Source organism: Helianthus annuus, chromosome 1 (assembly GCF_002127325.2).
Source record: "Helianthus annuus cultivar XRQ/B chromosome 1, HanXRQr2.0-SUNRISE, whole genome shotgun sequence".
NCBI lineage: Eukaryota > Viridiplantae > Streptophyta > Magnoliopsida > Asterales > Asteraceae > Helianthus > Helianthus annuus.
In genome coordinates this window covers 124,146,984-124,219,072 of record NC_035433.2, presented here as the reverse complement: position 1 = coordinate 124,219,072, position 72,089 = coordinate 124,146,984, and the positions used below count along the sequence as shown (strand labels likewise).

Here is a 72,089-nt window from a genome sequence, read left to right as displayed (position 1 = left end):
TATCATAGGTCTCTAAGTTTGGTTCGGTTAATACCGATTTTGACCTTTTAAGCCATAAAATGAGTTTTATAAATCTTTTTGACCCCAAACCTTTTTCTACTGATTTTATTTGTTAAATAAATTATTTTGAGCATTCTGGAAATATAAAAATCTCAGCTTTCTTTTGAAAACCCGGAAACGGCTCTAAATCGCCTTTCTAAGCGTTTTTAGCGCATAGTATGCGTTATACTCATATTAAACATATAAGGATTATACCTACTGATGTATTTAGCATATTTTTATAAAATAACAGTAAGTATAAGTTTTTGAACTCAGATATCCAGTTTTGACATTTTTAGCCCTTGTGAAATTACTAAAATACCCCTACGGTGCATAGTTTGATTTTATATGATAAGTTTTGTATATAGGTCATACCCTACTGTTATAATATGTCAAATTAAGTATATTTACTGTATAAATCAGACCTGTAATTCAGATTTCCAATTTAACTCTTTTATAATCTTTTAAATGACCAAAATGCCCTTATAAGGCATAAATTGAGTTTAAATTTATTCGGGGCATAATAGAACATAACTTGCTGATATTATATCATATATAAAGCATATTATCTCAGGGAACTCGCATATGACTCTTTTGGCTACCCGTAACGCTCTTTTAGCGCTCGGTTCGGTTTATGTAACTAGTTTGCATAAATTGGCCGAAACGGGTCAAACGTTATCATTTTTGTCTCAAAATCCAGAATGTATTTAGTATACCCATATTATACAAGTATTCAAACTTGTCGGGTCTAAATCACGTTCTATCCGGTCTTCGCTTAATCATGCGCTTGTACCGTATCGTCCTTAAAACTAACCGGTCTAAGCTTAGGCTTAAATAAAGACCCGTTAGGAATCTAATAGGTTATTATAAACCTTTGTTACAGAATAGGAGGCCCGGTAAAAGCTACCCTCACTTGCCAATTGTGATTCATACTTACTAAGGTAAATTCTTTTAACTTATTTTCCCTTTACGGGCTTGGGTTACGGTATATAGAATACCGCTTGATCTAGCGTACAAATCTTGCACCCTTGGGTGTTCAATTGAATATTTTGATCGGCTTGTTTAAACAGTCTTGTTTTACTTAAAGCCTTTGGGGGGTTAATGACCATGTCCCGGATATCCTTGGCATTATCTTACGAGATGGCCACGACCAGAGCACGGGGTGTAGGCGTACACCCGTCAGTGTATAACTCTTTAATGTGGTGTGTCTATTAATCTTTAACCCGGACAAGATCCCGGGCTACTGAACGCACAAGTAACATGTAATTCGTTCACAAGATTATATTGCATAATTATCCCAAGTTATAAAAATATTTATGCCATGTGCATTTAAATCAATTTTCAATCATTTTCAAAATGAGTCAGTTAATTTGTATTTACCAGTGTAAACTGACGTATTTTCCCAAAAGGTTAAGTGCAGGTACTACACGTACTAGGCTGGCTGTCTCCTAGAGCGTCCACAATAGTCTCGCAAGCTCGGACGACAATAAAACTGTTGAACAATTATCTTATTTTATTTGATCCGCCTGTGGATCCGTTTCAACTACTCGTGATATTTAATATTACATTTTATTTAAAGTTGAAATGAATCTATTTCTGCTTCCGCTGTGCATTTTTATATTGTGTTGTTTGTCTATGATGATGCCAACTACGTCACCATACCCCACACCGGGCCCACCGGTGACACGTGGAAAATCAGGGGTGTGACAATTCAAGTCATAGTACTCTACCTCAAACTTATGAATGTCATCTCTGTGGTAGTACTCTTCCTTAATCAGATCCTTAAAGTCATTCCAAGGAGTGGCATTTGCAGCCGCTAATCCTAGCATTTGAACTTGCGCGTTCCACCAGGAAATTAAAGCACGTTTCTTCAAGAGTGCATGTGGCGTACTTCACCTGATTCTCAGTAGGGAATTCACACACTTCGAATACCGACTCGACCTTCTTGATCCAGTGTAGAAGGTCTATTGCTCCCTCAGTGTCGTTGAAGGATTGAGGTTTGCAATCCATTAAAGCTTTGAAAGTGAAAATGCGAGGTTGTGTAGGTGCAGGTTGACCTGTCACGTAAGTGAAGCGAACAAGGTTAAGAGTGATAAGATGACACGAGAATGAAATCTAAACATCCTAGGATGGTTTGAAAGGTAGGTTTACCTCCGGGATGGGCTGCCAAAGCCTCCATAACCCGAGCACATGTGTACGTACCTCCCGAGTCATGTTAACATTGCCTCTTCCGCGTCCGCTCATGGTCTTCACATCCACAAAATATAGAATGAGAATAACGTCGTAGTGGTGTGAGAAAAATAGAAGAAAGTTTGACCGGGACACATTTGTACGTATCTCACTGCTATAAGCTTTCATACTAAGCATACCGTTACATATATTATCCAATATGTACCAAGTAAGTAACAGGTAAACACATGCACGAGCTATGTAGTCTAGAATGTTGAGCCTTGCACTTGGAGTGTAGTGTTGTTGCGGTTCGTTTAAAACTAGTTTTTCTCAAAAAGACTTTTCTTTTTAAAACCGAGTTCACTATAACCAATGGCTCTGGTACCAAATCTGTCACATCCCCAATTTCCACATGCAAAGTATTACCGCGAGACGTGCGACTGATCAAGATCATGCCACCAATCATATTGAACAATCATTTAAGATAAAGTGAGTCCATCACCACTATATGATTAGTGACAAAAGTTAAAATTCCAAAAACATAATTAAAGCAAACAACGAAAGCAAACGGTATAAATTCAAAACACAAGTTTTAAAGTTCATAAACATTTATTTAGAACCCAACAATGGTTCTGCGCAACCACTACACTCCTCCAACTGCAAACCCCCGAGCTGTACCTACCGACCTGCAAAGCATGCAGTAGGGTGTCAACATAAGGTTGGCGAGTTCACGGTTTTCCAGTTTTATTTCCAAAAAAACATATGTTGTTAAATTACTCATTTATAATCATGTTATGGGGAGCTACCCCATCTGTAGGCTACTAAACTGCGTAATACTTACACTTGCGACTGTTGAATCGTTGTTGCGCCATTTAATTGGACGCAAATTTTCGAGGTGTTACATCCTCACCCCCTTAAAAGAAATCTCGACCTCGAGGTTTACTGAAACAAATGAGGGTATTTTTCTTTCATCGTGGACTCTACCTCCCACGTATACTCGGGACCTCTACGGGCATCCCATTTTACCTTTACAATTGGTACATGCTTCCTTCGAAGCTTCTTAACCTGTCGATCCTCGATCGACACAGGTTTTTCAACAAACTCCAAGCTCTCTTCTATGTATACATCTGTGTGTGGTATAATTAGTGAATCATCAGCGACACACTTCTTCAGATTGCAGATGCGGAATACATTGTGAATACCACTGAGCTCTTTAGGTAAGTTTAACTTATAGGCAACTGATCCGACACGTTCGATGATCTCGAAGGGTCCTATGTATCTCGGGCTTAACTTGCCTTTCTTACCAAATCGCATTACTCCCTTCCAGGGTGATACTTTAAGCAACACTTTATCACCTACCTCGAATTTCAGAGGTTTACGCTTTAGGTCTGCGTAGCTTTTCTGTCTATCCCTGGCAGCTTTTAGGCATTCACGAATCTGGACAATCTTGTCCGTCGTTTCAAAGACTATTTATGGTCCTGTCAGTTGAACATCTCCAACTTTCGCCCAACAAACGGGCGTTCTGCATTTCCTACCATACAAGGCCTCAAAAGGCACAGCCTTAATGCTGGTATGGTAGCTATTGTTGTACGAGAACTCAATTAATGGCAGGTGGTTATCCCAACTACCACCTAAGTCAATCACACATGCACGAAGGATGTCTTCCAAGGTTTGGATCGTACGCTCACTCTGCCCGTCCGTCTGAGGATGGTAAGCCGTACTGAAGTTTAAGCGCGTGACCATAGATTGTTGAAAACTTTTCCAAAAATGAGATGTGTACCTAGTATCTCTGTCAGATATAATAGACACAGGTACGCCATGTAGAGATACAATCTTATCTACGTACAATTGGGCTAACATGTCGGAGCTATAAGTCTCCTTAATAGGTAGGAAATGTGCTGACTTAGTCAACCTATCAACTATCACCCATATAGTATCATTTCCTTTCTTTGTTTTTGGCAACTTGGTGATGAAATCCATTGTCACCATTTCCCACTTCCACTCGGGAAGTTCAGGCTGTTGCAGCAGACCTGACGGCTTCTGATGTTCGGCTTTGACTTACGCACATGTCAAACATTTAGCTACATAGGCAGCTATAGACTTCTTCAAGCCTATCCACCAAAAGTTTGCCTTCAAATCCCGGTACATCTTGTCAGCTCCAGGATGAACGGAGTATTTGGAACTGTGGGCTTCCTGGAGGATAACATCTCGAAGTCCTCCATATACTGGAACCCATATTCGCCCATTTAACCTTAAAATTCCGTCCTTGACACAGGATAACTGTTCTTCACTTACTCCTAGCTTTTCATTAGGGTAGTTAGCTTCCAGCACAGCTTCCTTCTGTGCAGCTAATAACCTTTCATTCAAACTATTCTTTATCTCCATGCTCTTGGCATTGATTCTTATAGGCTTTACCCTTTCCTTTTGACTTAAGGCATCAACGACTACATTTGCCTTGCCAGGATGGTATCTTATCTCACAATCATAATCATTCAAAGTTTCCATCCGTCGTCGCTACCATATGTTTAAATCCTTCTGGTTGAACAGATGCTGGAGGCTCTTGTGATCAGAATAGATCACAAACTTGATACCATATAAGTAGTGCCTCCATAGCTTCAGTGCGAATACAATGGCACCCAACTCCAAGTCATGGGTGGTGTAATTCTTTTCATGCACCTTTAACTGACGTGTAGCATAGGTAATTACCTTGCCGTTCTGCATAAGCACACATCCCATCCCGGTGTGTGATGCATCACAATATACCACAAACTCTTCTATCCCATCAGGCAATGTCAACACCGGTGCATTGCTTAGCTTCTGTTTAAGTATATCAAAGGCTTCTTGTTGCTTTGGTCCCCAGTCGAACTTAATTTTTTTCCTAGTCAGAGAAGTTAGGGGTGCAACAATCCTTGAAAAAATTTCAATAAAACGCCTGTAATATCCTGCCAATCCCAAGAAGCTGCGAATTTTCATGGGTGTCTTCGGCTCTTGCCAATTCATGACAGCTTCCACCTTAGCGGGATCCACTTGGATACCACGCTCACTAACCACATGTCCAAGGAATTGGACTTCTCGGAGCCAGAATTCACATTTCGAAAATTTGGCGTAAAGTTTCTCCCATTGAAGTAGTGAAAGAATACATCAAAGATGCTTCTCATGATCAGCTTGATTCTTTGAATAAATCAGAATGTCGTCTATGAAGACGATAACAAATTTGTCCAAGTATGGTTTACAGACACGGTTCATGACGAGTCCTAAATGCAGTCTTGTGAACGTCTTCATCTCTAACCTTCAATTGGTGATAACCTGACCTTAAGTCAATCTTAGAGAAGTAACTTGCTCCTTGAAGTTGATCGAACAGATAATCGATCCTGAGCAAAGGATACCTATTCTTGATAGTGACCTTGTTAAGCTCATGGTAATCGATGCACAAACGCATCGATCCATCCTTCTTCTTGACAAATAAGATTGGTGCTCCCCAAGGAGACGAACTAGGTCTAATGAAACCTTTGGCTAGCAATTCATCCAGTTGTGTCCTTAACTCTTTCATCTCTGTTGGTGCCAATCTGTAAGGCGCTCGAGCAACAGGTGCTGCTCCAGGGATAATGTCAATTCTGAATTCTACTTGTCTATCTGGTGGTAAACCAGGTAGTTCTTCAGGAAAAACATCAGGGTATTCAGAAATGACGGGGATATCCTCAATCTTGGGTTTCGGCTCATCAATAGTCACTTGTGCCATGTAGATGACACAACCCTTCTTCAAACACCTAGAGGCCTTGAGCATAGTCACTTGCTCAGGTAATCCATACTGGATATCTCCCTGAATGGTAAGTGATTCACCAGACGGAGTCTTGATCACCACTTGCTTCTTATTGCAGACAATCTGGGCCTGGTTATGAGATAACCAGTCCATGCCTAAAACTATGTCAAAACCGGCTAACTTCAAAGGAAGTAGGGATAATGGAAAAGAGTGGTTCTTAATGGATATAAAACATCCATCTAATACGGTTGAGGCGGTTTCTAAGGAGCCATCTGCTAATTCCACCTCATACTTCACACTTAAGGTTTTGACAGGTATATTCAACAATTTGCAAAACTTATTATCTACAAATGATTTATCAGCTCCTGAATCAAATAGTACTCTTGCATAGACATCATTTATAAGAAAGGTACCTGTGATAACGTTACCGTCCTGCACAGCTTCCTTTGCATCCATTCTGAAGACCCTAGCATTGGTCTTCTTTCCTTCATCAGCTTTCTTTGCATACTTTGGGCAATTGGTCTTAATGTGCCCCTTTTCGTTGCAACTGTAGCATGTTGCGTCTTTCAGTTTCTTGAACTCCAGGGTCTTATGTTCCGTGGATTTGCAAATCCCACAAGGTCTCGACTGAGATTGGGATTTTGAGTCAAGTCTGCACTTCCCAAAGTGGTATTTCTGACAAGTCTTACACTTGGGCTTATCTCTAGGTTGATGCCCATCCTTCTTTGAACCAAATCCCTTCTTGTGGTCATTGTTTCCTCGGTGCTTCTTCTTTGACCGACGCGAATTGTCGTCATCATGCTTTCTTTTCTCCGCATCTGTGTTCCTCAGCGATCTCTGCCTGACCGCGTCCAGTGTGAGGGACAAAGATAAGGAACTAACCTTGACATTGTATTCTAGCTTGCCTTGATCTCCGGTGCTAAACCCCCAATGAAAAGAGCTATTCTTTTGGGTTCCGGTGTCACCAGATAAGGAACTAACCTTGACATTGTATTCTAGCTCGTAAGGTAAGCTTGGCAATCCAGATTCTTCATAACTAATGACAGAAAATCCGACTCAATCTTCTCTACCTCATGCTGAGGGCAGTAGTTCTCTCGGATGAGGGCAACAAATTGTTCCCATGACATACTGTACAATGGAACCTTCCCAGTAGCCTGAATCAATGATCTCGACCAGGCTAAGGCATCGCCTTTGAACGTCTGAGACACAATCTTTACCACATCCTTCTCATTGCACCCGCTGATATCAACCACTGTGTCCATCTCATCCAACCAAGTCATGCAGTCTATTGCTCCTTTCTCCCCCGTAAAATCCTAGGGCTTACATGAAACAAAGTATTTGTAGGAGCAACCCTTATCACGGGGTCCTTGATTCAGTACAATACCTTGAGATGGGGCACTATGATGGTTTGAAGAGTGACGATCGTCATCATCTTTCTTTGGTTCTTCCTTCTTGGAGGGAGGCTTGCTATGCACCTCAGAATGAGTCTTGGGCATAGCATGTGGTGCGGATAGGGTCCTACTTCGAGTACCACTTGATTTGCTATACTGCCTGTCCAAGGCTTTTGCAACAGCATTGTCAATTAACGCTTGCAGTTCCACACCCGCTATATTAATCCGAGCATCATTCTGATTCTCCTTTGGGTGACTATTTATTTCATCCGAATCAGCCATTGTATCTTGAACTGCAACATAAGATATCGGCAAAGATTTTACTTGGAAGTTTATTATGGAATTGTCTTTTATGGCAATTCATTAACCATGGTAAACATAGACCATTTTTGGTTAAATTTTTATTTAGGATTTTTTATTACAATTTATCCTGTTTACTAAATAATAATAGTATTATTAGCACAAAAGCCCAAGTCACAGGGACATTTTAATTAGCAAGTCATGATTTCAGAGAATCATGGCATGAAGGTTTGAATATAGTTCTTTACCTTTTTCTGACAGGGAGTCGTAGACTACTACTGTCTTTTGTCTTATATGACAATGAGTATGGCCCGTAGGCACTACACTACCAATGTATGGTCATCATATGATCATCTTATTTGATGATTTAAACCCATGATTTATATATCATTAGGTTAGGTTTAGGAATCTTTCTGAGAATCCTTATATAAGAATGACGTGTGTGATTTTAACGAATCACATCTGCCAGGAGTGTTAACATATTTACAGAGGTTAACAGGCATCTGAATCTTTTAACCAGGTCTTACCATCTTGGCCAGGTCTTATCATGACACGTAAGCTAGGTTATACCCTTAAGATTCTTATTTAATATATGGTAAGCATATTATTTTTGAAAGGAATGATTTTGAATTATTTATTTCATATATAATGTACATAATGACAAAATGAATTTCATAAACTTAACATTCCATTTAAACATAAAAAGGATTACACACTGCCCTAAGTGGGACTTTTAATAGACGAATTACCTACGCAGAGGTTAAACTAGAAAACAAGTCCACGCAGGGACCAATACTAGGATAGATGTCCTCACAGGGACAGAAAGACAAGTCCACGCAGGGACTAAATACACATATAAATGTCCACGCAGGGACTTAATTGAAATAGGAATTACAATAATACATATAGAGATTAATGATCTCGCTTCTTCTTTCCTTTTAACAGGTTTGCCAGGCCTTTGAGGAATCCACGGTTGTTCTTACGCTCTTCTTCAAAATCTCGTTCCACCCTGTTTAAACGGTGGAGGATTTCTTCCTGCTCCGGTGGGGAAAAACGTGGCGGCTGCGATAGCTGCTGAGCCGGAGGTCTAGCAGGTACTGGATACCCATGAGTTGAGTATCCCATTCCCCAAGGAGTTTCATATGGTACTTCAGGGTGAAGGGCGTGGTAGTTTGCCGCTACTTCTAGGTATGGGTCGACACCAATATAGTTGTAGTGAGTGTGAGCTGGCTGCTCAAATGGGTTATATGCTGTGGAACCGGCGTATGTAGGTATCGGGTTATCATAACCAAACGGTGGCGGTGGTGGTGCAACTGGTGCAGAATTCGCCTCTTGAACTGGGTTTGAAGGTCCACCCATTTGTGGGTCTTCATGTAGTGGCGGATAATGACTGCCACTGGAGTGTCGAGGGGTGCTAAAGTGAAAATCCCCTCTTCGTGCCGATATCCGCGCGCCTGATCTCCTACGCCTTGGTGGTTCTGGAGGTGCCTGATGAACTGGCGGCGGTGGAGGCGGTGGCGTGACTGCCACAAAACGCGAATCCCCCGAGGGATCCTGCTGCTGCTACTGATGAGGCGATGCATGGTGAGAGGGCGTAAAATACCACTCATACTAGTTAAACCTGGCTTGGTAACTGTCTGGACCCTGATAGGGTGTTCCGTGGAAAGACGATCCATCAGAGACTTCAATAGGGTGCGTTGGAGTACCGCGTGCAGGCTCGACGGGATCCGTGTCCTCGTCCATGTCCATCGCATTGTCTTCTGAGAAATGGTCCTCTGGTCCAAGAGGGTTAAAACCTACTAGTTCTTGGATAAAGTTTGCTGGGTTAAACCGGCCCTGAAAGACAGAAGTAGGGTCGCCAAAGGAGTGGTGCGAAACAGAACGCTGGAGAGGTATGAACGAAGGTTGAGGGTTATCGGGTTCGTTTTCCGAGTGCGGCCCAAAAGAGTGACGGTACGAAGGTGTTGAACTGTGTGAGGCAGACCGTCTAGCGGGCTTAAAAAGGTTCCTCCTGTTTCTCTGAGGTTCGGCACTCATCGTAGTGGAAGGAGTTCGCAGGTGAGATGGCCCGGCCTCGTGATCGTTGTGGGTAGTAATCATTGTCCCTTTGCCTCTTCCTCCTCTTCTGATTCTCGGTGGCATAATTCCTGATTAAACAATTTAGATCAACAACAAACAATAAAGGATAAACTAAAGAAACAAATTTGGTTTTGTCCTAAGTTCTTGTCTAGACTCGAGTAGGTGCAATTGTGTCATTGAGATTAAACACATAAGGATAGTGTTTAATTCACTCTACGTTGGCTCTGATACCAACCTGTCACACCCCGATATTTCCAAGTTTCACCGGTGGGCCCGGTGGGGGATTACCGTGACGTAGTTGGTAACATTACGGTCAAACAACACAATATTTAAATGCACAGCGGAAGCAAAAGATAGATATATTTCAACCGAATATAACTGTAATATCAAGTATCACAACAGTTGAAAGTAATCCACAGGGGATCCAAAATAAATAGGAAACATTGTTCAACAGTTTGACATCCAAGCTTGCGGGACTTATTGTGGACGCTAGGAGAAAGCCAGCCTAGTTCGCTTAGTACCTGCACTTAACCTTTTTGAGAAAATACGTCAGTTTACACTGGTATATACATTCAACTGACTCAGTTTGAAAAGTTTAATAAAATTTATTTGAATGCACGAGGCACAAACTTTTATAACTTGGGATAATTATTTGAATATAATAATTGTAAACGAATTACATGTTTCTTATGCGTTCAGAAGCCCGATCCGTAGACCGGGTTAAAGATCAATAGACACACCACATTATTTATTCATTTACGCATCGACAGGTGTACGCCTACACCCCGTGCTCAGGTCGTGGCCATCTCGTATGATGATGCCAAGGATATCCGGGACATGGTCATTAACCCCCCAAAGACTTTAAGCAAACAAAACATTTCAAAACAGCGCATATCAATGATTTAATCTCTATTCGATTAAAGATTCAATGTCGGACCAAGCGGTATTCTATATACCGTACCCCAAGACCGTATAAGGGAAATTAAGTTAAAAGTATTTACCTTTGCAAGTATCAATCACAAATAGCAAGTGCGGGTAGCTTTTACCGGGTCTCCTATTCTGGAACGAAGGTTTATAACAACCTATCAGAATCCTAACAGAATCCTAACGGGTCTTTAATTAAGCTTAAGCTTAGACCGGTTAGTCTTAACTAAAGATACGGTTTGAACGCACGATTAGGCGAACACCGGAATAGAATGTGTTTTAGCCCCGACAAGTTTATGGACTTGTATAATATGGGGGAACTAAACACCTTCTGGATTTTGAGATAAAAACGATAAGGTTTGACCCGTTTCGGCTAATCTTATGTAAATTAGTTACATAAACCGAATCGAACGCGCAGAAAGCGTAACGGGTAACCATGAGAGTCACTTACAGGTTTCCTAAGTTAATATGCCCTAATTATGTTGTGATATCAGTAGGATACCTTCATTATGCCCAAAACGAGTTTAATCTCAATATAAGCCCCGTAGGGGTATTTTGGTTATTTTAAAGGTTATAAAAGGGTTTATTTATAATTTTGATGTTCGGGTCTGAAGTAATCAGTAAAACCACTCACTTTACCAAATTACATCAGTAGGTAATAAGTCTTTATATGACAAAATGGTTTAAAAGCTATACTACGCGTTTAATACGCGTAAAAAGCCATTTTAAGCGATTTTCGGGTTAAACAGGAGATCTGAGTTTTCTAATCAAGTTACATAGTTCCAAATACTTTATTTATTATATAAAATCAGTAGCAATTGGATTTGTGCCAAAATACCTTGTAGAACTCATTTTATGCCCGAAAAGGATATAATCGGTATTTACCGAATCGATGCCATAACCTTAGGTTATAAGCAGGTTAGAAATAATTAAAAATCTTCATAAATCTCAAAATATTATATTACATCAGGGGGTAAAAGGTTTGGTGCCAAAAGTTGGGTTTAGATAGGCTTTATGGTAAGTGCGACGTTTAATTAACAAAGGTTTCTTATTTGCGCTATTTAGCATAACTCCTATTCTGGACCTCGAACTGTTATGAAACTTTAGGGAAATGTTTATAAATTAGTAACAAAGACTTTTGCTCTCTCACATTCCCAAAATTCTCGTTTTATGGACAAAAGGGCATTATGGTCAAACATTAGGCAATTAACGGAAACTTGCAAACGAAGCGGACGGTCAATGAACCAGTCACAGAGGGTTATACCATCATGTAAACTGGTCCTAAGGAAGTCCTAAGGCATTTCTAAACTCTACTAAAACGGGTCAGAACTGAAGTCAAAGCAAAAGTCAAAGTTTTGCGACTTTCGGTTCCGAACCAGGTCAAAACAGAAAATGGTCGGATCAAACAAGCTTAGACCAGTTGTTATACTTATTATCAACTTATATGAGTGATAAAATAGGTTACATGCCTTCTACATTGTTAATTGCATGTTAGTTCAAAAATTAAGCTCCTGTTGACTTTTTCTAAACAACTTTGACCCGACATTTGATCTAGTTAGAGTGGGAATCAGAGGGTGCCCTTTTAAGAGTTTAATGCCCACATAATTACCAACTTATAACTACCGTTGATTCGACTAATCACTGGACCAATAATGATTAATCGCTAAGTCAACCTTTAGTTACGACGGTTTGACTTCTAAGCTAAAACTAAGCAAAAACTTAACTAAGAAAGGTCAAGCATACTTACTGAAGTCCTATGCACGATTAGGAAGGCTTAGGGTCTGCTCTTAAGCTCCAGGAAGCACCAAAAATGCAGAAGTGATGAGTGAACACAATGTTGCAACTCAAGGGCCTTTTATAGTGATTTCAATCCATTGAGATCATGACAAATAGGTCTATCATTGTTCCCAGATCATTACAAGTGTTTCCTAGTGCAAAGAACTGTTAGGGGTCGTCATTGTTGCTGGAAATATCTTACTAAGTCGGTTAAACGTTTATAACAGCCAACAGCCAACTTGCTGTCGCTGGGCACCCCTTACGGACCGTAAGGCAGGACCCGGTCCGTAAGCCTTTGCCAGAAGGCAAAATAATTAACCTTTCAACCTTTGAATAGGCAACTTGCATAGTATAATTTTGAGCCTGAATTTGTCAGTATGAGGCCCTTTTAACCCATGCTAGATCAGTTGTGTCTACCTATCTTGTAGAATTATTGGATTGAACATTACTAGAAATCATACACGAAAGTTTATCTAGCATTATTTCATAGGATCCCTTCTAGAAATTTGAAATCCATCATTATTAGTAATTACCGGATTTAAAGGTATACTAGATGTTTGTTAATCATGTTAGGGTCTTGGGATTTATAATGAAATCGTTCAGAGGTATAAATTAACATGTCGACATGTTCAAGAATCCTGCCATACATGTTTAGCTAAATCCGGGTTTATAATGCTTTTATTGTATATGACACGTGTCGCTATTTAATTGGACGCAAATTTTCGAGGTGTTACAAGTATCCCGTTCGCCAGGCCAGGCGATTAATCGGTATAGTAAGTACTTCGTGATAGAGTTTCGTTTAGTATTCCTTCCTCGGAATACTAGGCAATCCCAACCAGGGAAAGCGTAGTTCGTTCCCAACCACCAGGAATACATGCTTTTAGTAAATGTGTGAACTCACCTTGTTTTACTCGGCAGGTAATTTGCTTCTTTTAAGTTGGTCAACCACGTCCTATTATGGTTATCAAATATCAATTAGGTTTGTATGCAAGTACTTCATGTATTCTCTACACGTATCTAACAGGTAGTATACAAGTATAAACATGTAGCCCATAATCCGATTCTCAACAACAGCCCAATGAGTGAACAATACGCAGTAAAATCTAGTAGTCCAAAAAGGTCCATTCAAGAGTGTGCGGCCCAACAAAGTACGGACCAAATGAAGGTGTGCGGCCCACTATCAGGTGTGTGGCCACCTAATAATGTGTGGTCATGCATGCTAGGATTGTACATAGTGCATCAGATGGTTGTACAACCAAAGTGTGTGGGTTCCATGGGTGTGCGGCTTCATTAATTGGGTGTACAATACGCTGCCAAAAGTTATACGATGTAGGAGTGTGCAACCACCTGGTATGAGAGGTGAGGGTGTACGGTCATCAATAAAATCAGACAGTGTTCATTCATGTTCATACGATTAAAATAAACAAAAGCACTATGATATTCACTAATTTACACATATTTTAGTCCCCCATTTTATGAGTTTTCGGCCGTAAAACCGTCATTCGGATACTTAATCAGGTATATTTTTGTTTACAGGCCTAAAACAGCATACCAAACAAGAAAATGATGAAAACGATGATTTTTCGGGTGAAACGGCTGAACTGCAAAGATTCTGTGAAGAAATCTGATCTGGGCAAGTTACACCCCCGTGCGGATGCGACAACAAGGCTCAGCTCGGCGTTGCACACCCAGTGTGATCAGGAGCACAACGAAATATCGGGAACGCACTCCCGTGTGGTTGGTGGCACTCGGCGTTGCACACCCAGTGCGATCAGGAGTGCAACGAAATCTCGGGAACGCACCCCCGTGCGAATGGTGTCACCCCCGTGCGGATGGGATGACCAGCACCAACCCGGATATGCACTACCAGTGCAGTTGCTCGTGCCACCCCAACCCCGGAGTCGCACGCCCATGCAACCCATTGCACCCTCGTGCGGATCTGAAGACCACTTAACTCTGCTGATGTCACAAAAGTATGGTGCAACGTAATTTAAAAGTGAACAGTCGTGCACTTTATTGGCACAACCCTGCGATCGCAAAATGTTATAAAAAACAGACACTATTTTCTCTGGAATTTTGGAGAGCAATTCAGGCGATTTTCAGGCTCCGGAGGCGTTAGCTTTCACCCGGATTCAAGCCACATTGTCTCGTTTAGCTCGATTACTATCTGGATTCTCATTCTTATGCTTGTTTATGGTTTGAATTCTTAAGTCTTTCCATAATTTTGTTATGTTTCAAGCATTGAGACTGATTATTTATGTATTATTGTAGCCTTTGGGCAAAAACACAACAATCCCTTGCTTGATTATAACCATTAGTATGTTGATTATGTTTGTAATGACACTTTGAAGCATTTTCTATGTTAATCTTTGATGATTAGTTTGCAACCTTGTTTATTGATGTTGATTTCTTGATTATAAGTAATTATGTTGGATGATTAGTATTTGGTTAGTTGAGATAGTTGAAAGATGAAGCTTAATTAATCATATGCTAGTAGACTTTAAACTTGCTAAACTAGTTTAACTTGTTTAAATGTGTACACCATGATACTAGAAATGATTAGTGGTTTAATAAAATGTAATTATTGTTAATCAAGAAAGCTTTCCTACGCGTAAGGGCCTTAACGGGTTAAATGGTGTTGTTATGAATTCTTGCCATGAATTATTAGCTTAGTTAGTAGTTTAGGCCAAAATTGCTATCTTGGTGAATTTATGTGCAAGATTTGTAAAATGAACTCGGTTGTGATTTAATCTAGTTTATGCTTGTCTCGGTGGTTGCATTGTGCTTATCGGTGTCGCTTTCCTTGTTTAAGTGAGGTTAGAAAACTCCTAACGGATGACTAACTTATTTTTAAGAGATTTTCATAGACATTTATCAATTGCACGTTAAAGAACAATTTTAGGTGGTTAAAGTGTGTTTAACGTTTTAGCTTTCCGAATGATTGTCATGTTAGGATTCCCGAAAGGGATACTAATTGTCTTAAAAATGGAAAATTGACCGAATGCTTCTAGTGCCAAAACCGACTTAGTTGACATGCTTTGGTTGTGTATTAAGCAAGGCTATTTATCTATTTTCTACTATGTTTATAAGTATTTGTTTATGCTTACTTTAGTTTATTAAAAATCAAACAACTTATGTTTTTATCGATGATTTTGTGACAAAGGTCTAGTATTATTTCTCCGCCCATTTCCTTGGATTGATACTTGGTTCTTACCGATACTTTACTACATATATGACGGGGTACACTTTCCTCTTTCGTGTGTGTTTTGATATAAAAGTAATAATCACTTTTATAAATTTAAAACTAAATCGTGTGTAATTTCATTGTAAAAATATGTGTAGTCGCGCACACGTCACACAACTTCCTACATTAACCCTTAAGAACCAAATATGGTATTCATCATACATAGTCCTACATGATCAGGTCCGTGCACACAATCATCGGGCAATTTTCTAAGCAGATCCATGCTTGAATATCCCACACTACATATCATTTAACACCGTTTTCTCTGATTCATCAAATATCCTTATGACCAACATATAAATCAGGTTTATACATCATTACACACAATTATTTGAACCATTCATGAACATAAATTTTTAATGGTTGATCATTATCTAAAAAATCATAACAATCAGATCCAGGCTTCTATATCATCAAAATCCCATTTCAAGCAAACCGTTATACTCATCATTATCTATAAAACCTATTTTAGATCTATGAATGTCATGTTGCTCAAACTTATTAACATAGCAATCATCATGCAACATCCTATCCAATACCTCAAAAAACAACCACAAAATCAGATCTAGTAAATCAGTCAAAACAGCATTTAATCGGACTTAGATTGTCAGTTTATCATTCATAGGGATTTCATCAAAGACCTCATCATCATGAAATTCTTTACACATCAATATTGATTAAGACACCCTATTCATGTAACTCAACTAATTGACAAACAAGTGAAGTGACACTAATATCAGACAATAGGATTACCCTAACTTGGATATGGTGAAGTAAAAGAAAGTGTGCGGGAGTAGGAGAGAAATCTTTGAGCTGAACGAGAAAACTTCAAAAGGAAGGGTTGCTGCCATTTGCCGTGAATCTTTTAAAGGAGGAAGGATAATGTTAGGATTTCCAAAAATGTGGGGGAATGTTTGCTAAAAAGAGGAGAATATTTCTGGAAGTTGATGTCGTCAAATGTTTTGGGGAAGGTTTTCTAGGATTTGGCAACTAGTAGTTTAAATACTCATGAAAGATTCCGCACACACATGTGCGGGTGGGGTGTGCGGCCCCTCTTTGGGCCTGCTGTGGCTTGGACTGGGGCTGCTGATATCCAATCACAGAAGTGTGCGGCCACATAGGGTGTGCGGGCAATTAAGGATAGTGTGCGGCAAAAATTATCATTCATAATAATTCTCATGCCAACACATAAGTGTGTGTCAATCTTCATTATTTCTTTTATAATTCCATCCATATACTTACCAACAACATCGTAGCATACACACACACATAACAATTTAATATAATAAATCATATTTATTAATTTCACATAGTTACTACATAAGGTGTAACGTGAAGGGAAAGTTCGAGTTGTCACATTATCCCCAAGTTGAAAGAAATTTCATCCCGAAATTTAGTATACAGTCACTACTGAATAAGCTGGCGTAGTTAAGCGCGCGGTGTCATATTGTAGGGCTTGTACTTCGAGCAAATTGTTGAGTCTCTTCAGTATCCAACACTCCACATGGATCTTCTTATTTATGAACCTTGCTCCACACGAACTTGCTTTACACAAACACTTTGCTTCACACTTATCTTGACCGCACTTGATTTGTGTTACACAAACCTCTTCTTGTGTTGTTCTCCCAATCCCGAACTCCACCCGGTCTTGATTAACTTGCCCACCATCATATCACATGACTTCGCATTAATTTTTTAGACAGTCTGACCTACTTAAATTTCTCTAGCGATTGTATCAGACAACAATTCCTTCTTCAGTCACAAGAATATTTTGTATCCTTGACATACATGTCTTCTCCTTGATTTATCTTCTTCACGGTTGTCTCTCGCAACGGGTCCTCTTGATTGATTTTCTTCCCTCACAGATTCTTCACTTATATCCGATCCACCTAGTGGATTGTTTTATGGCACCTTTCACAGGTTATCTCCACATCACACGGTTTCCATCGTTCCATTGATTCCTCATAAACTGACTACCTTCTATCTCACGTGTCCATAATTTTTCCGTGCACTCACTGCATTAATTTCCTGATTTCACAACACTTGTTTCTGCAATCGTTACATTAGATTCTGCATTCACTACATGTATTTCCCAACATTCTCACTACTTCATTTTTCCTCTGCATTCCCTGCACTCTTTTCGTGAAATCTTCTGTAACAAAACACCAAACCACCCTTGGTTGTTGTGTTTCTTTTCTGCCTTCTAATGCGACAATACTCTCTAATCCCTCATTTAAATTTAGGAAGTGAAGGGGTATGGTCCCAAATCGACCATCACCCGCATCAAACAAACCCCCGCCAGTAAATAAACCGCACCCATGCGGTCACATCCTTCGAATCTAATCGGTCCGAGGATGAGAAGCCTTACCTTGAGCATACAAGAAGAGGAACATATCGGTGCGGCTGGCACCGCACCATATGGGCATTTTCGTCACGACAAGGGATGCAGGCGAATAGTCTCCGCAGACGAAGATGCGGCCAGCACCGCATCTCGCGTATTTCTTGATCACAAGTACCGCATCTCGCGTATTTCTTGATCACAAGTAGGAGACGCGGTAACCTCAGACGTTACCGCATGCAGCGATGCGGCTTGCACCGCATCCTATGCATTCAACAAGTGGGGCTGACACCACAGTGCAAGTGGCACCAATGGCAGTAACCTGTCAGAGCTACATAAGCAATGGACTGACGTGGCGTAACCTCCACAACCGACAAGCCTGATACACCTGCAAGGGTGCAGCACGTCGTCAGTCCATCCATCAATCTCCTCCTCCACTACTCGGCTATAAATACCGACCCCAAACCAGGTTTGAGGTATCTCTTCACAACTCTCTCACTACTACTACTATCTTACTTTGCTTCCCAAGAAAACTACTGATTCTCACGCCGGAGAGTGGTAACAAGGAGCACCCCCCACCCCCATCCTCCTTGTTGCGAGTCACGGCTTGTTTCCTTGTGCAGGAGATCAACCACCGGTGATCCAGCCAGCGATCCTCGAGAGGAAGGGATTAACCCTTCTTGACGAGACCAGTGTGTTAACCCTGCCCGGTTAACCATTGTTTCATCATTGGCGCCTATATCTATACTATAAAGGGGTATAATACCTTTTCCGCATCACTCACGAGCACACGTGGAATATGCGGAAATGACACACACGAGCCCGTTCATGTGTGTCAGATGCTCAGAACCAGCGTTGTTCTTTGGACTGCACCGCATCTCAGGAACAGGTAAACCGTATGTGTCACACCCCCAAAATCCACCTGCGGAGTATCACCGCTTGGGAGCGTGACTGACCAGGATCAAGCCACCAATCATATCGAACATGTAGGTAATATCAAATATAATAATGTAAACCAATCATTCAATATGATGGGTGTTCAAAACATAATCATAGTTTATAAGTATAGCGGAAGCATAAGTACGAAAGCCCAAATGTGTAACATAAGTTCAATAAGTTCAAAACATAATCCATGCTCCACAACGACCTGCTCCTCCCTGTGCAAGCTCCATAAATATCTAACGACCTGCAAGGCATGTAACAGAGGATCAACAAACTAGTTGAGCGAGTTCACAGTTAACAGTTCAGTAATAGTACGGTGTGAGTAGTAGTATGTTCGTTCGTTATGTCGTGTATCGTATTGGTTTCCATCGCGGCCTCCCAGGCAGGTATGCGAAGATATTAGGGGATGTTCATCCCGAGTATTCTAGACTAGGTTTATCCGTATCGCGGCCTACCAGGCAGGTATGCGAAGATTAGTAAATTTCAGTTCGCGGCCTTCCAAAGGCAGGTGTGCGAAGTCAGTCATAATATCGCGGCCAACCCTTGGCAGGTGTGCGAAGATCAGTTCAATAAGTGTTACTAGTCTAGTAGTAGTTCAACAGTGGAGTATGTACCATAGTTCATCAAATCACATCACTACGTTCCATTATTGACAAGTACCAGTAAATAATCAAATCCCATTCCCACCCTGGGAACCCCATGCCTTGGCTGTGTGAACTCACCTTGGTTTGCTCGGTATGTTATTGCTTCTAAGGTTTATCAAATCGTCTAAGTCCATTACACACGACCTAGGATATAATGCACATGAATTCATGATAAGCGTCGATATTCAATTAGGGTTTACAGGTTCTTGATGCTCAACCAGTAACTTACAGAATCATATTACACAGTAGTAGTTATAATATCATGCAGTACCAAGCAGTATTATTCAGTGACATGCAGTGTATTAACATGCAGTAATAATTAACAGGTAACAGGCAGCATGTTCATCCTCCAAGGTCTAGACTTAGTATTAACAGGAAGCTTGGATTATGTATCACCTCCAAATTCAGATTGTATATAAGCATCAAAACGTCACATTTAAAAGCTCATTATCATGAAATCACATCATAAGCATAACACTTAATAAAACAGTTCATCAGGCGGTTACATTATGGATTTGGTTGCTCACTGTCTCGGCCATACATACAAGTAAACAAGTTCGGAGCATAAACAAGTAAATAAGTTCGGACATATAACATTTTAAAGGAAACTCGGACCACCTTTTCCATTAAAGGTCGGACCTACTCCCTCATGTGAAAAACTCGGACCAAGGTCCTTATGCTAAACCTCGGACTAGCTTCCTATCATCAAACTCGGACCACACTTGCCAAATGTGAAACTCGGACAACACATAAAGGAGTTGAAACTCGGATGACAGGGTGGGGGGGTTTCCCCTTCATTAAATTCGGACAAGATGGTCCTTGTCTAAAAACTCGGACATCACACCATTGACAGAAACTCGGGCACATGATTATACTCATACAAGACATCACATGCTACTGACAACCCACTTACACAAATGAACCTAGCCTATGATTTTACTTATTTGGCTGCACATGCATCACATCACAAATCCACATGCCTACAATTTTCAATAACATGAGTGTTTGGCATTTAAGTCTTATTGGACCATTGCAATGGCCAATGGCCTTCATGGGGCCGCCCCTTACAACCAATTAGGACATTTGGCCGCCCCCAAACCTCACATGACTTCATGTACAGTATCGAACAAATTATAGATATTTGACATCCTAATATTATTGAACCTAAGCCAATAGCCAATGATTACTAACCTGACAAAACACATGCACTAAAGACAATAATTGCCGCCCAACACTTTAGTTAACTCACAAATGATTGGCCGATTATATGATGGGTTGATGCACATACCCACTTCACATATGTCTTTTGATTTTAATTTGACCACACACCAACCTATTACAATTCTATTGGACCAAGATCATGATGTCACATAAGACTTTACTATACAACAATTCAGTTTCAATTAATTAAAACTTTCGTGTGATGATATGACAATACATATTGAATGTAGTAGAATGATTGAGCCATTTCAGGAGAATCTGATTACATGCAATTCATAAAAATCACATTAACACAAGATAAGCACACTAACCAAACTATGAGATATTGGAGAAGGTGTTGGCGCCGATCAGAGGCTTCAAACTCTAGAGGCGGCTGTCGTTGAGGGCTAAGGAAATTAGGGTTCGATATTTCCTGCAACTTATAATAAAGGAGCATCGATTTATATCTTATGCGTGTATAATTGAGGGAACCCAGACTCGGGCCTGTTTTGGGGTTAAAGGCTTCGGGATCGGTTTGGGTTTCGAGAATAGTTTGGGCCGAATAGAATATGTGGGCCGAGTTTTACAATACATCGAGACTAGATCATGCATTCCAAACTATTTTCTAAATGATCCTCTCATTTTAATAAAACATTCACTCGATTTAGCATACTAAGGCGTAACAATATAAGTGCAACAATACAAGTCTGAGATCATGGAAACGGATAGCACTAGTCTCGAAAGTTCGAGTTGTCACATTATATATCCCTATATAACACACATTCACTTAAAACAATATCAAACATTTCATTAATATCCAACGTTCATATAATCACGTAATGTTCAAACAAGTACATCAAAGCATAGCAAGGAGGTTCTAAAACGCGAGTTGTCACATTATCCCCAACTTAAAAGAAATTTCGTCCCGAAATTTGGTACGCACTCACTGAGGAAGCTAGATAAGTTGTATCGTTCACTGGTTTTCCTGGGGTGTCACATCCTCCCCCCGTTGATCTGGAATTTCGTCCCGAAATTCCGAGGTAGTAGCTTCAGCCTCAGTAGTGGTTGCATTGGTTTCGAATAACTGGGGGTACTTTTCGGTCATCTGGTCTTCGCGTTCCCAGGTGTACTCTGGGCCACGACGGGAGTTCCAACGAACTCGAACAAGAGGGATTTTCTTGTGTTTGAGGACCTTAACATCCCGGTCCGTGATTTCAACTGGTTCCTCGACGAACTGCAACCGCTCGTCGATAGTGAGTTCCTTAAAAGGAACTATGAGGGTCTCATCTGATAGACGTTTCTTCAGATTCGACACGTGAAATACATTGTGAACTGCACCGAGTTCAGCTGGTAGGTTCAGTCTGTAGGCTACTGGGCCTATTATTTCCGTGATTTCGAACGGTCCAACATACCGTGGATTGCGTTTGCCTCGATTACCAAATCGAACCACACCCTTCCAGGGTGAGACTTTTAATAACACCCGGTCCCCGACCTGAAATTCCAAAGGCTTGCTACGCTTGACCGCGTAGCTTTTCTGACGGTCGCGAGCTGCCGCCTTGCGTTGTCGTATCTGTGCAATCTTTTCCGCGGCGTCCACTACAATCTCTGGACCCGTAATCTGACTATCCCCCACCTCTGCCCAACAGAGAGGTGACCGGCATTTACGTCCGTACAATGCCTCGAATGGAGCGGCTTGAATGCTGATGTGGTAACTGTTATTGTATGAAAACTCCACTAAAGGAAGGTGCTTTTCCCAGCCGTTGCCGAGTTCGATAACACATGCTCGAAGCATGTGTTCAAGAGTCTGGATCGTTCGCTCAGACTGCCCATCCGTCTGAGGATGATATGCTGTGCTCATGTCTAATCGTGAGCCGAAATATTTGTACTTCGCTTGCCATAGCTCTGACGTGAATCGTGCATCCCGATCCGAAATGATAGAGGTTGGCACTCCGTGCCTCGAAACAACGTCTTTCAACTAGATGTCTGCTAAGGTAGAAAACTTATCCGTTTCTTTGATTGCCAAGAAGTGAGCAGACTTTGTGAGTCGATCAACGATCACCCAGATAGTGTCATTCCCGCGCTGGGATCTAGGAAGGCCAGTAACAAAATCCATGGAAATTTGCTCCCATTTCCATTGTGGTATTTCCGGTTGCTGAAGCAGGCCTGATGGTTTCTGATACTCGATTTTAACCCTAGCACAAGTTAAACACTTGCCGACGTAAGTTGCGATAAGAGCTTTCATGTTTGGCCACCAATAAGTTGTTCTGATATCGTGGTACATCTTATCCGACCCTAGATGTACCGAGTAGCGAGACTTGTGCGCTTCGTCCATCACAAGTTCTCGTAAACCGCCATAAAGTGCGACCCAAATACGCCCCGTTACATAGTAGGCGCCGTCTTCCTTTTGTTCCATTTGTTGCCTTGAACCGCGTAAGGCTTCAGCTGTGACGTTTTCGGGTTTCAGAGCTTCCATCTGAGCAGCTCGTATCTGAGAAGAAAGACTAGACTGAATAGTAAGCTGTAGCGCTCGCACGCGCTTAGGTAGGGTGTCTTTCCGGCTGAGGGCGTCAGCCACAACATGGGCCTTGCCTGGATGATACTTGATGGCGCATTCGTAGTCGTTTAGTAGTTCAACCCATCGACGTTGGCGCATGTTCAATTCCTTCTGTCTGAAGATATGCTCGAGACTCCTGTGATCGGTGTAAATCGTGCACCTGGTACCGTACAGGTAGTGTCGCCATATCTTAAGCGCGAAAACAACAGCTCCCAGCTCTAAATCGTGCGTCGTGTAGTTCCGTTCATGAATCTTGAGTTGCCGCGAAGCGTAGGCAATAACCTTATCACGCTGCATCAATACGCAACCAAGCCCCTGTATCGATGCGTCACAATAAACCACGAAGTCATCTGTGCCCTCTGGCAATGAGAGAATAGGTGCGCTGCATAGTCTCTCCTTCAAATACTGAAAAGCGGTTTCCTGGGAATTTCCCCAACGGTAGGTGGCACCTTTCTGTGTCAGCATAGTAAGCGGCTGCGCGATCTTGGAGAAGTCTTTGATAAACCGCCTGTAGTAACCCGCCAAACCCAAGAATTAGCGTATTTCCGTTGGTGTACGCGGTGCAGGCCAGTTCCTGACCGAACTTGTCTAGATAGAGTTTGCGCACCCTGTTCATAAAATCCATGAAAACTGCAGGTGCGTTCGTAAGCCCGAATGGTATGACAAGAACTCGTAATGGCCGTAGCGAGTTCTGAATGCTGTCTTGGAGACGTCCTCATCCTGGACTCTCAGCTGATGATAACCAGACCTTAGATCAACCTTGGAGTAATAACTCGACCTTTGCAACTGGTCGAATAAGTCGTCAATGCGTGAAAGAGGATAACGGTTCTTCACTTTGTCCTTGTTCAGTTCACGGTAATCAATTCCACATCCTGAAGGTGCCATCCTTCTTTTTCACCGATAATTGGTATCTAATAGTTCTTGTAGCTTCCCAAGGCGAGGAGATAGGTCGGATAAATCCCTTATCCGAGATTCCTGGTAGCTGCGTCGATAGTTCTTCCGTTTCTGGTGGAGCTAAGCGATACGGTGCTCGAGCTATGGGTGCTGCTCCTGGAGCGAGCTCGATTTTAAATTCGTCCTGACGATGCGGCGGTAGACCAGGTAAATCTTTGCGAGACACCTGAAGAAAGTCGCGTACAACTGAATGGTCTTTCAACTTCTTTTCTTTCGCTGATGTGTCAGTAACGAGAGCCAAAATTGCGGTGTGGCCCTTCCGCAAACATTTCTGAGCCTTCCAGAAAGAGGTGATGCCAACCATAGCACCACTCTTGTCACCTTGAACTTCGAGAAGTTCTTGACCCGAACGAGAAATGCGAACAATCTTTTCTTTGCATAGGACTTCTGCTCGCTGTTGCTGCTGGCGATTCCGATTTGCAGGCCGTGGACTCCTGAATCCTTAGTTTCTGCTGTGCTCTGGTGATCGCTATTCTTGCGCTGCTGCTGTGCTTGAGACTGAACGGTAGTCGAACCCTTGCTGTAATACCCATCCCATTTCCGCTTGTTGTCACTAGGAGTAGCGGGGGTAGCAGAAGTGGTAGCGGTAGTAATAGCGCTGATACAACTAGGCAGCCTGTCCTGTTCCACTGCCTGATCCGTGTGGCGATGAGTAAGACGCTGAATGTCCTGGATCTTGTTGAGGTTAGACCCTTGAGGTACAATTCGATACTCTTGCTTGGAGGGTCCACCATGGTTGAACACAAGATGGCCAGTTCGTTCGACCGTTTCGTATAAGCTTCAATTTCTGACCCCGTCATTTTCAAATGGTAATGCTCCACTTCCAACTTGTGGATGTCATCACGCGTGCAGTATTCCTTTTCAATGCGTTCCTTGAATTCGTTCCAGGGGGTGGCGTTAGCAGCTGCCAACCCGAGAATCTGTACTTGCGCGTTCCGCCAGGTTAGCGCGATTCCTTCCAACGTACTAGCGGCGTACTTGACCCTGCTTGCCTCAGGGCATTCACACATCTCGAATACTGACTCGAGCTTCTCAAACCAATGGAGTAGTCCCACTGCTCCTTCTGTGCCACTGAATGTGCTTGGACGACAGTCCATGAAGTTCTTGAATGTGCAGACAGGTTGCTGTGCGTTCCGACCCGTTGCGCGAGAAAGATAGGTCAAGGTTAAGCGCGAGAGTTGGGTCACGAGAGTAGGATCTAACGTCCTAGGATAGGTTTGGAATAGCAGGTTATACCCCCTGCCGGTGCGGCTGCAAGCGCCGCAGCAACTTGTTCGTTAATGAGAGCCGCCAACTGGGCTTGAGTCATGTCAATACGTCCAGACATGATCGAACAGTAAAGGTAGCATAAGCATGAATGGTTCGCGAGTAGTGCGATGACAGAAAAGTGTAGGCACATAAGTGTTTTCAACAGTATCAAGTAGTGAGCAAAGTAATGTAAACATACTACGAGCAAGGTTCTATGCAATTCTAGCATGTAGGCAATAAACATAAACCTTATTACCTAGGATGTCGAGTCTTGCACGTGGAGCGAAGCGTCGTTGTGGATCGTTTGAGAGCACTGTTCTGGTTATAGTCTGGTTTTAATAAAAACGTTTTCCCATATTAAAACCAAGTTCTCTATAACCTGGCTCTGATACCAATCTGTCACACCCCCAAAATCCACCTGCGGAGTATCACCGCTTGGGAGCGTGACTGACCAGGATCAAGCCACCAATCATATCGAACATGTAGGTAATATCAAATATAATAATGTAAACCAATCATTCAATATGATGGGTGTTCAAAACATAATCATAGTTTATAAGTATAGCGGAAGCATAAGTACGAAAGCCCAAATGTGTAACATAAGTTCAATAAGTTCAAAACATAATCCATGCTCCACAACGACCTGCTCCTCCCTGTGCAAGCTCCATAAATATCTAACGACCTGCAAGGCATGTAACAGAGGATCAACAAACTAGTTGAGCGAGTTCACAGTTAACAGTTCAGTAATAGTACGGTGTGAGTAGTAGTATGTTCGTTCGTTATGTCGTGTATCGTATTGGTTTCCATCGCGGCCTCCCAGGCAGGTATGCGAAGATATTAGGGGATGTTCATCCCGAGTATTCTAGACTAGGTTTATCCATATCGCGGCCTACCAGGCAGGTATGCGAAGATTAGTAAATTTCAGTTCGCGGCCTTCCAAAGGCAGGTGTGCGAAGTCAGTCATAATATCGCGGCCAACCCTTGGCAGGTGTGCGAAGATCAGTTCAATAAGTGTTACTAGTCTAGTAGTAGTTCAACAGTGGAGTATGTACCATAGTTCATCAAATCACATCACTACGTTCCATTATTGACAAGTACCAGTAAATAATCAAATCCCATTCCCACCCTGGGAACCCCATGCCTTGGCTGTGTGAACTCACCTTGGTTTGCTCGGTATGTTATTGCTTCTAAGGTTTATCAAATCGTCTAAGTCCATTACACACGACCTAGGATATAATGCACATGAATTCATGATAAGCGTCGATATTCAATTAGGGTTTACAGGTTCTTGATGCTCAACCAGTAACTTACAGAATCATATTACACAGTAGTAGTTATAATATCATGCAGTACCAAGCAGTATTATTCAGTGACATGCAGTGTATTAACATGCAGTAATAATTAACAGGTAACAGGCAGCATGTTCATCCTCCAAGGTCTAGACTTAGTATTAACAGGAAGCTTGGATTATGTATCACCTCCAAATTCAGATTGTATATAAGCATCAAAACGTCACATTTAAAAGCTCATTATCATGAAATCACATCATAAGCATAACACTTAATAAAACAGTTCATCAGGCGGTTACATTATGGATTTGGTTGCTCACTGTCTCGGCCATACATACAAGTAAACAAGTTCGGAGCATAAACAAGTAAATAAGTTCGGACATATAACATTTTAAAGGAAACTCGGACCACCTTTGCCATTAAAGGTCGGACCTACTCCCTCATGTGAAAAACTCGGACCAAGGTCCTTATGCTAAACCTCGGACTAGCTTCCTATCATCAAACTCGGACCACACTTGCCAAATGTGAAACTCGGACAACACATAAAGGAGTTGAAACTCGGATGACAGGGTGGGGGGGTTTCCCCTTCATTAAATTCGGACAAGATGGTCCTTGTCTAAAAACTCGGACATCACACCATTGACAGAAACTCGGGCACATGATTATACTCATACAAGACATCACATGCTACTGACAACCCACTTACACAAATGAACCTAGCCTATGATTTTACTTATTTGGCTGCACATGCATCACATCACAAATCCACATGCCTACAATTTTCAATAACATGAGTGTTTGGCATTTAAGTCTTATTGGACCATTGCAATGGCCAATGGCCTTCATGGGGCCGCCCCTTACAACCAATTAGGACATTTGGCCGCCCCCAAACCTCACATGACTTCATGTACAGTATCGAACAAATTATAGATATTTGACATCCTAATATTATTGAACCTAAGCCAATAGCCAATGATTACTAACCTGACAAAACACATGCACTAAAGACAATAATTGCCGCCCAACACTTTAGTTAACTCACAAATGATTGGCCGATTATATGATGGGTTGATGCACATACCCACTTCACATATGTCTTTTGATTTTAATTTGACCACACACCAACCTATTACAATTCTATTGGACCAAGATCATGATGTCACATAAGACTTTACTATACAACAATTCAGTTTCAATTAATTAAAACTTTCGTGTGATGATATGACAATACATATTGAATGTAGTAGAATGATTGAGCCATTTCAGGAGAATCTGATTACATGCAATTCATAAAAATCACATTAACACAAGATAAGCACACTAACCAAACTATGAGATATTGGAGAAGGTGTTGGCGCCGATCAGAGGCTTCAAACTCTAGAGGCGGCTGTCGTTGAGGGCTAAGGAAATTAGGGTTCGATATTTCCTGCAACTTATAATAAAGGAGCATCGATTTATATCTTATGCGTGTATAATTGAGGGAACCCAGACTCGGGCCTGTTTTGGGGTTAAAGGCTTCGGGATCGGTTTGGGTTTCGAGAATAGTTTGGGCCGAATAGAATATGTGGGCCGAGTTTTACAATACATCGAGACTAGATCATGCATTCCAAACTATTTTCTAAATGATCCTCTCATTTTAATAAAACATTCACTCGATTTAGCATACTAAGGCGTAACAATATAAGTGCAACAATACAAGTCTGAGATCATGGAAACGGATAGCACTAGTCTCGAAAGTTCGAGTTGTCACATTATATATCCCTATATAACACACATTCACTTAAAACAATATCAAACATTTCATTAATATCCAACGTTCATATAATCACGTAATGTTCAAACAAGTACAGCAAAGCATAGCAAGGAGGTTCTAAAACGCGAGTTGTCACAGTATGGACTTCATTTCTTCAAGCTTCAAATCCCTCCTGTCCGGTTCACAATCGCAGAGGGTGCATGAACAACTTCTTCAACAAGAAGAAGGAAGGGAATCCACGCGACCACACATCAGCAACCTTGACTCCTGAACCTTCAAGAGCTGCATCCGAGCAACGCAGCCCTTTCGAGCGATTATGGGAATGCAAAACCGCAGACACTCATGAGTAGCTACGGACATAACCATAGCTTCCGCAGACTGGTTGCTACGGAAGAGCCAACCTAACTCCACATCACCGAGCGAGGCTACTTCAAGGCAAACTCGGTATTGGAGCATGAAGGAAAGTGGCTCCAGAAAGAATGCAGACAAGCGCTCTAAACAAGCCCTTGTCGAATAACAAGCGTCCGAACAGCGGTAACAAGTCTGCTTATGACTTTGTTTGCCCGCCTATGGGCCGCATAGAATAAACAAGGGTGGGCATACCCTTGCTCATGACCACGTTTATTTACCCATAGTACAGATCTACATTGTTCGACCAAACATGGCCAACAATGACGCAACGAGGTAACCGCAAAGGACGTGCGGTTACTTGAGAGCTATGACGATGAACACGAACACCCAACAAAAAGGGATCGTCATCTCATAACCAGATGCTGAACATAGAGCTTGAGCAAAGCACTCACAGCATCAATTACCTTTGATCCCAATCTCGGAGATTGGTTCAAAGTTTCTTTTCTTCTTCATGCACCATTTCAACAAATGGTTTGAAGAAGAGATCACCCCTCAAAGGTTGAAAGAATGTGCACACCTTCGAACCACCATCTCAGAGGTTGGTTCGAAGTTTGTGCAGCATTACTAAGAAGGTCCCCAGCAGACCTTCAACACAACAACAGGTGGCAACCCACCTGGTGACACAAAACGGCTGAGAATTTCGCATCAAACGAAATTCCTTCACCGGTACGGAAGAGGCGTCACATGACTCTACCAGATCACCAGCCTGATCTGGCCTAGAATTTTCTCCAGACCGCCAACTACCTTCCCATACTATAGTCCAGTGCTCCTCCCACATGCAACTTGCACGAGGCAGCAACACTAGACTGGGGGACTTGAAGGGGTATGGTACCAAATCGACCATCACCCGCATCAAACAAACCCCCGCCAGTAAATAAACCGCACCCATGCGGTCACATCCTTCGAATCTAATCGGTCCGAGGATGAGAAGCCTTACCTTGAGCATAAAAGAAGAGGAACATATCGGTGCGGCTGGCACCGCACCATATGGGCATTTTTGTCACGACAAGGGATGCAGGCGAGTAGTCTCCGCAGACGACGATGCGGCCAGCACCGCATCTCGCGTATTTCTTGATCACAAGTACCGCATCTCGCGTATTTCTTGATCACAAGTAGGAGACGCGGTAACCTCAGACGTTACCGCATGCAGCGATGCGGCTTGCACCGCATCCTATGCATTCAACAAGTGGGGCTGACACCACAGTGCAAGTGGCACCAATGGCAGTAACCTGTCAGAGCTACATAAGCAATGGACTGACGTGGCGTAACCTCCACAACCGACAAGCCTGACACACCTGCAAGGGTGCAGCACGTCGTCAGTCCATCCATCAATCTCCTCCTCCACTCCTCGGCTATAAATACCGACCCCAAACCAGGTTTGAGGTATCTCTTCACAACTCTCTCACTACTACTACTATCTTACTTTGCTTCCCAAGCAAACTACTGATTCTCACGCCGGAGAGTGGTAACAAGGAGCACCCCCCACCCCCATCCTCCTTGTTGCGAGTCACGGCTTGTTTCCTTGTGCAGGAGATCAACCACCGGTGATCCAGCCAGCGATCCTCGAGAGGAAGGGATTAACCCTTCTTGACGAGACCAGTGTGTTAACCCTGCCCGGTTAACCATTGTTTCATCAGGAAGGTTTCAAGGTATGTGATACTTAGATTTGTTCCGGAATGACGCTAAGTTAAAATTATAATGTTCGTATTAACAAATATTTAGTACAAAAGTTAAAGGCTCGAAATTTTTGCAGGGGTTACAACGATATCTATTGTACAATTATTTTATCATAGTTATAGTTTTATGGGAAATTAGATTTTAATAATTCCACCTAGAGGTGGTTGGCCAATGGCAGTCCCACCTATGAATAATCCCACTCGCAATCCCACATTTTAACTATTTTGCCCTCAACAATCCTCAGTTAAAGAAACTTAACGGAGTTAAGGTTTTTTTCTCAAATTACAAACTAATGTTTTAGGGCTTTTGATCAGAACAAGGATACGAGTCGATTAATGTAAAACTTACCTCGAAATAGTGCTCCAAATGACAAAAATGGTGCATCAATCTGGGTGTTTAAACTTCCAATTAACAAAAATCAAGCCGTTTGGAGCATTGTTTTGAGGTTAGTTTTACATCAATTGATTGGTATTCTCATTCTGATCAAAAGCCCGAAAACATCAATTTGTAATTAAAAAAACTTAAAACAAAGGACTGTTGAAGGCAACAAAGTTAAAAGTTGGGACTGCCAGTGAGAATATTCAAATGTGAGGTCGGTAATGGCCAATGACGTCTCCTTGAGATTATTAAAATCCAATTCCCTAGTTTTATACACACCAATATCTTTTTTTTAACGTCTAATTTCTTTAATATCCCTATCGTCTATGGGACTTGAACCCAAGACCTTCCCCTTCCCAACTCAAGTGTTTTTAAAGGCTTTGCCTTTGCCAATGGACCACCACCCCATTGGTTATACACACCAATATCTATTATATAAAATTAAAACTATCGCCATTCTTGCCTGTTGGATGATTTGGAAAGCTAGGAATAATTTGGTTTTTTCGGGGAAGCCTTTTAGAATTAACGATGTTTTCAGTGATATAAGGTCTTTGGGTTTTGTTTTGTACAAGAATAGATCGAAGGACAGAGGCATATCTTGGGTGAATTGGTGTAAATATGTAATTATGTAATTGGGGTTGTTGTATCGGGGTTGGCCGCTCGGTTTCGAGCTGGTTGTTGTTGCTTAATGAAGTTTTCTGTTAAAAATAAATAAATAAATAAAACCATAATATTAATATACATAACATGCTTTTATCTTCAACGTGAGAAATTTCAAAAGCTTCATAAATGTTTGATATTAATTTCGTCTGGTTTAGTCTCTAGCGTGGAACATTTCCACATTGAATGCTTCCTGCCGCGTATGAGAATTTGGGATTATTCATCATCTCTGGAACCAAATGAAAGTTTGGACCACAGAAGTCTACATATAAGGTAAGGACTTTCTTGTCCTGTTTTAATATATATGGGTGGACTTCAAAAGTCTTTCAGTTGACTTTAAAGCAATCATCTTAATTATTTAAAGGTTCCATTTTAACTTGTTATTGTTTTTTTTACCATTCAAGCATATTCATGGCCTTAATCCCAATTCGTCTCATCTCTCTAGCTATTTTGCTACATTTTGTAGCAGCACAGCAGACTAATGGTTCTGTACCTGTTGGTGCATCACTCACAGCTACACCTTATGCCAAACCATGGCTTTCATCTTCTGGTGAATTTGCTTTGGGGTTTCAGAAAGTTGAAGGCACAGATAACTACTTGTTATCCATATGGTATGAAAAGATACCTGATAAAACCATCATCTGGTATCCAGAAGGCGGTCCAACGGTGTCCATAGGATCCAAAGTTGACCTTGTTAATAGGCGTGGACTCGTACTCAGTGATCCTCAAGGTAAAGTGGTATGGAGTTCTGAGTCCATTTCTGATCTTGCATATGGTTATATGAACGATACTGGTAACTTCGTGATCGTGGGTAGCAATTCTCGCAATATATGGGAAAGTTTTGATAATCCAGCAGACACCATAGTGTCTACTCAGGTTGTGGCTAGAGGTGGATCAGCAATCAACTCCAGAATGGGCGAAAAGAACTTCGCTGGTGGAAAATTCCAGTTACGTATGCTTCTAGATGGGAATCTTGTTCTTAATACACGAGATCGGTTTACTGGTACTCCTGATAACGCTTACTATGTAAGTGGCACTCTTGATACCACCAATTCAACGAATTCTGGTGACAGGTTGATGTTTGATGCAACGGGGTACATGTATATATTGAGAAGAAATGGCCAAAGAGTTACTCTTACAGAAGATTCACCTCCTTCTGGAGATTATTATCACAGAGCTACTCTTGATTCTGATGGGGTTTTTACTCAATACTACCACCCCAAGAATCCCACTGAGGGTACAAGCTGGAGAGTTATATGGTTTGTACCAGAAAATATATGTAGGCGTAGAGACAGCAAAGCTTGTGGGCTAAACAATGTTTGCATCCTTGATAACAATCGTCCAACCTGCGAATGCCCACAGGGGTTCTCATTGCTTGATCCCAATACTACAAATGGCGACTGCAAGCCTTATTTCACTCCGAGCTGTGATGAAGGCGAGTCAAATCGAGCGGAAGATGTGTTTGATTTCATCGAGCTCACAAATATTGACTGGCCGGCATCCGACTTTGTGAGCCTGAACCCGAGTGACGAGCAAAACTGTAGAACTTCCTGCTTAAAAGATTGTTTCTGTGCTGTTGCAATTTACAAGGACAACCGATGCTGGAAGAAGCAGCTTCCACTTACCAATGGATATAAAGATCCTGCATATAATGTGAAGGCCCTCTTGAAATATAGAAAAAGTGATGGTCCTTCTGGAACAGGAGAAAATAGAAGTGGAACAGGAGAAGATAAAAACAGAACAAGTTTGATATTCGTGGGATCGGTGCTACTAGGTATGTCGGTGCTAGTAATTGTTGTATTAAGTGGTGTGATTTATGTGTGTTTCTTTCAAATCCACAAGAAGAAGGCCGTAAATCCACTTCCATGTAGTACAAGTGTTGACACTAATCTACCGCGTTTTACATATCAAGAACTAGTCAAAGCTACTGATGGTTTCAAGAAACAATTGGGAAGGGGGGCTTTTGGGATAGTCTATAAAGGTGAAATAGGGACAACAACCGTGGCGGTTAAGAAGCTGGAAACTGTGGTTCAAGATGTGCTAAAGGAATTCAAAACTGAGGTCAACACAATTGCCAAGACTCATCACAAAAATTTGGTGCAGCTTTTTGGCTATTGTGACGATGAGGAGCAGAGGCTATTGATTTATGAGTACATGAGCAATGGCACTTTGGCAGTGTTTCTTTTTGGAGACAAGAGACCTAGTTGGAAACAAAGGAGTTATATCGCCATAGGTGTTGCAAAGGGGCTCACATATCTCCATGAAGATTGTAGCAACCGGATCATCCACTGTGATATAAAGCCTCAGAATATACTTCTTGATGATTACTACAATGCTAAGATTGCTGACTTTGGATTGGCAAAACTTTTGATGATTAATCAAAGTCGAACAAATACTGGAATCAGAGGAACAAAAGGATATGTTGCTCCTGAATGGTTTAGGAACACCCCTGTCACGTTCAAGGTTGATGTCTATAGCTTTGGTGTCTTGCTATTCGAGATCATTTCATGCCGAAAGAGTGTTGTTATCGATGATGATGCCGAAGATGTGGCAGTTTTAACGGATTTGGCATGGGATTGCTATCAAGAAGGCAGGTTGGATGCATTCGTTGAGAATGACATGGAGGCCTTGGATGATATGGATAAACTAACAACATTTATGATGGTTGGTCTTTGGTGTGTACAAGAAAACCCTTCAATGAGGCCAACCATGAAAAAGGTCATCCAGATGCTTGAAGGAGATATTGAAGTGACCGAACCTCCGTGTCCATTCCCTTTCTCTGTTACCACCATCTAGTCTTCAAATTGATCTGCCATGCACGTTTTCTCACCTGTTTTATATATTGTTTCTTATGTGTAGTTCATGGCATGTTGAGTTCTAAACCATAACAACTAAATAAATATTGTAGAATATTATTTGATCTATGTAGGTTCATTGTCCATTAAATGTAATTGAAAGGGAATTTTATTGATTGAGAAACTAACCACACATAGTCAAAATAAATAAGCAAGAGCCTAACAAACATTCCTAACAATCAATGGCTATCTAAGGAAATACATAACTACAGAAAATATAATAAATACATTATAATGATATGTGTGTCAGTGTGTGTCTCGTTAACAGCCTCCCTCGGTCGCAGCATGAGCAGATTGAATGCAAAGACTGGATTTGAAGCGATTGGGCAGATGTCACGGTAGGCCTTTAGTAAGGATGTCTGTGTACTGGTAGTCGGTAGGAACATGAAGATCCCGAACCAAACCTAGTCAAACCTTTTCCCGGACAAAGTGAATGTCAATCTCGACATGCTTTGTACATTGATGTTGCACTGGGTTTTGAGCTAGATACATGGTTGAAATGTTATAGCAATAGATTATTGATGCTTTGGTAATAGGCACATGAAGTTCCAGTAGTAAATTTCGAAGCCATGTAAGTTCGGCTGCGGCACTGGGGACGCCTTTATATTCTGTTTCAGCACTCGATCTTGAAATAGTAGGTTGGTGCTTTGAAGCCCCCCGAGATCAAGTTGTTGCCGAGGAAAAAACAATATCCCGAGGTTGATCTTCGACTATCCGGACAACCTCCCCCCCCCCCCCCCATCGGCGTCTGAATATGCCATAGGAGTGACCGAATTGGTGAGACTTAGATGCAACCCCTTTATCAAGAGTTCCCTTTAGGTACCTTAATATGCTAAACAATGGCATCGATCAACATCCATGACTCATAGTCAGGATCAGTTTTCTCCGATGGAAGGGTGCCATCGATGTGGTTTGTTACCTTGTAACCACGAGCAGTCAACTGAAACAGTTTCACCCAAGACGAATAGGTTACCTTGGTACCATCCAGAACCCGCACCTTGTTAAACATGATGGAGAGTAGGTGTTTTAGGGTCGGATGATGAACCAGCATCAGTTTTCTTGGTATTGACCATGGCTATATGTGAAGATAATACGGGTGTTGAAAAAAAAAACGAAAAAGAAGGCTGTATTAGAACTTATAAACTTGATTATATTATATTTAGTATATGTATTATGTAATTGTATGATTATTACTCTTACTAGGCGTGTATGTATCGAATATTATCAAAGGGGTATGTCACACAAGACACACTGGTTTGAATGGTGGTTATTGGCGCCAAAAATAACCGCCGGAATCAACCACCCCTGTGCATCTGTATATAAACGAATTACCGGAACTATAACCGGTACCAAGATATTATCTCTAATATCCTCTCTTTCATAAATTTCCGTTCCTTTCCAAAGTGTGTTATGTGTTATCTGATTCATTCACCATGAATTCCAAACATGTTTGTGATGAATCAAGTTCTGCGTATGATGATGATGTACATGATAAACTTTCGCTGCCAACATGTGGTATCAGAGCCACATCAGATGATAAAGGAGACAGAGTCTACGTGTCTGCATTAATGGTGCTTCCATGTAAACATTGTTCTAATGAACAAAGAGAAAGATCGATGGCCAAGATGATACAGAAACGGTGTTACTACTGCAATCTGCCAGGACATCAAATAGCATTCTGCAAGGAAAAGGAAAGTGATGAAGCAACTTTGTTGATCAGGCAAGCCATAAACACCAGTACACAAATTCAAGAAGAAGACAATGTTAGAGACTCAGAATACATCATCAGTGGCACTGACGGTGGTCTTTGGTCGGAAATTTGGTATGTGAATACAAAATTTAAACGTCATTTTTCCGGTAGTTTAGATCCTTTCAAATGAATTAAGAATATTTTCGGTGTTGAGACAAACACTGGTGAAAATCAATTTTACTTTATACGGGGCATAAGGGCTGTGGATGTTGTATCCGGAAGTGAAAGATTTCGAATCCAAAGTGTGTAGTACACACCAGAATTGGATAGAAATATCCACAGCCTTGATCAACTTATAATTCAAGGCATCACAGTATAGTTTAACGGTGAAAGATGCAAATTGTTTCCTACATTTAGTGCACCGCTTCTGAATAAGAAAAACAATCTAACGGGATTAACAAGGGAGGATGAAATTGGTGCAAGGAGAAACAGTTTATAATAGAGAAAGAATCCGAACATGAAACATTCAAGTCCGATTACTTGAATGATTATTTAGAAAAGTTCAATCTCACTTCCAACGAACCTGATTGGAATGTGATGATTTTGCAATGTATGAAATTCAAAGAATTTCAAGATTGCAGGGCACTCTTAGACATGCTTGATGATAGCGAGTATGTGATGAAATATAAGTATGAAATAAAAGAAAATTTGAAGAAATGATCGACTGGTTCTTACGTGTTAAGATGGGGATTAATTCAAGACCAATTCAGGTATAATATATGGGTAATAATAAGAAGGTAAATCTGTTAGAACTCTACATGATAGTCAAGAGGGAAGGTGGTCATCGAACTGTAACTTCGAATAACTTATGGGCAATGGTTTCGAAAGATATGGGCCATGGTTATGAAGATGGAGAGTACATGAGGATAGTTTATGCCATGTACCTGGATGTTATTATAAGTTCAAATCGGTTCAAGACAATGTAAGAGATGATCAAACTCAAGGTGCAGCAAGGAATGAAGACATGGCTGCTGATGTGGGAAGAAGAACAGCAAGCACTGGATGCATACCGGATGATGACAGAGAGCACTTTGCGTTGTTCGCTGGGAATGATTGGATAGGAATGAAGAAGACACAAAAGCGGCGAAAATTCGATTTCCGGAAAGCAGAAAAAGAAAGCAATGAACGAGGCCAACCGAAGTGTTTTAATGAACTCCCGTGGATATAATCCAGTTTAAGGGGGAGTATTAGAACTTATAAACTTGATTATATTATATTTAGTATATATATTATGTAATTGTATGATTATTACTCTTACTAGGTGTGTATGTATCGAATATAATCAAAGGGGTATGTCACACAAGACACACCGGTTTGAATGGTGGTTATTGGCGCCAAAAATAACCGCCGGAATCAACCACCCCTTTGTATCTGTATATAAACGAATTACCGGAACTATAACCGGTACCAAGATATTATCTCTAATATCCTCTCTTTCATAAATTTCCGCTCCTTTCCAAAGTGTGTTGTGTGTTATCCGATTCATTCACCATGAATTCCAAACATGTTTGTGATGAATCAAGTTCTGCTTATGATGATGATGTACATGATAAACTTCCGCTGCCAACAGGCTGGGGCAACAGACAACAGACTCGTAGTCTGGGATCTGTGAAGAACTAGGGTTTAGAGCTTGAAAGCTCTGTTAATCGTAATTCCTTGATCTCTTATTCAATAATATCTAAAATATATACACAGGGCTAGGACCCACTTCACAGGAACTAAAATAGGAAATAGATAAATACAAATAATGCATGATACTAATCTTTTAATATATTATCCTAAAGTAATATACACGCTAATAAACAAAACTCAACATGAAAGCCTTTCCTCTTTATTATAGTAATAATACATCTACGTATCCTTTTCTTGGATCATTCAAGTTGTCATATTTGGTGTCACTTGTCAGAACCATATAATCTTTTGCACTTTTAAAAGGCAACCCTGAAGCTTATACTTGTTTCCAAAATAACCCCTTTACTACATAAAACCTATAAATTCTCTTTACTAGCTACCAAACCAAGCAAAAGACTGCAGGTTTGAGTGCTAAATTCATCTGTCATTTCTTAAACCACTCAAAATAACACACATTCAAGTGAAGTAGTACTCCACCAGCAGTTTTGATAATTTCATTCTAATTGAAGGTACGCGAAGGTAAACGTCAATGAGTAATGGCTGCTCCAACAGATGGAATTAGAAAAAAAAAATTCAATTCTTCACAAACAAATTTGTCACAAAAACAGAACAAATGTACATTAAGACTTTTATATGCTAATTGGCTCGGATTCGACTATGTAAAAAACAACTAATTACATAATGAAAGGAAACGGACATGGAGGTTCGTTCACTTCAACAACTCCTTCAAGCATCTGGATTACCTTCCGCATGGTTGGCCTCAAAGAAGGTTTTTCTTGTACACACCAAAGACCAACCATCAAAAAGCTTCTAAGCTTCTTCACATCATCTAAAGCCTCCGAATCATTCTCAACAAACACATCCAACCGCTTTTCTTGATAGCAGTCCCATGCCCAATCAGTCAAGATTGCTCCATATTCATCACCACTTTCATTCTCCATCACACTCTTTCTACAGGAAATTATCTCTAAAAGCAACACACCGAAGCTATACACGTCAACCATTACTGTAACAGGGGTGTTCCTAAACCATTCAGGAGCAACATATCCTTTTGTTCCTCTTATTCCAGTGTTCGTTCGACTCTGGTTCATTGACAAAAGCTTTGCCAGTCCAAAATCAGAAATCCGAGCATTATAATACTCATCAAGAAGTATATTCTGAGGCTTTATGTCACAATGGATGATCTGTGTGCTGCACTCTTCATGAAGGTATGATAGCCCCTTTGCAGCACCTAATGCTATATTGCATCGCGGGTTCCAACCAGGTCTCATGTCTCCAAAAAGAAAGCTTGCTAAAGTACCGTTGCTCATGTACTCATAAACTAGTAGTCGTTGCTCACCATCGTCACAAAACCCAAGCAGTTGAACCAAGTTTTTGTGATGAGTTCTTGCAATAGCATTCACCTCTGTTCTGAATTCCTTCTCACCGTCTTGAACCATATGGTATAGTTTCTTAACTGCCACAGTATTTGTCCGTATTACACCTTTATACACTATTCCAAACGCCCCTTTTCCTAGTTCATCCTTGAACCCGTTAGTAGCTTGAACAAGCTCTTTGTACGTAAAGCGAACCAGATTCGTTTCAATGCCTGGGTCGAGTTTTCTAATCTTTTTATGGTAGATTAGGAACATACCAGCACAGATTGCAAGAATCAACAGTAAGTTTACAAACACAGAAGTACCTAAGAGGGTTGATCCCACAATTATCAAACTTTGTCGATTATTTTTCGCTCTCGATATGTGTGGGTTTCCCGGAGGATTAATATCGCTTTTTGGGTATTTCACAAAAGCTTTGACTCCAAGTAAATAGTCAACCTTTCCATTGGAGAGTGGAAGCTTCTTCTTCCAACATTTATTCCCTCTGTAAATTGCAACGCCACAGAAACAATCATTCAAGCAGGAACTTTTGCAGTCAGCTTCACTAGTTGGGTTCATGATGACATAATCAGCATATGGCCAATCGATATCAAAGAGCTCGATGAAATCTAAAGCGTCTCCCTTTGGGCCACCTTCCTGACAGTTTGGAAAGAAATATGGTTTGCAGTCCCCATATGGATTAGTGGGATCAACCAATGAAAACCCTTTCGGGCACGCACACTTCGGTCGATTACCATGACTAAGGCTGCAGACATTGTTAAACCCGCAAGCGCCACTATCTTCAGAACCATGAAAACTAAGGCATATGTTTTCAGGATATGACCATACAGTTCCCCAGCCTGAATTGTCAGTGGGATCTTTCGGGTGATAATATTGGGTAAACACCCCATCAAAATCTAGAGTAACTCTATGGTAATAATCTCCAAATGGAAGTTCTTGTTTTGGGGTAAGATCAAATCTTTTTCCATTTCTTCTTAGTATATACAAGTATCCTATTGAATCAAATAACAACTGCTCACCAGAGTTTGATTCATTTGCAGGATCATTGGTTTTAGTGGCATAGTAGTTAGTGTAAGCATAACCCGATGCTACATCTCGTGTATTAAGAACAAGATTCCCATCTTGAAGCAGACGAAGTTGGAAACGTCCTCTAGAGAAGTTTCCTTTGCTCATTTTCGAATAAACAACTCCATTTCTCTCCATAACCTGAGTTGGCAACATGGTATCTGCTGGATGATTGAAACTTTCCCATATCTTTCCAGAATCGTTACCAAAAATCACAAAGTTACCTGTATCGTTCATAACAGCATATGCCACACCTGAAACAGGCCCAGAAGTCCATACGCGTCTGCCTTGAGGATCACTTAGCAGAAGCCCACTTCCACTAGTTAACTCAACATTTGACCCTGTAGACACTATTGGACCTCCTTCTGGATACCAGACAATGGTCTTTTCAGGTATTTTATCATACCATATTGATAACAAAAAGCGATCATCGCCTTGAACGGGATGGAAACCGAAGGCAAATTCACCAGAAGATGAAAGCCATGGTCTGGCATCAGGTGCAGCTGTGAGCGATGCACCAACGCGTACAGAAACATTTGTTTGTTGTGCAGAAACTAAAAATGGTAGGAAGATAGTTAACAATATCAGATATGTGACTCTTTGCATTGTAAAACAGTAAAAACTATACGACTTCAAGACGATAAAGATAAAAATAAAGATAATGATATCGCGTCTTGTCTTAAATAACATGACTAAGAGTTCTACTCCAAGTGAATAACCTCAAGCTTCAAGTAAATAATTACTATATTGGACAGTTAGGCGGTTACTATTTACTGATGGCTAAATATTAGTATTAATTAATCAAGAAATTCAAATCTTGTTATAACATGGCATCCTATGAACCGTTGATACACCAGTCAAAATTGTAAAAGGTACTGATCGAGACTTAAACCTAAGTTCCCGGAAAAAGAGGTAAACCATATTTATAACTCACGTGCATCAATTCTGCAAATAAAATAAAACATATGTATTGAATAAAACTAAAAATTCAATAAAGAAATACAACTTCAAATTCATGTAGTTTCATCAACAAAGCAAACCCTAATTCGGATCATATTCTAAACAAACTCAAACTCAAAATCAACATATAAAGGTAAATTATTCATATCAGGTACTTACAGATTAACGAGGTCTAAATTCAATAAAGAGATAATGAAGAAGTATTGTTGGCGGTAATTCCCGACTCATCACAACAAGTCAGTGATGGGAAAGGGTGGCAAAGGAGTCAAGTCACAAGTCGGTGAACTTGAGGGATCAATGTTCACAAGTTGGTCATAGTTGGTTAAGTTTTCTAATTATGTTATAGTTATATTTGGTAAACCAAGTTAGGGTTAGCTATATAAACCAAGGTAGGGTTAGACATTGTTAAGATACAAGAGAGTTATTCCATTCGTTTTTGTTCTTGTGTTTTTGAGTTATTGTAATCAAGTTTTTTGAGTTATATTCTCTTGGTTATAACAAAAGTCTTGGAGAGTTATTCCATTCGTTCTTATTCTTGTGTTTGATTATTCGATCGGGACTTGAATTATAACTAATGGCGTGATAAAGTAGTAATCACTGATTCATGTGAACGTTTAAAAAGGGAAAATGTACTTCTTTCGGTTCATCAATTTCGCCTCCGTGACAGATAAAGACGAGAGTGGGCGCCACCCAGGCCGTCTCCGAAAATCACAAAAAAAAAAAAAAAAATTTGGCCCTGTTCGATATAAAAAATTTGAGCCCTATTCGCAAATCTTCATATAATATAAACTCATCAATCATTCAATCAAATACATAAATACTAAAAACCCATAATACTACGATAATTGTTATGAAATAGATAAAACAAATTAACAAAAATAGTGTAGCAAAAATGATCAAAGTATCAAACCTACTTACTAAGCGAACAGTGTGGTTCTCCTAGCGTTTTTTGAAGCAAAGCTCTCGATCAACTCCTTGTAATTCATAGTATCTAATATTTCACTTTCAATAGATATTGTCGCCAACCCGTTTAGCCTTTCTTGTGACATTGTAAAACGTAAATAGGTCTTCAACAACTTCAACTTTGAGAAACTTATTTCTGCCGTTGCCATGGTTACCGGAATTGTCAACAACACTTTATATGTATTTATAGCATTAGGATAAGTAGTACTGCGTTGGAAGATATAGTCTAAAACATCAAAGGGGTGTCAACGTGTCTCGGTAAAAATGTATCAATCAACTTCAAACTCCGTATACAATTCTTTAGCATCAATATCGGACTCTCCTTCATACTTCAATGCATCTTGAAGGCGATAACAACACGCCTTAAGCTTGGCTTCATCAAGAGTCTTCAACTTTTTAGGAAACAAAAACCCAAATATTTTTTCGAATTTTTGGTATTGTTCAAATCTTGTTTCAAGAGAAAAAATAGCTTGATCAACAATACATAAAAAATAATTTACTCTAAAATCCTCCTCGGGTGAAAATGTTACTTCTTCAACACTTGACGATTCATCAAATTGTTTTTTCTTATACATCACAAGTTTTTGACGGAATTCCGCACTAACACCTATTTCATTTGCAATTTCTCTAGCTTCATCAAGAGACTTAGAGAACCCCACTTCTCTATAATTCTTAAAGAATTTAATTAATTTGAAAAAAAAACTTGTGTATTCGGTTTGTTTTACTTTATATGCCTTTCTTTTCTCTTCCTCTAGCTTCCTCTTCTTACGTTTTTGATGGCCGGATAGGTGTTTGTATTTAGAAACAGGAGGCATAATTTCTAAATATTAAACAAAAACATTCATTCAATCACATGAAGTCTAATACTAATACATTTAAAGTATTAAACATCAAACTGAGTTTTATACCTCAACATGAAATCAGAATCACACAATAAGACTAATACATTTAAAGTATAAAACTTCTAAGCAGGTCATTTTTTATAAAACTTTTAAGCAGGCCCTTAATTTATACAACTTTGGGTCTTTTAAGCAGGCCCTTATTTATAAAAACATCCAGATTATATATATATATATATATATATATATATATATATATATATATATATATATATATATATATATATATATATATATAAGGGCTGGTTAACGTACAAATGCGCTTATCATACATTACGTACGCTACAATCTCAGCCGTCAGATCTATCTTCCCGCATTGAAAATCGCATGTTGTTTTTTTGTAACAATTTCGCATGTTGGTTTTTTAACATGCGATTTCTTCAAAATTACCACATGCGAAATTGTTACAAAAAAACAACCTGCTATTTTATCAAAATTATCACATGCGAAATTGAATTACCACATGCGAAATTGTTACAAAAAAACAACATTCTATTTCATCAAAATTATCACATGCGAAATTGAATTAACACATGCGAAATTGTTACAAAAAAACACCTGCTATTTCATCAAATTTATCACATGCGAAATTATTACAAAAAAAGAAACAATATGCGATTTTCATTGCGGGAAGATGATCTGACGGCTGAGATTGTAGCGTACGTAATGTACGATAAGGGAATTTGTACAATACCCTTTACCTATATATATATATATATAGGGGAAGGTTCATTTGAGAAGAAAATTCTCTTAAGAATAAAAAGAACAAAATGGTACAATTGTAAAACACTAAATAGTTTTTTTCTCATCTCATTTATTATTATATCTGACTAATTAATTAGTCATTAAGACTATCATCCTCCACACTAAAAAATTTTGCCTACACACATCAAAAATTATCCTACACATTTCGAAATTTATCCTACACGTATTGAAATTTATCCTACGCAACTCGTAATTTATCCTACACGCCTTGTATTTATCCTACACTATAAATGAATTTTTATTTTTATTTTTTGAGAAAAATATATATCTTAAAAATAAGTTACAAATTTAATATAATTGGTTATTAAATATGAAACTACCAATTAATGATGTATGTAAGTTTACCAATATACCCTTATAGTTACATTAAGTACAAATATTAAATGAAGTCTAATGAAGCATTTCTATTGGTTGAAATTTCTTCTTTTTTCTTCTTACAAAGAATTTCTTCTCATTTGAACTCTCCACTATATATATATATATATATATATATATATATATATATATATATATATATATATTAAAAATCTCGGGCCTTATATTGATTTGGGCCCTGATCGTAGGCCCACCCTGCACATGCTTATAGCCGCTCCTAGCGCCACCGGTGACCGGAGCGAGAATTATGGCTCATGAGTTGTACGCCGTTGATTGCAGTTTTGATAAAGCACCTAAAATAACAAATAACGACCAATTTTTTTGTTTCTGAATTTTTATTTTTATTTTTTTTTATTTTTTTTTTGGAAAAGTTGGTGAAATTAAATATGTAGTAAAATTCCTTTGGTTTGGTGTCAATGTTTGTTGCAGCATCGGTACAATATAGTACTTGATATAGCAACTGAAACAGAAAATCCAAATAATAAAGTCGTGATATAACAAAAGCACACTGATACGTATCTTGTATCTTGCATCGATTGAAAACCATAGAAAATATGGTACAATATTCCTTAACGTACATTGGGTACGAGATGAAATTACGCACATTATAAACACACAAAACCCTAATCACGCATGTTGAAAAAATATAAATCATGCATGTTTGAAAAAAAAAATAATCACACATGGTTATGATTTTCAACATGAGTAATTATAGTTTCTCAGCATACGTAATTATGATTTCAACATTCGTGATTATGTTTTTCAATGATTATGGTTTTTCAACATGCGTAATTTCATCTTGTACCCAATGTACGTTAAGGAATATTGTATTTTACACTTTCATTATATATATAATCTTTGATTTAGTAAAAGATTACAATTTTTTCCACATGTAAACACCTGCCCACCCAATGTCCACAAATTCTAAGGTGAAAAAACACAAATCTAAACCCAACTTGGATACTTGGTTCATCTCATAGAAACCTACGCATCGCCACCACACCGATAACTTACAACCCTCAATTTCCTCTTTCACAAAATTTGGTGTAACACTCTTCCACTACTAGAAAATATACTCCTCTTGACACGCGAACAATGACACGCGCATATTTTATGACATTCAAAAGCGTATGTCAAGAAAAAAATGTCATGATTTACAAAAGCTAATAAATCTATGACATTCTTTTTTGTGTGTCATGTTTTGAGCGTCATAAAAAAACAAGATTTATCTTGACACGCAAACAATAACACACGCTCATTTTATGACATTCGAAGTGCCTGTCAAGAAAAGAATGTCATGGTTTTACAAAATTCAATATATTTATGACACACTTTTTTGTGTGTCATCCTTTTAGCGTCGTAAAAAAACAAGATCCATCTTGACACGCAAATAAGGACACGCTTATTTTATGACTTTTAAATGCGTGTCAAAAAAAATGTCATGTTGTACAAAATTGAATAATTTATGATACTGTTTTTCTGTGTTATCTTTTTAGCGTTATAAAAAAACATTATATAAACATAAGGGTTAATTTCCTATAGCAGTTATTGTTTATGTAATATGTAATATGGACATCACGCTTAACTTCCAATAGCAAATCATGGGAAAAACTTGAAAACTGTTAAAGAGAAAAATTTGTACGGACTTATGAAAAATGATATATATCTAATACATTAATTAAAAATTATATTAACAATGTCTCCTTTAGGCTCATGAGTTGGGTTGAGCTCGGGCTAGTTTACTTAACGAGCTTTTTTTTAGGTTCAAGCTCGTTACAGTCAGGCTCGTCATAATGGTTTTGGGATGGCCATGCCACTAATTTAGATCTTCAATGGCACATTATGTATGCCATGTTTGATTAGTACATACTTTCAGTAAGACCATATGTAGTGGTTAATACCCCATCCTTGGGCGTTTTGCGCCATGTGGCAACCCAGTCAGTAATGGGGCGTTTTCTAAAATGGGTGTAGTGGGGATGTGGACATTGTGGGGTATTATGTTTGTAATAAAATTAAATAAAAAAACACCAAAAAGATCTGATTGGTTTTACAAAAAGGAAAAGGAAAATGAATCTGATTGGACACAAAATGAAGGGCTGGGCGTGGTTTAAATCACGTGAAAACAAAAAAAAAATCAGCCAAACACGCCCAGGGGTGTGGTGACCTGGCGTGTTTTGGCATGTTCGGGCAAAAAAGACTAGGCAAAAACGCCCAGTACACATGATCTAACATTTACTTTTTATGCTATTAATATAAGTTATGACACTTTGCTTGTGCCACTAAAAGTTTTTCGCTTCCCCCTAAAATTTCATCCCTTCGTTTCGCTTCCCCCTAAAATTTCCCTCTCATCCTGAAAAGTTCAAACGTTTTTATAAACCAATAATATTGGATAGATAAAAAAAGTTATGTCACTTAAACCACTTAAATTTCCCTCTCGGCACTCACACTAAAATTCCCCCTCTCCTAAAATATGCAGTTGCTTCTTCTGAACACATATATTTTTAACCAACTATATTTATCTCATAAATATATATAATATTAGTTAACCTTTAAATAATTACTTTTATCTATTAACTGTTTCTCAAAATAATTAATAAATAATTATTTATATTAAATCTTTCACTAAATATTTAGTTCCTCATTTCACAAAATCGCATTTCGTGAACTTAATATTTAACACTTCAATATTAATTACTTTAAATTTGAATAAAATCTAATTTTATTTATTGTCAGTAAATAATATCTGATATTAATTATATAAAGTGGAAGAGTGTACAATAAAACCAACTAACATGTTCCAGCGATCCAATTGCATCCGTTAAAAAAAACACAAACATAGGGGGTTTTCGGAAAACTAATATTTTGATGAAAAACTAAGCTTCAAACTTTGATCCAACGAACCGTCTTTACAGTATTGAGGGCATCCGCAATTACATTTGTTTATATCTACTCAATTACTCATTCAGTACTGTTAACACCTGACTGGTGGGTCATATTACCCATTGGTTAACTCTTCGTCCAATGGTAACGTTTTCCACATTTTGTATACAAAACCACAACATACCGGCAGTAATTCTAGAATCACAAATACTCAATTACAGTTAAGTGTAGAATAACTGAGGTTTTGGTAAAACATTTTGACTCACAAAAAGATTTATAAAAAGGTGGCAAAAACAGATGTACTCACATTGTTTACCTAGGTAAAACTAATACTTCCTGGTATATCTCCTGGTTATTATCTATAAAAATTAAATAATGCACACGTGTTAGTAAAATAACCCAAATCACATTGACCGTACAACTCGAGACAGAATTCCAATGACTGAGTCGGGCAGAGCCGACATGCATTACGGAATCCTAAATCAATCGGGTGTATACACGAGATAGAACTCCAACGACTGACTCGGGCAGAGCCCTGACATGCGTTACGGAGCCCTAAATCGATCATGCAGGGTAACAGCAGGGTTATAATACTTACAACAAGGCAGAGCTTTGCTTTATAGTGGGTATTATGCCCGAGTATAATTTCTACTATAAGAAAGTTGAGAGAGAATTCGAGAAATGAACGGTTGCAAATAAAGCTCGAGTCCCCCTTTTATAGGCTGATCAGGCAGTCCGTCGCCCCCCGCGACCAAGACGGCTTCGGCCGTCGCGGGCCGCGAGAGCCCACGTGTCGCGCATAGGGTTGCTGAGTTAAGGGGGTAGGTTTGGTGAGTCACGTGCCACGTAGCACTAAGCAGCGTCGACCAATTAAGGGTCGTCGCGCCCCACGACTGACCATGCGGGTCTCAGTCGCGGCCCGCGAGCGACACCTGAAATTTGTTTTTCTTGATTTTTCTAAGTATAGGGTTATTTCGGGTCCGTTTCTCGTATACGGGATATATAAGGAACATTTTAGGGTCAAGTTAGGGGTTCTAGGAAGGTTGTTATATCCTCCCCGCCTTGGTTTAGATCTCATCCTCGAGGTCTACTGGAACAGGTGTGGGTATTTCCTTTGCATCTCTGATTCGAGTTCCCAAGTGTTTTTTGGTCCTCTCTTGGAATCCCATTTCACTTTGACCGGAACTAGTCTCTTGTGTTTGAGATTCTTGATCTTTTTATCTTCAATCTGAATGGGTTTCTCGATAAACTTAAGTTTCTCATTTACCTCTATGTCCTTAAGAGGTATCACTAATAATTCGTCTGCTAAGCACTTTTTGAGATTACATACATGAAACACATCATGTATTCCTGCCATTTCCTCTGGCTATTGTAGCTGATAAGCTACGGGTCCTATTCTTCTAATAATCTTAAAAGGTCCAACATATCTGGGGCATAGCTTTCCCTTTTTTATGAATCTGAATACTCCCTTCCATGGAGAAACTTTTAATAATACTCTATTTCCTACTTGAAATTCTATAGGTTTTCGTCTGTTATCTGCATAACTCTCTTGACGATCTCGTGTTGTTTTTAGTCTTTCCTTGAGTTGAATTATCTAATCCATTGTTTCTTGCACTATCTCTGGTCCAGATAGTTGTTTTTCTCCAATTTCTGCCCAACAGACTGGAATTCTGCACTTTCATCCATAAAGTGCCTCAAATGGTGCAGCATTAATGCTAGTATGATAGTTGTTATTGTAGGAAAATTCTATTAATGTTAAATGATCGTCCCAATTTCCTCCGAAATCAATTGCACAAGCTCTAAGCATATCTTCCATTGTTTGTATTGTCCTTTCGCTTTATCCGTCCGTTTGTGGATGATAAGTTGTGCATAGATTTAACTTGGTTCCCATTGCTTTTTGGAAGCTTGTCCAAAAATGAGAAGTAAAACGGCTATCTCTATCTGATACGATAGATAAAGGAATTCCATGTAATGAAACTATTTCATTTACATATAGCTTGGCTAACTGTTCCATACTGAAAGTTTCCTTCATTGGTAAGAAATGAGCAGATTTAGTCAATCTGTCTACAATCACCCAGATTTTATCATTATCTTTTCTTGTCTTGGGTAATTTGGTAACAAAGTCCATTTTTATCAATTCCCATTTCCATATTGGCATTTCTAACTATTGCAATAGTCCTGAGGGTTTCTGATGTTCAGCTTTAACTTGTGAACAAGTTAGACATTTAGCAACATAGTTAGTGTTAGGGATAGAATTTCATAGCCTATGGATCACGGATCCTCAAGTGAAGCCTGGATCACGGATCCTCAGTTCAGTTTGAATTAAGGATCCTCAGGAGACTCTGCGAGAATAAGGATCCAGGATCCTCATTATTATTCTAAACTAACAATTGTTTCCATCACCTTTTGCCTTGTTTTGCAGGTATGTTTCAAAGAGGACTTATTCCATCCGAGATTCTAGGGGAATATGCTCTTTATTTTCAACATGTGCACAGGCTGATGACCGTTGGTGGTGATCGTGGGTGAATGGCTGATTTTTTGGATAGTTAGTTAGGATTTTTTTAGCCAGGATAAGAGGGGTATTGAGCTTATTTTTAGAAACCACTTTTTTCACTCCGGTGAACACACATCATTACTGTTATCATCTCTCGAATACACACACACTAGAATTCATTGTATCAAGCTCGATACTTCCGAAGTTGTAAACTTATTTATTCAATATACTTGATAGTGATAGTTTTCACTATCCGAGGTTTTTTATGCCGGAGATCATTCATTGATCAAGGGTTTTTCCTCGTATAAATCCTTGTGTTCATCACTCATTTCATATATTTGTTGCTCATACATTTGACCATTTAACCAAGCATCATACCTCACAAAATCAGATTTGGTTGCATTATCCTTGTGTGATTTTTGACCAAAACAGTTTGGCGCCCACCGTGGGGCAATCGGTGCTTCATTCTTGAAGAATTTTGTTCATTTCATCCATTTTTATTCATTACCTTCAACTACATGGCTTCTTACGTGAAGAACACTTCAAGTTCCATGCCAGCGATCACCTTTTCACAGGGCATTCCACCTTTGCCTCCTGTCCCTTCTGGATCCCAGAAGAATGCTGAGAATGCTGCGAAGAAGCCAACCCCCGTTTTCTCAAAAGCAACTACTGCTTTTTCTTCTAAGCCTACTAACAATGATCTTTATTCTTTGATTTTGCAGATAAAGGATTACATGCAGTAGCAGGACAGAACTAATGACAGGATCCTTCGAGAAATTGATGAGATCAAGAAATTGAAAGGATCAGCGGAGGATCACTCTCCATTGGTGCCGAGATCACTGAATTTTGATACTCCAATCACAACTACCCAACATTCCACAGCATCAGGTCTCCAATACCAGGGTGGATCATCGAGTATGTGTTATGGATCATCGGCAATGACACATGCTCAAGGATCCTACTTCTAGCCTTTAGGATCCTCTCTTCAGCCTCAAGGATCCTCCTTCCAGCATCAAGGATCCTTCTCTAGTTCAGGAGGATACATGGGGACGCAGAAAGTTCAAGGATCCTACTCTCAGTATCCAGGATCCTCATCTCAGGTTCAAGGATCCTCATCTCAAGTTCAAGGATCCTCATCTCAGGCTCACGGATCCATGGATTATCCTCCAAGACCCCCAGCTTCGGTGTATCAAGGATCCAACATCTTTCAGGATCAAGGATCCTTAAGGAGTGTACAACCTAGAAGTTCAGAGATTCACTTGGGAGACTTCATACCTATGCAAACTATTGCTTCATCTGGTCCCTTAATCATGCCAGAATCACACCAATATGGATTCACATCAGGAATCCCAACCTTGAATACATCAGGAGGTAACACTTTGAATACTTCTTATAATGCTAACCATGGCTTTGTGCAGGATACAGGAATCAACCAAGCTATGGCTAGGGAATTGCAAAAACTCAAGGATATGATATCCAGCGTCCCAAGAGTGGTTAAGCCCATTCCTGAGATTCCGGATGGGAGTCACAGGATATCTCGTTTTGCACCACCTATTTGTGATGCAGAGATACCAAAGAGGTTTCAAACACCAAACATGAAGTTGTATGATGGCTCAACTGATCCAGAAGAGCATGTAGCTCAATACAGGGAGAGAATGGAGATCAATCCTGTCACGACCCCCGACCCCACCCTGGACGGAATCGACAGCCGCGAACAGCTAAGTGGTACCGGTGGTTATTTTAAAAATATTGCAGCGGAAATTTCATCAGGACCGTGAGTTAGGAAAAATATCAGAGTTCAGAAACACCGGATTTTATTTATTAAATAGATGGGATAAACCCATGTTTTACAAAGGTAGCTTTTCATATGGGATAAACCCGATTACATAAAACAACTTTTCTTAATTTAATTTAATTAATAAATCAAACCACTTCAGTAAGCCTTTTTGGTTCCGTATCCAACTCTTATTCCGATCTACTACAATTACCTAAAACGTGTTTTAAAAAGGTTTTGTTAGCAGGAAATACTGAGTGAGTTCATTCAGTTTGCACAAAATGACCCATAGTTATTGTTAGGGCTGGATTTTTTACAATACATGATCCTCACATGTGATCCTAACCAGTGATCCATGTTTCTTTGGCAGATAGTGATCCTCAGCAGACCTCCAGGATCAGGATCACGGACCATCATAGGATCCTCATGCTAACAGTTGCTTTCGTTGAATTTAGTGTTGTTTTGCAGGAATGACTAGCAGGATCCGCTCTTAGCATCACAATTAAAGGACACGTCTTCACAACTATGGCATGTGCTTAATCGGAGATGGACGTTGTGAAGGATATGGAAACTTGGCATGATTTAAGGGCGATAATTTAGGCTAGATTTACTTTTATTTCTAAAGGGGTAATGAGCTGATTATTAGTCTTTTTACCTAAAATAGGTCACCTACACTTGTATATATAACACTCTTTCTCATTCGGAAGAACACACAACACAATTCTCACACGCTTAGACACACATTACGATAGTGATCCTTGTACTCAGCTCATTATCATCCGAAGTTGTAACCATATTTTGATATATTGAAGTTTGGTGATCGGTAGTTGCCATCACCCGAGGTTTTTTATGCCGGAGATCATACATTGATCAAGGGCTTTTTCCTCGTATAAATCATTGTGTCTTTGCATATTTCACACTGAAGTGATCCTTTACTTTTTCTATAAACCAAGCATCATACCCCATTTACATAAAGTTTGGTTGCATTATCCTTGTGTGATTTTTGACCAAAACAGTTTGGCGCCCACCGTGGGGCCATTGGTGCTTCATTCATAAGAAAACCTTTTGTTCGAAATCATTTCAAAGAATTACATGGCTTCATCATTGAAAAACATGTCAACGGCGATGTCTGCAGTCACCTCATCTCAGAACACTCTACCTCCTCCACCGGCAGGATCCCAGAAGAATGCTAAGAAGAGACAAACTCCTACTAATTCTAAAACTCCATCTCCTTCTGCTATGAATTCTTATATTCCCAGTACTAGTGACGTATTTACTTTGATTTTGCAGATGAAGGATCGTTTGCAGCGGCAGGATGAAACTAATGAAAGGATCCTCAGGGAAATTGGAGATCTCAAAAGACAAAAGAAAACGACAGAGGATCATTCCCCACTGATGCCCAAATCCTTGAGCTTTGATACTCCAATGATTACTTCTCAGCCATCGGGAATTCCAGACGTGCAAATTATGGGAGAATCAAGAGGATTGCCCCTCGGATCAACAGCAATGACTCAGGCATCAGGCTCACATTTTCAGCCGGCAGGATCCTATCCCCAGCATATGGGATCCTTCATGAATTCGGGAGCCTATCCGGGAGCACAGCAGTTTCAAGGATCCTACTTTATTCCAGGATCATCCCAGGGTCAAGGATCCTCCTTCGTTCCAGGATCATCCCAGGGTCAAGGATCCTCCTTCGTTCCAGGATCATCCCAGGTTCAAGGATCCTCCTTCGTTCCAGGATCATCCCAGGTTCAAGGATCCTCCTTCGTTCCAGGATCATCCCAGATACCAAGATCCTTCCAAATACCAGGATCCTTCCAGATGCCAGGATCCCTAAAAAGTTTGCAAACAGGAAGTCTAGATGTCCATCAAGGGGACTTCATTCCAATGCAGACCATTGCTTCCACTGGTCCCTCCGTTATCCCAGAATCCCGGCAATATGGATTCACTAACTTGAACTCAATGGGAGGTAACACTTTAAATAATCATTTTACTACTAACCATGGATTCGTGCAGGATACAGGTGTCAATCATGCTATGGCCAGGGAATTGCAGAAACTAAAAGATATGATCTCAAGTGTTCCAGGGGTAGTCAAGCCTATCCCAGATATTGCAGATGGGAGCCATAAGGTATCTCGCTTTGCACCGCCAATTTGCGATGCAGAGGTACCCAAAAGGTTCCATATCCCTACTATGAAGCTGTATGATGGCACGACGGATCCAGAGGAGCACATAGCACAATACAGGGAGAGGATGGAGATCAATCCTATCCCAGAAAAGTTGAAGGAAGCATGCCTGTGTAAAGGATTTGGATCCACTCTTACTGGATCAGCTCTTAAATGGCTGCTAAGTCTTCCCCCTTACTCTATTACTTCATTTGCTAATTTAGTTAATTTATTCAATAACCAATTCTCTTGTAGTAGAAAATTTGAAAGATTAACCAGTGATTTATATAGGGTAACTCAAGGACATAATGAATCATTAAGGGATTATACAACTAAATTTAGTAAAGAATCCTTGGACATTCCCAACTTGGATATGGCTACGGCTGTTGAAGCCTTCAAAATGGGACTGCTTAAGGATTCACTATTCTATGATGATCTTGTTATGACACCATGCAAGAATCTAGATGAAGTAAGAACTCGAGCACTCAGGTTCATCCGGCTAGAGGATGACAAGAGGATCCAGGAGAGACAAGTAGGATCCTCAAAACAGGAGAAGCAAGGATCCTCCTTCAAAAACAACAAATTCAAATCCTACCATAGAAATTAGAACCAGAATGCGCATGCTGTTGACCAAGAAGAGGATGATGAGGATTATCCTCCAATCTCAGAATATTGTTTTTCCGTTGATAATCATGAAATTACCTTGCAATGCAGAATCTAGGTGAAAAAGCTAGGTGGCCCAGGAAGAATGATAAACCATCCGGGACTAAAGACAAGTCAAAATGGTGTGCATACCATGAGGATTTCGGGCATCTAACTGAAGAATGCATAGCTTTAAGAAAAGAGATTGGATATCTGTTAAGCAAGGGGCACCTAAAAGAATTATTGGGAAGAAAAAAGCAAAGGACTCAGGATCCTGAAAGGATCCCTGAGAAGGCTCCAGCACCTCCGGCAAATGCACAAGTGATCAACTTTATTTCCGGAGGATCAGACATCTGTGGTACATCCTTCTCGGCGGCCAAAAGGCATGCAAAGGAGTCAAAAATGGATAATGGAGAAAGGCCTATTAGAACATCAAGTGTCTCAGAGGGGAAGATAATAACGTTTGATGAGGATGATCGCATCAATATTCAGGATCCTCATCATGATAGTTTAGTTATTACTCTCTTTATCTCTAACCATTTTGTCCGCAGGATCCTTATCGATGGAGGAAGCTCAGTGAACATTATCCAGCTTGATGTTCTGAAGAAAATGGGTATCCCAGAATCAGACATCACACCAAGATCCTCCGTGCTTGTAGGATTCAGTGGAGAAACGAAGAAAACTCTGGGGGACATCAAACTCCCAATCTACGTGGAAGGATTACATAATTATCAGAAATTTTGTGTTATTGACTGTTTGTCTTGTTGCAATGTTATCCTTGGCAGACCTTGGATACATGATATGAAAGCAGTCCCATCCACCTACCATCAATGTGTGAAGCTCCCTAGCCCATGGGGAATAATCAAGATCGACAGTGATCAGCAGGAGGCTAAGGATTGTTATACCTCATCCATGAAGCCAACCTCGAAGCCAAGGGAGCAATAGCAATTACAGTATCCTCCGAGGAATGTCTTGGAGGCAAGGGAACAAGATGTGGACGAAATCCTCTTGGATCCTAGTGATCCTGAATCAAAAATCTATATCGGATCAGGGATCCTTGGCAAGATGAAAGAAGACTTAATATCCTTCCTCAAAAGAAGAAAATCTACCTTTGCTTGGAAACACGAAGATATGACAGGTATATCTAAGGATATTATTACTCACAAACTTGGCATTGACAGGTCTATCAAACCAATCCATCAAAAAAGGAGGAAGTTTGCACCAGAAAGGAATGCCATTATCCAAGAAGAAGTAGAGAGACTACTTCGAGCAGGTATGATCAGAGAGGTAAAGTATCCAAAATGGTTAGCCAATGTGGTCGTTGTCCAAAAGAAAAACGGAAAGTGGAGGGTATGTGTCGATTTCACTGATCTGAATCAGGCATGTCCCAAGGATCCTTTCCCATTACCCCACATTGACTCCATGGTGGATGCAACAGCGGGGCATGAACTGTTGACCTTTATGGATGCATCATCTGGATTCCAACAAATTCAGATGGAACCATCTGACCAAGAGGATACAGCCTTTATGACCCCAACAGGTTTGTATTGTTATATTGCCATGCCTTTTGGATTAAGAAATGCAGGTGCAACATATCAAAGGCTGGTGAATATGATGTTCAAAGATCAAATTGGACAAACTATGGAAGTATACATAGATGATATGGTAGTCAAATCAAAGAAAGCTGAGGATCACCTAAGGGATTTGGAGGAAGCATTTGATATCCTTGATAATTATAACATGAAGCTTAATCCTTCAAAGTGCCACTTTGGTGTTAAGGCAGGTAAATTCCTAGGATATATGGTAACTCAGAGGGGCATTGAGGCAAGTCCGGAGCAAATTAAAGCACTAGTAAACATCAAGTCCCCTGCCAATGCTAAGGATGTGCAAAGGCTAACAGGCAGGATAGCAGCTCTGAACAGGTTCATATCAAAATCCTCAGAAAAATGTAAAGAATTTTACGATATCCTAAGGAAGAACAAGAAGTTTGAATGGACTGAGAAACATGAGAATGCTTTACAAGCCCTTAAAGAATATATGTCCTCAGCACCAGCATTATCAAAGCCCGAAAAAGGAGATGTGTTATCCTTATATTTGGTGGTATCCTCAACTGCTGTAAGCGCTGTCCTTGTTAAGGATCATGAAGGTACACAATATTCTATCTACTATGTAAGTAAGAGTTTACTTGATGCCGAATCCAGGTACTCACACCTCGAAAAACTTATTCTTGCAATAATCATGGCATCAACTAAGTTGAGGCATTATTTTGAAACCCATACTATTGTTGTTAAAACTAACTTTCCAATTAAGAATGTCCTCAGGAAACCAGAGATGTCAGGAAGAATGGCTAAGTGGGCAGTAAAGCTTAGTGCCCATGATATAAGATATGAACCAAGAACCGCCATTAAATCCCAAGCATTAGCTGATTTTGTGGCTGATTTCAGTAGTGATCTACAAAAAGAAGCAGAATTGGAAGTCCAGCAGCTGGATGAGACCAAGGATCCCTGGATACTACACACTGATGGATCCTCAAATGTCAAGGGCACAGGGCTCGGGATACTACTAAAATCGCCACAGGGGGACATAATACCCCACTCCATAGCCTGTGAGTTCCAAGCAACTAACAATGAGGCTGAATATGAAGCCTTAATTGCTGGCTTGCAAATTGCTAAGGATATGGGGGAGAAATATCTTAAAGTATATGTAGACTCATTATTGATCACCAATCACTTTAATGGATCCTATGCTGTTAAAGGTGAAAAACTAACCAAATATTTAGAGATAGTCAAAGAATTGGCACTCTCTTTTGTTTCTTTCAGCTTAACACAGGTACCAAGGGAGGATAACACGGAAGCTGATGCATTGGCCAACTTAGGATCATCCTTAAAAATTCCAGAAGACATAAGTATCCCTATCATCCATATCCTGGCTCCTGCTATTGAAAATCAAGTGGCCATGGAAATAGAAGAAGATACTGCAGTAATCCCTAGTGAAGAAGCTCAATCTTATGCAGGATCATGGGTCTCACCAATCATGAAATACTTGCAACACGGAGAGATTCCGATGGGAGAAAATCCTAGAGCTTTCAGGATTAAGGTATCTCAATTTACAATCTTAAATGATGTGCTATATAAACGATCCCTTGCAGGACCATATTTAAAATGTATTGAGGATCCTGAAATTGAAGAAGTGTTGAGAGACTTCCATGAAGGAGATTGTGGAAACCACACTGGGGGCAGGGCATTATTCTCAAGGATCCTAAGAACAGGATACTACTGGCCAACCATGAAAAGGGATGCTGTAGAATATGCTAGGAAATGTGATCCTTGCCAAAGACACAGCAATATCCTTCATCAACCAGCTGAATTGCTACACCCCATACCATCCTCTTGGCCATTCATGAGATGGGGAATGGATATAGTTGGCAAGCTCCCTAAAGCACCTGGTGGAAAAGTATTTATGCTTGCCATGACTGACTACTTCTCTAAGTGGATAGAGGCTGAAGCTTTTGCTCAAGTCACAGAAAAAGAAGTTATATCCTTTATCAAAAGAAACATTATAACTAGATTTGGCATTCCCTCTGAAATTGTATGTGATAATGGTTCCCAATTCATTGGAAGCAGAACTACTAACTTTTGTGACAGTTGGGGAATCAAGATGATAACATCAACACCAGTTCATCCACAGGCCAATGGCCAAGCAGAATCATCCAACAAGATCATCATCAACAATCTGAAGAAGAAACTAGGATCCAAGAAGGGAAAATGGGCAGAGGAGTTACCTTATGTGCTATGGGCTGATAGAACAACTCCCAAGAATGCCACTGGTCAAACACCTTTTTCTTTAGTATTTGGGGCAGAAGCAGTGATCCCAACAGAGATGGTGATCCCAACTGCTAGAACAAGTGCTCGTGATCCTGAAGAAAATGCTACAATCCTGGCTCAGGATTTGGATACTATTGAGGAAATCAGGGATCTGGCTAGGATAAGGATGGCAAGCTACCAACAAAGAATGGCTGGTGCTTACAACAAAAATGTTAGGATAAGGAAGTTCCAAGTCGGAGATATGGTGTTGAGAAAAACATTCCAAAACACTATTAATCCTGCTGACGGGAAGTTAGCACCAAAGTGGGAAGGCCCTTACTTGATTGAAGCTGAAGCAGGAAAGGGGGCATACAGATTGCTAACTATGGAAGGAAACTTGTTACCAAGAGCCTGGAATGCTGTTCACTTAAAGAGATACTTTATGTGAACATGATCCTTCAAGCATGTGATCCTTACATTGAAGTATCCTCAAAGAATCCCGGTGATGTCAGTGATCCTTACTCTGGTAATGTCCTTATCTTAAAACTATTACATTTCCTTACTTTTTACCAAAGGATAAGGATCCTGTATCCTTCATCCTCTTCTCACGAACCATTTGAGTTATGATAGTTCAGGTATCTACAGCATATCGTCAAAGATCTTCAAAAGCAACGCAGATCCTTGGGTCTAACCCCAGTTATCCTTGGGATTATCCCCAGTTTCCGCCAGCAGCGCACGATGATCCTGATATAGTTCACGTCTTTGGGACCAGTACCCACTTCCGGGGCTGACAACCTCATCGTACTGGCTATACCCAGGATCCTACGTATAATGGTAGACATACCATACATCCGTTCATAAGGTTTCTAACGTTTTCACGTTAGCTAAGGTTTTGACATTTTCATGTCACTAAGTTTGGATAGTCGCTAGTAAGGGCCATACTCCAGTTTACATACGATCCTTTGGGCTTGTCCCCAGTTATCCTTTGGGCTTGTCCCCAGTTATCCTTTGGGCTTGTCCCCAGTGATCCTTTGGGATCATCCCCAGTTATCCTTTGGGCATGTCCCCAGCTACTAATTCATCTTTTACATTGGCTTAGTCCCAAGATATGTTCCATCTTTCAGGTTCTCGAAGATTAACAAATAAGGGTCCTTGATCCTTATCATCCATTAAAATTTCACTTACGGTTATCTTGATTAAAGGTTAGGATCCTAACTTGGATCCTCAGGTATGATCCTTGACTATTTTGATTATACTAAACAACCCCTACGTTTTGACAACTAAAACTATGATCCTTGAAAATTTTCAATGATAGGTTATTTGATCTAGGATCATATCCTAAATTTATTAAACATGGTTACTCTAACAAATATGTTTCTAAAAGCTGGGAAATAAGAAGATAAATAAAGGATAACAACACGAGATAAGCCAAAAAGATTAGAGTTATATTATTAACAAAAGGATCTTAAACCCTTTCAAAAAGTTGTCAAAATTGCCAACCCACATTTCTACCAGCAAAACGTGGCCCGTCCACATGGGTTGGCAAAGGGTGTCCATTGTCTATGCGGTCTTAGCAGGTGCAAGAAATTAAAAGGCGGCAGGATCACAAAGGCTTCATCCCCCAAACAGAGGATCCCTCCACCTTTTGTAATCCTACCTATTGTCCAAAGGATCCAGGATCCTTAACCCTAAAAACTATTGTTCAAAGATTACAGACCATCAATTGTTTCAAATACCACAACCACAAACCACTACCAAGCTTAAAAAATTGGGCTCCGGCGTAGTCACAAATATCCATCATCGCCCAATCATGCAGCTTACACCTTTGCTGCTCCATCACCACCAGCTTCTCCGCCCTGATCCTTGTCAGCATCACCACCCTCCAGCATTGGGATATCCTCAGCTTCATCCTCGTGTTAGGGCTGGATTTTTATTATAGGTGATCCTTACACATGATCCTAACCAGTGATCCTTGTTTCTTTGGCAGACAGTGATCCTCAGCAGAACTTCAGGATCAGGATCATGGGACATTATGGTGATCCTCATACTAACGGCCACTTCCGCTTAATACAATATTGTTTTGCAGGAACATCTAGCAGGATATGCTCTAGACATCATGATCCAGGGACGCGTCTTCACAAATATGGCAAGAGCTTAATTGAAGAAGGACGTTGCACAGGATATGGAAACATGGCTTGATTTATGGGCAGCAATTTAGGCTAGATTGTCTTTATTTCTAAAGGGGTAATGAGCTGATAATTAGTCCTTTTACCTAAAATAAGTCACCTACACTTGTATAAATACCACTCTTCCTCATTCGGAAGAACACACACGGCATACGACACAACTCTCAAACACTTAGACACTCAGTGATCCTTGTACTCAGCTCATTACTATCCGAAGTTGTAACCACATTTTTATTATATTGAAGTTGGTGATCGGTAGTTGCCATCACCCGAGGTTTTTTATGCCGGAGATCATACATTGATCAAGGGCTTTTTCCTCGTATAAATCATTGTGTCTTTGTATCTTTATCACAGAAGTGATCCTTTACTTTCATAATTAACCAAGCATCATACCCCGTTTTCATAAAGTTTGGTTACATTATCCTTGTGTGATTTTTGACCAAAACAGTTTGGCGCCCACCGTGGGGCAATTGGTGCTTCATTCATAAGAAAATCTTTTGTTCGAAATCATTTCAAAGAGTTACATGGCTTCATCATTGAAGAACACGTCCACGGCGATGTCTGCAGTCACCTCATCACAGATCACCTTGCCTCCTCCACCGGCAGGATCTCAGAAAAATACTGAGAAGAGATCAACTCCCACTTTCTCTAAACCTCTATCTTCTTCTGCTATGAATTCTTCTATTCCCAGTACTAGTGATGTATTTGCTTTAATTTTGCAGATGAAGGACCGTATGCAGCGGCAAGATGAAACTAACGAAAGGATCCTCAGGGAAATTGGAGATCTCAAAAGACAAAAGAAAGCGGCAGAGGATCATTCTCTACTGATGCCCAAATCCTTGAGCTTTGACACTCCAATGATCACTTCCCAGCCATCAGGGATCCCGGACGTGCAAATCATAGGGGAGTCAAGAGGATCACATCTCAACTCGGCAGCAATGACTCAGACATCAGACTCACATTTTCAGCCTGTAGGATCCTATCCTCAGTACATGGGATCCTTCAGGAATTCGGGAGCCTATCCGGAGACACAGCAGTTTCAAGGATCCTACGTTATTCCAGGATCATTCCAGGTTCAAGGATCCTCCTTTGTTCCCGGATCATCCCAGGTTCAAGGATCCTCCTTCGTTCCAGGATCATCCCAGATACCAGGATCCTTACAGATGCCAAGATCCCTAAAAAGTTTGCAAACAGGAAGTCTAGATGTCCATCAAAGGGACTTCATTCCAATGCAGACCATTGCTTCCACTGGTCCCTCCGTTGTTCCAGAATCCCAGCAATATGGATTCCCTAACTTGAACCCAATGGGAGGTAACACTTTAAACAATTATCCTACCACTAACCATGGATTCATGCAGGATACAGGTACCAATCATGCTATGGCCAGGGAGTTGCAGAAGCTAAAAGATATGATCTCAAGTGTTCCAGGGGTAGTCAAGCCTATCCCAGAAATTGCGGATGGAAGCCACAAGGTATCCCGTTTTGCACCACCAATTTGTGATGCAGAGGTACCCAAAAGGTTCCATATCCCTACCATGAAGTTGTATGATGGCACAACGGATCCAGAGGAGCATATAGCACAATACAGGGAGAGGATGGAGATCAATCCTATCCCAGAAAAATTGAAGGAAGCATGCCTATGTAAAGGATTTGGATCCACTCTTACTGGATCAGCTCTTAAGTGGCTGCTAAGTCTTCCCCCTTACTCTATTACTTCATTTGCTAATTTAGTTAATTTATTCAATAACCAATTCTCTTGTAGCAGAAAATTTGAAAAATTAACTAGTGATTTGTACAGGATAACTCAAAATCATAATGAATCATTAAGGGATTATATAACTAAATTTAGTAAAGAATCCTTGGACATTCCCAACTTGGATATGGCTACGGCTGTTGAAGCCTTCAAAATGGGACTGCTTAAGGATTCATTATTCTATGATGATCTTGTTATGACACCATGCAGGAATTTAGATGAAGTAAGAACTCGAGCACTCAGGTTTATCCGGCTAGAGGATGACAAGAGGATCCAGGAGAGACAAGTGGGATCCTCAAAACCGGAGAAGCAAGGATCCTCCTTCAAGAGCAACAAATTCAAATCCTACCATAGGAATGAGAACAAGAATGTGCATGCTGTTGACCAGGAAGAGGATGATGAAGATTATCCTCCAATCTCAGAATATTGTTTCTCCGTTGATAATCATGAACTAATCCTTGCAATGCAGAATCTAGGTGAAAAAGCTAGATGGCCCAGGAAGAATGATAAACCATCCGGGACTAAAGATAAGACCAAATGGTGTGCATACCATGAGGATTTCGGGCATCTAACTGAAGATTGCATAGCTTTAAGAAAAGAAATTGGATACCTGCTAAGCAAGGGGCATCTAAAAGAATTGTTGGGGAGAAAAAAGCAAAGGACCCAGGATCCTGAAAGGATCCCTGAAAAGGCTCCAGCACCTCCGGCAAACGCACAAGTGATTAACTTTATATCCGGAGGATCAGACATTTGTGGTACATCCTTTTCAGCGGCCAAAAGACATGCAAAAGAATCAAAAATGGATAATGGAGAAAGGCCTATTAGAACCTCAAGTGTCTCAGAAGGGAAGATGATAACATTTGATGAGGATGATCGCATTAACATTCAGGATCCTCACCATGATAGTTTAGTTATCACTCTCTTTATCTCTAACCATTTTGTCCGCAGGATCCTTATTGACGGAGGGAGCTCAGTGAACATTATCCAGCTTGATGTCCTGAAGAAGATGGGAATCCCAGAATCAGACATCACACCAAGATCCTCCGTGCTTGTAGGATTCAGTGGGGAAACGAAGAAAACTCTGGGGGACATCAAACTCCCAATCTACGTGGAAGGATTACATAATTACCAAAAATTTTGTGTTATTGACTGTTTATCTTGTTGCAACGTTATCCTTGGCAGGCCTTGGATACATGACATGAAAGCAGTTCCATCTACCTACCATCAATGTGTGAAGCTCCCTAGCCCATGGGGGATAATCAAGATCGACAGTGATCAGCAAGAGGCTAAGGATTGCTATACCTCATCCATGAAGCCAACCTCGAAGCCAAGGGAGCAATAGAAATTACAGTATCCTCCGAGGAATGTCTTGGAGGCAAGAGAACAAGATGTGGACGAAATCCTCTTGGATCCTAGTGATCCTGAATCAAAAATCTATATCGGATTAGGGATCCTTGGCAAAATGAAAGAAGACTTAATATCCTTCCTCAAAAGAAGAAAATCTACCTTTGCTTGGAAACATGAAGATATGACAGGTATATCTAAGGATATTATTACTCACAAACTTGGCATTAACAGGTCTATCAAACCAATCCATCAAAAAAGGAGGAAGTTTGCACCAGAAAGGAATGCCATTATCCAAGAAGAAGTAGAGAGACTACTTCGAGCAGGTATGATCAGAGAGGTAAAGTATCCAAAATGGTTAGCCAATGTGGTTGTTGTCCAAAAGAAAAACGGAAAGTGGAGGGTATGTCTCGACTTCACTGATCTGAACAAGGCATGTCCCAAGGATCCTTTCCCATTACCCCACATTGACTCCATGGTGGATGCAACAGCGGGGCATGAACTGTTAACCTTTATGGATGCATCATCTGGGTTCCAACAAATCCAGATGGAACCATCTGACCAAGAGGATACAGCCTTTATGACCCCAACCGGTTTATATTGTTATATCGCCATGCCTTTTGGACTAAGAAATGCAGGTGCAACATATCAAAGGCTGGTAAATATGATGTTCAAGGATCAAATTGGAAAAACTATGAAGGTGTACATAGATGATATGGTGGTCAAGTCAAAGAAAGCTGAGGATCACCTAAGGGACTTGGAAGAGGCATTCGATATCCTTGATAGTTACAACATGAAACTTAATCCTTCAAAATGCCATTTTGGTGTTAAGGCAGGAAAGTTCTTAGGATACATGGTAACCCAGAGGGGCATTGAAGCAAGCCCGGAACAAATCAAAGCATTAATAAATATCAAATCTCCTGCCAATGCCAAGGATGTTCAAAGACTGACAGGCAGGATAGCAGCTTTGAACAGGTTCATATCGAAATCCTTAGAAAAATGCAAAGAATTCTACGATATCCTGAGGAAGAATAAGAAGTTTGAATGGACTGAGAAGCATGAGAACGCTTTACAAGCCCTTAAAGAATATATGTCCTCAGCACCAGCATTAGCAAAACCGGAAAAAGGAGATGTGTTATCCTTATACCTAGCGGTATCCTCAACCGCTGTAAGTGCAGTCCTTGTCAAGGATCATGAAGGTACACAATATCCTATCTACTATGTAAGTAAAAGTTTACTTGATGCCGAATCCAGGTACTCACACCTCGAAAAACTTATTCTTGCATTAATCATGGCATCCACTAAGTTAAGGCATTATTTTGAAACCCATACTATTGTTGTTAAAACTAATTTTCCAATTAAGAATGTCCTCAGGAAACCGGAGATGTCAGGGAGAATGGCTAAGTGGGCAGTGAAGCTTAGTGCCCATGATATAAGATATGAACCAAGAACAGCCATTAAATCTCAAGCACTAGCTGACTTTGTGGCTGATTTCAGTAGTGATCTACAAAAAGAAGCGGAATTGGAGGTCCAGCAGCTGGATGAAACCAAGGATCCTTGGATACTACACACTGACGGATCCTCAAATATCAAAGGCACAGGGCTAGGGATCCTACTAAAATCGCCACAGGGGGACATAATACCCCACTCCATAGCCTGTGAGTTCCAAGCAACTAACAATGAGGCTGAATATGAAGCCTTAATTGCTGGCTTACAAATTGCTAAGGATATGGGGGTAAAGTATCTTAAAGTATATGTAGATTCATTATTGATCACTAATCACTTTAACGGATCCTATGCTGTTAAAGGTGAAAAACTAACCAAATATTTAGAGATAGTCAAAGAATTGGCACTCTCTTTTGTTTCTTTCAGCTTGACACAGGTACCAAGGGAGGAGAACACAGGGGCTGATGCATTGGCCAACCTAGGATCGTCCTTGAAGATTCCAGAAGATATAAGTATCCCTATCATCCATATCCTGGCTCCTGCTATTGAAAATCAGGTGGCCATGGAAATAGAAGAGGATACTGCAATGATCCCTAGTGAAGAAGCCCAATCTTATTCAGGATCATGGATCTCACCAATCATGAGATACTTGCAACATGGGGAGATTCCGACGGGAGAAAATCCTAGAGCTTTCAGGATTAAGGTATCTCAATTTACAACTTTGAATAATGTATTATATAAGCGATCTCTTGCAGGACCATATTTGAGATGTATCGAGGATCCTGAAATCGAGGAAGTGTTGAAAGATTTCCATGAAGGAGATTGCGGAAACCACACTGGGGGCAGGGCATTATTCTCAAGGATCCTTAGAACAGGATACTACTGGCCAACCATGAAAAGGGATGCTGTAGAGTATGCTAAGAAATGTGATCCTTGCCAAAGGCATAGCAATATCCTCCATCAGCCAGCTGAATTTTTACACCCAATACCATCCTCTTGGACATTCATGAGATGGGGAATGGATATAGTTGGCAAGCTCCCTAAAGCACCTGGTGGAAAAGTATTTATGCTTGCCATGACTGACTATTTCTCCAAGTGGATAGAAGCTGAAGCCTTCGCTCAAGTCAGAGAAAAGGAAGTCATATCCTTCATTAAAAGAAACATTATAACTAGATTCGGCATTCCCTCTGAAATTGTATGTGATAATGGCTCCCAATTCATTGGAAGTAGAACCACTAACTTTTGTGACAGTTGGGGAATCAAGATGATAACATCAACACCAGTTCATCCACAAGCCAATGGTCAAGCAGAATCATCCAACAAAATCATCATCAACAATCTGAAGAAGAAGCTAGGATCCAAGAAGGGGAAATGGGCAGAGGAGTTACCTTATGTGCTATGGGCTGATAGAACAACTCCCAAGAATGCCACTGGTCAAACACCTTTCTCTTTAGTATTTGGGGCAGAAGCAGTGATCCCAACAGAGATGGTGATCCCAACTGCTAGAACAATTGCTCGTGATCCTGAAGAAAATGCTGCAATCCTAGCTCAGGATTTGGATACTATTGAGGAAATCAGGGATCTAGCTAGAATAAGGATGGCAAGCTACCAACAAAGAATGGCTGGTGCCTACAACAAAAATGTCAGGATAAGGAAGTTCCAAGTCGGAGATATGGTGTTGAGAAAAGCATTTCAAAATACTATCAATCCTGCTGACGGGAAGCTAGCACCAAAATGGGAAGGTCCCTACTTGATTGAAGCTGAAGCAGGAAAGGGGGCATACAGGTTGCTAACCATGGAAGGAAACTTGTTACCAAGAGCCTGGAATGCTGTTCACTTAAAGAAATATTTCATGTGAACATGATCCTTCATGCATGTGATCCTTACATTCAAGTATCCTTGAAGGATCCCGGAGATATCAGTGATCCTTACTCTGGTAATATGCTTATCCTAGAAACTATTGCATTTTCTTACTTTTTACCTAAGGATAAGGATCATGTATCCTTCATCCTCTACTCACGAAACATTTGAGTTATGATAAGTTCAGGTATCTTCAGCATATCGTCAAAGATCTTCAAAAGCACCACAGATCCTTGGGTCCAACCCCAGTTATCCTTGGGATTATCCCCAGTTTCCGCCAGCAGCGCACGATGATCCTGGTATAGTTCACGTCTTTGGGACCAGTACCCACTTTCGGGGCTGACAACCTCATCGTACTGGCTATATTAAGGATCCTCCGTATAATGGTAGACGTACCATACATCCGTTCCTAAGGTTTCTAACGTTTTCACGTTAGCTAAGGTTTTGACATTTTCATGTCACTAAGTTTGGATAGTCGCCAGTAAGGGCCATACTCCAGTTTGCATACGATTCTTTGGGCTTGACCCCAGTTATCCTTTGGGCTTGTCCCCAATGATCCTCCGGGATCATCCCCAGTTATCCTTTGGGCATGTCCCCAGTTACTAATCTATCTTTTACATTGGCTTAGTCCCAAGTTATATCTCACTTTTCAGGTTTTGGAAGTCTAAACATATAAGGGTCCTTAACCCTTATTAACTATCAAAGTCTTATCTATGATTGTCTTGATTAAAGGTTAGGATCCTAACATGGATCCTAAGGTATGATCCTTGACTATTTTTGATTATACTCTTTATCCTAACCAACCCTTATACTTTGACAACCGAACCTATGATCCTTGAACTAAAACACTTTGAGAATCTTCAATATGAGGATATTTGATCTAGGATCATATCCTAAGTTTATTAAACACTTTTTCAACTCTTGTTATTTTAACAAATACAGCAATTGAGAAATAAGAGGATTATTGAAGGATAACAACATGAGATAAGCCAGAAAGATTAAAGTTATATTATTAACAAAAGGATCTTTAACCCTTTCAAAAAGTTGTCAAAATTGCCAACCCACATTTCTACCAGCAAAACGTGGCCCGTCCACATGGGTTGGCAAAGGGTGTCCATTGTCTATGCGGTCTTAGCATTTTGCAGGAAATAAAAGCGGCAGGATCACAAAGGCTTCATCCCCCAAACAGAGGATCCCCCCACGTTTTGTAATCCTACCTATTGTTCAAAGGATCCAGGATCCTTAACCCTAAGAAACTATTGTTCAGAGATTACAGACCATAATTGTTTCAAACCATCAACAACCACAAAAAACCACTACCAAACCTAAAAAATTGGGCTCCGGCCTAGTCAACAATATCCATCATCGCCCAATCATGCAGCCTACTCCTTCGCTGCTTCGTCACCACCAGCATCTCCACCTTGGTCCTTCTCAGCACCACCACCTTCCAGCATGGGGATCTCCTCAGCCTCATCCTCGTCCTCCAGGTCTGCCAGCCTTGACTTCCAACCTTCAACATCCCACGAGCTTTTGTCAAAGGTAGGATCCTGAGCCTCCTCGGCCATCTGAAGTTGTATCTTATACATAGCAATTGCCGCGGAGACCTTAGCATCTTGGGTGATCTCCTGCTTCTCGTTATCCATATCGATCAACCTCTGAGCAGCCTCAGCCTTCATGACCCGGAGTTCCTTCTCAAGATCTCCTATCTTGAGATCCTTTAACACACCCATTTGCTGGAGATCGGCAATTTGGCTCTCCTGGTCCTCAACATGGCCAAGATAGGTCTCAATCTCGGCAAGTTTCTGCAACAGGAGAAAAAAGATAAGCTTAGGATCAGATGATCCTCAAGAAAGGCAGGATACACAAACAGGATATGCGAGACGGATAACCAACAGGGGCAGTGATCCTTACTTCATTCACGTAGTCGAGGAATTGCTGACGGAGGAGGGGAAAACCCTGGAGATCATCTGAAGCCTTCCTCTTCTTCCCTTTGCCTCGGATAGGCGCTTTAGGAGCTGATGCTGAAGGACTGGCAGCAGGAGCCTTCTTCTTTGAAGACGTGACATTGGCAAGATCACTTATCCCAAATTTGGAGGCAGATTTAACAGACCTGGCAGACTTTCCGGCACCTACACAATCAAAAAACAAGATAAGTTGCTTTATTAATCAAACAATCCTACGTATAATTTATTTTCTGTAAGGATACTTACTTGACATAGTGGCAGATGCAGAGGATACTTCTCGAGAATCTTGGACGGTGACCTGGAAACTTCTGACTTCAGGATTAAGCTTTTTAAAAGCTAGAACTCTCTCTTTTGCAGCAGGGCTTAATTTCAGATGAGCAATGGATATAGCTGTACAAGAAATAAAAAGAGATATTAGTGATCCTCATTATATGAGACAAGGCTGATAGTGATCCTTCGAGGATCCTCTACCCTACCATGAGTGGCCCATTCCTTGGGCAGATCCTTCCCATCCGGGATGGAATCCCTCTTAACAAAGAAAAACCGACGTTTCCAGTTTGTATCATTCTTAGTAACTTTGAAGATTGGGTGATCCTCCCCAGCTTTCCGTTTCAACAAATATCGGTGAGAACCGAAGGTGGTGAGATCGTAAAACTCAGCTAACTCCGCCATCCCCAGATCAATCCCTTCCTGCTCGATGATCCTCTCGAAGGTATAAAGAACCCTCCAGATCATCGGCATAGCTTGGATGTAAGAGATGCCGGTTAAGGAAAAGAAAGACTGGGTAAAGTCTGGAAAAGGATACGAATACCCTATAGCAAACGGGGTAGCAGGAAAAGCCACCCAGACATCCGAGACAAAATCGCTCAAAGCAGTAGGATCAAAGGATTTAAAAACAGCATTCGCCGGAAAGCAATGACGAATTTTGTCTACGTGAGCATCACTAAAGCAACACCTCTCCGTAGGAGAATCCTTGATAATCCCCTGGCTTTTTAAGGGACTATCCTTCTTGGAATCCTTGTGCGGAGAATTCCGGAGCAACATGTTTGGAACAGAAACAAAGTAGAAACGGAAAACTGAGCAAAGAGAAGAGGAGAGTACCTGATCGATCTTCGGTGAAGAATATAAAGGGAGTGTATCTCGAATTTAAATACAAACTGATCCTCACCCTATCTCCTATTTATAATCATGATCTGCAGGATTGTCACATCTCTGACGTAATGATCACAACGGCTAGTCCGAGCATAACGGCTAGTTTCTTGGAGTCGCCCGTTAGAGATAAGATCGAAACAAAATATAACTCGTCTATTTACAATTAACTCCTTATATTTTGGGGGCAATTGTTAGGGCTGGATTTTTATTATAGGTGATCCTTACACATGATCCTAACCAGTGATCCTTGTTTCTTTGGCAGACAGTGATCCTCAGCAGAACTTCAGGATCAGGATCATGGGACATTATGGTGATCCTCATACTAACGGCCACTTCCGCTTAATACAATATTGTTTTGCAGGAACATCTAGCAGGATATGCTCTAGACATCATGATCCAGGGACGCGTCTTCACAAATATGGCAAGAGCTTAATTGAAGAAGGACGTTGCACAGGATATGGAAACATGGCTTGATTCATGGGCAGCAATTTAGGCTAGATTGTCTTTATTTCTAAAGGGGTAATGAGCTGATAATTAGTCCTTTTACCTAAAATAAGTCACCTACACTTGTATAAATACCACTCTTCCTCATTCGGAAGAACACACACGGCATACGACACAACTCTCAAACACTTAGACACTCAGTGATCCTTGTACTCAGCTCATTACTATCCGAAGTTGTAACCACATTTTTATTATATTGAAGTTGGTGATCGGTAGTTGCCATCACCCGAGGTTTTTTATGCCGGAGATCATACATTGATCAAGGGCTTTTTCCTCGTATAAATCATTGTGTCTTTGTATCTTTATCACAGAAGTGATCCTTTACTTTCATAATTAACCAAGCATCATACCCCGTTTTCATAAAGTTTGGTTACATTATCCTTGTATGATTTTTGACCAAAACACCTCGTCCTCCAGTTCCGCCAGTCTTGCCTTCCAACCCTCAACATCCCATGTGCTTTTGTCAAAGGCAGGATCCTGAGCCTCCGCAGCCATCTGTAGTTGTATCTTGTACATGGCAATTGCTGCAGAAACCTTGGCATCCTGGGTGATCTCCTGCTTCTCGCCATCCATGTCAATCAGCCTTTGAGCAGCCTCATCCTTTGTAGCCCGGAGTTCCTTCTCAAGATCTGCAATCTTGAGATCCTTCAACACGCCCATTTGTTGGAGGTCGGCGATTTGGCTTTCCTGATCCTCGACATGTCCAAGATAGGTCTCGATCTCAGCAAGTTTCTGCCAAAAAGAAATAAGGTAGATTCAGGATCAGATGATCCACAAAAAAGCAGGATATGCAAGCAGGATATTCAAGAAGGATAACCAACAGGGGCAGTGATCCTTACCTCATTAACATAGTCGAGAAACTGTTGGCGAAGCAGAGGAAATCCATGGAGATCTTCAGAAGTCTTCCTCTTCTTTCCCTTACCCCTAATGGGTGCTTTAGGGGCTGAAGCGGAGGGACTGGCAGCAGAAGTCTTCCTCCTCGAAGACTTGACGTTGGCGAGATCATCTATCCCAAACTTGGAGGCAGACTTGGCAGATTTGGCAGACTTTCCAGCGCCTACACAATCAAAAAACAAGATAAGTTCCCTTATTAATCAAACAATCTCACATATAACTTACTTTTTACAAGGATACTTACTTGACATAGTGGCAGATGCGGAGGATACTTCTTGTGAATCTTGGACGGTGACTTGGAAACTTCTAACCTCAGGATCAAGCTTTTTAAAGGCTAAAACTCTTTCTCTTGCGGCAGGGGTTAACTTAAGATGAGCAATGGATATAGCTGCACAAAAGATAAAAAGGACATTAGTGATCCTCATCATAAGAGACAAGTCTGATAGTGATCCTTCGAGGATCCTCTATCCTACCATGAGTGGCCCACTCCTTGGGCAGATCCTTCCCATAAGGGATGGTATCCCTTCTGACAAAGAAGAAGCGTCGCTTCCAATTTGTATCATTTTTTGTAACCTTAAAAACAGGATGATCCTCCCCAGCTTTCCGTTTCAACAAATATCAATAAGAGCCAAACGAGGTAAGATCATAAAGCTCGGCCAACTCCGCCATCCCTAGGTCAATCCCTTTCTGCTCGATGATCCTCTCGAAGGTATACAGAACCCTCCAGATCATCGGCATAGCTTGGATGTAAGAGATGCCGGTTAAGGAAAAGAAAGATTGGGTGAAGGCTGGAAAAGGATACGAATATCCTATGGAGAATGGAGTTGCAGGAAAAGCCACCCAGGTGTCGGAGATAAA

At 40.5% G+C, this 72,089-nt stretch overlaps 2 protein-coding genes across 2 annotated transcripts; one reads left to right on the top strand and one right to left on the bottom strand.

The window, feature by feature from the left end:
- The first annotated feature begins 32,038 nt into the window (after positions 1-32,038).
- LOC110876521 (G-type lectin S-receptor-like serine/threonine-protein kinase LECRK2) lies at positions 32,039-34,652 on the top strand. The gene has a single exon (XM_022124692.2). It carries the CDS (start codon positions 32,142-32,144, stop codon positions 34,524-34,526), a length of 2,385 nt encoding a protein of 794 aa, XP_021980384.1. The 5' UTR covers positions 32,039-32,141; the 3' UTR covers positions 34,527-34,652.
- Positions 34,653-38,617: 3,965 nt separating this feature from the next.
- On the bottom strand, positions 38,618-42,480 carry LOC110930674 (G-type lectin S-receptor-like serine/threonine-protein kinase LECRK3). Its single transcript, XM_022174030.2, has 2 exons — positions 42,287-42,480; positions 38,618-41,030 (listed from the first exon to the last, which is right to left on the bottom strand). The coding sequence occupies exons 1-2, from the start codon at positions 42,478-42,480 to the stop codon at positions 38,642-38,644; spliced, it is 2,583 nt and encodes an 860-aa protein (XP_022029722.2). The 3' UTR covers positions 38,618-38,641.
- Between the last annotated feature and the right edge of the window lie 29,609 nt (positions 42,481-72,089).

Bases quoted from the DNA above. Each gene is read 5' to 3' on its own strand.
- LOC110876521 (XM_022124692.2), top strand. From the start codon at position 32,142: ATGGCCTTAATCCCAATTCGTCTCATCTCTCTAGCTATTTTGCTACAT.
- LOC110930674 (XM_022174030.2), bottom strand. From the start codon at position 42,480: ATGGCAACGGCAGAAATAAGTTTCTCAAAGTTGAAGTTGTTGAAGACC. The intron at 41,031-42,286 runs GTAAGTAGGTTT...GAAGTCGTATAG, and splicing joins AGAACCACACTGTTCGCTTA to TTTTTACTGTTTTACAATGC.